General features: G+C 43.4%; 1 protein-coding gene across 2 annotated transcripts; it reads right to left on the reverse strand.

The window, feature by feature from the left end:
- Nucleotides 1-14,511: 14,511 nt before the first annotated feature.
- PIN1 (peptidylprolyl cis/trans isomerase, NIMA-interacting 1) lies at nt 14,512-56,506 on the reverse strand. 2 transcript variants are annotated; one of them, XM_055003158.1, is made up of 4 exons: nt 56,417-56,506; nt 39,797-39,997; nt 23,833-23,940; nt 14,512-15,975 (listed from the first exon to the last, which is right to left on the reverse strand). In XM_055003158.1, the coding sequence occupies exons 1-4, from the start codon at nt 56,472-56,474 to the stop codon at nt 15,866-15,868; spliced, it is 477 nt and encodes a 158-aa protein (XP_054859133.1). In that variant the 5' UTR covers nt 56,475-56,506; the 3' UTR covers nt 14,512-15,865. The 2 variants fall into 2 exon arrangements, with proteins under 2 accessions (XP_054859133.1, XP_054859132.1); XM_055003157.1 differs by having other exon boundaries at nt 56,393-56,480.
- Nucleotides 56,507-58,027: the final 1,521 nt, after the last annotated feature.

The raw sequence follows: 58,027 nt of genomic DNA on the forward strand, positions 1-58,027 counted from the left end.
GACTGGGAGGGTGGTCTAGGAATGCAATAAATAAATAACGACTTGGTGCTTGCGCAGGGGACTATCTTTACCTTTAGATACAAGAATATAACCAAATGAATGAAGCTTCTGAAACAAAAATAACCAAAGGTGGATGACACCCTCCTAAAGGTACATTCTCTCTTCTTCAGTTCTAAAGGCCAGAGGCTGCTATCACACTAGCAAGAAGCGCCTGGCACGGGTTCCAGTGTGAGCGATCTGCATCAGCCACTGCTAGCCATTCAACACCTGTGTGCTTGCACAGGGCCGCCATAGCCAACAGTGCCTTCTCCTCCTGACGCCCTCCGGTCATAGCAATGTATTGCCCTGTCCCCTTCTGCAGTGCTCAAGGAGCCAGGAATGATTCCACTAATCAGGCTCAGCCATAACGGATCAATGAACACCATTCATTGTTATCCCCATTGGCTTTCGTTTACTGACTAGCATAACACATGTTTTTTTTCCCCGTTCCAGTTTTCTATCGCTTGGAAAAGAAATATACACCCGTGTCTAACTTAAGGTCAAACTTGAAATCCAAAGTGATCGAACGCGCCACCTGGTTTATTAAAATCCAACGAAGAGGCACCGTTTGCTTTGGATGATTGTCGGCCTTTGTTGCTGCTGCCACATACACCACCGTTCAGCAACGTGGCAGGGAAGATCCAGGCACTCCTTACGCTCCATCTAGCTCGTTGGTAGGGTTGCCAGCTCCAGCTTGGGAAATTCCTGGAGATTTGGGAAGTGGAGTCCTGTGACGGCGTGGTTTGGCGAGGGGAGGAACCTCAGTCAGGTATAACGCCATAGAGTCCACCTTTCAGGGCAGCCATTTTCTCCAGGTGAACTGACCTCTATGACCTGGAGATCAGTTATAATTCCAGGAGATCTCCAGCCAGCACCTGGAGGCTGGCAACCCTACTAGTTGGAGAAAAGTATCGCCCCCCCCCCCCCAGGGACAAAAAAAATCTGGTGCTACTTGGCCTTGGTTGCTGTGTAGCGCACCAAAAAGATGTCACGTGGAAAAGGACAAGATTAGATCTAATAAGCTTAGGTTATTAGAGCCAGTTTGGTGTAGTGGTTAAGAGTGCAGGACTCTAATCTGGAGAGCCGGGTTTGATTCCCCACTCCTCCGCTTGAAGCCAGCTGGGTGACCTTGGGTTAGTCATGGCTCTCTGGAGCTCTCTCAACCCCACCCACCTCACAGGGTGTTTTGTTGTGGGGATAATAACGGCATACTTTGTAAACCGCTCTGAGTGGGCATTAAGTTGTCCTGAAGGGCGGTATATAAATCGAATTATTATTGTTATTATTACAGGACATTGGGTGTTGGCATAACGTTGGAAGAAACTTCCAGATGGGAAGAGAGGTTCGGCAACGGAACCAATGATTTGGAGAGGTTCTGAACGAGGCCTGTGCCCACGCTGGAGGTCTTCATGCAGAGCTTGGGCAGCTATCTGGGGGGATGATCTAGTTTTGAATTTCCTACATTGGGCAGGGGTTGGACTAGAAAGCCCAGAAAACCGTTCCCAACTCAGGCACATATTGTGGAGAAGTAATATTTCTCTCAGAGTCACAGCAGAACTTTAAAAGAAGACCAGTCAGAGCCAGCGGACGGGGGGGAAGGTATTTTAACCTCCTTCCTACCTCCTAGTTCCTACATAACAATTGCTGTTTTTTTATTTTAAAACATGTATTTACCATATTTCATTTTCTTTGCATTGTAAGCCACCTTAGAGGCCTGTTGTCAAACCAAAGTACTGCCCACAGATACATCAAATAAATAAGGAAATGGAATGCAACCGCCATAGTGTTTATGTCCACCGTCATCTTCTTCCATATGCTAAATACATTTAATTCTCCAAATTTTCCAGCTTGCTGATAAAAGCTATCATCTTTATTTCTCAGTTTCCTCATTTAATAGGCACTAAGTCAATAATAAAGGCCATACTGGGGGGAAATAATAAGAGTAATAAGTGAGATTTTACAGTTTCAAGTTAATAAGAACCCAGAACTCCTGCTACTGAACTTGGGAATGGAAGATATTCCAGCACAACATAGGACATTGCTTTTTTACATGACAGCAGCGGCTAGACTTTTGTATGCGCAAAAGTGGAAAGTACAAGAAGTGCCAACTATCGAGGACTGGATTCACAAATTGCTGTACATGGCGGAGATGGATAAACTGACAAGAAAACTAAGAGACCTTGATCCAGGACAGTTTAACACAGATTGGGAGAAGCTGAAACAATATTTGGTGAAAAAATGGGAGGTGGGAGGAGAACTGTGGCAGTTTGAAAATTATTGAAGAAAAACAAAAGAAGAGAGAAGTGACTATACCGGGGGGAGGAGAGTTAAAGAAGAATTACTAAGCAATTATTCTATTTGATTATTCTATACAGTATTAAGTAATAGTTATTATGTGATATATAAGAATAGAAATTAATTAATTAATTATGTTGCTGGCAGATAGGGGTGTAATTGAGAATTAACAGAATTAAAATTCATGAATACAAGAAGAGGGGGAATGAGAAGTAGCATATAGAATATAGGTTAAATTGATTGACTTATGCTGAAGGTATTTTTGGTTATAGCGATATTTAGAAATGTGCAGAACATGGGTTAAATTGATTGACTTATGTCGAATGTATATTGTGTTTATAGGTATATTTAGAAATGTGTAGAACACGAGTCAAATTGATTGACTTTATGTTATAAAGATAAGAGATATAAGAGGAAGTAAAGAGTAACATATAGAGTATAAGTTAAATTGGTTGACTTATAATGTATTCATCACTTATGAGTACTCAAGTTATGTATAGGGAGGGATAAATTGTTTGTCCCATATTGATGACATTAGAATGAATAAGTTAGAGTACAGGATATTGAGAATATTACCAGTATTATTACTATTGAATAACATGCCAGGAATGTATTAGTTAGTTGATACGTGAAGGGAAATTGACTTAGCACTGTGTTATAATAGACTAGCTTAGAAGAGTGTGAAAGTATATGTTTAATTGACAAAATAAGTTGAAATGAGTAGGGGAAGAATAGACAAAGGGTTGGAAAACTGTTGGAAGTCAACAAACGGGGGGGAGAAGGAGGGGGTTAGAACTGGAATATTAAAGTAATTTGATTGTTATAAATGACAAAATATTTCTAATTCCAATAAAAAAAATTAAAAAAAAATAATAAAGGCCATTTTGAACCTGCTGGGAAGGTCAGGGCTGAAATGTGTGTAGTGTCCCTCCAAATCTTTGGCAGCCGCTGATCGAAGCCTCAAGGAAGTAAGCACCATTTTCAAACGACGGATGAGGCAAAGGAGACAAAGGCTTTTGTTTAAGAATCATGGCTTTAAAATATTTTAGCTACATTGGAAAATGAGATATACATCCTGCTGTTCAGTCAAGGTGAATTTTAATAGCCCACAGCAGAATGGAATGAGGGCTTAGTAACAGCTGATCTTAAATACAGCAAAATACAGCAAGCCCATCAAATACGGATCTGGTTTGTACATGTTCTTTAAGTCATACTTTGGATCCCATCCTTGGGCTCACGTAGAGGCATAATTCTGTTTAAAAACGTTGTCGAGGAAAGACCACATAATTTTAAAAAACGATACTTAGCATTTGCATAAAAGTTTAGTTTGTTCAAAGCATGCATGTGCGTATAAAATAAGAATCTAAACCTCAAACACCCAATTCATTAACATTATAATTAATCCAAACGGAAATATTAATGGTTGTTGGGGGTTTTCCGGGCTGTATTGCCGTGGTCTTGGCATTGTAGTTCCTGACGTAGTTGCCGTGGTCTTGGCATTGTAGTTCCTGACCACGGCAATACAGCCCGGAAAACCCCCAACAACCATCGTTCTCCGGCCGTGAAAGCCTTCGACAATACTTCGGAAATATTAATAATGTTTAATAATAATTTGAAATATTTGGATTTAACTGTTTTTCTGATGCTTAGATGTCTGGCCCAGAGAAACAAGAGCCTGGGCTGAGCATGAGGAGAGTAACTCACAGATATGTAACTGACAGTGATGTGTTCCTCCCAGAAGAGTTAACACACAGATTTTGCCACCAATGGTTGTGCTAAGACTTCTGTCTTTCGAAAGCATTTACATTAATTGCAATGCTGACTCACTGGGACTGCAAAAAGTTTTGATTTGGTTCTTGGGAAATGCTGAGTCATGTTTGCTTGCTCCTCTGTTCCTTCCAGAGCTGTACTTGCAAGAAAGAAGTGCAAATGTTTTGCTTGCACACACTGGCATGCAGGCAGGCAACACTGCTGACTGGGAGAACAGGATGGAAGCAAATGTTATGCTTACGTTTGCACACACACTAGACATCTGGCAGCATCTGCCATGCTGTCTGCTTTCAATAATGTGTGAATCTTATCGTCAACAATATAATAGAGACAGAGGGACTACAGGCCAATCGAGGCAAGATGGGGGGAGCACTTTCCTCCATTCTAAGAGGCAGGAAACCAAAGCCAACCCTGGTTCTCCCAATAAAGCCAAACTGAATGAAACAAATCCTGTCTCCAGGACTCTTTTACACAGAATCTTCACTGCTCAACTTATTTACTCATAACTGGGTCTTAAGTAGTGTTCTTGGTTTTTGCCTGCACACAACTGTTGACCAACACAGATGATTCCATATGACATGCCTTTGAAGTGGCCGTTAGCAAAACGAATGCAACGAAAAGCTCCCTGAGAATTCATGCTGCTCTGTACCTATTACAGATCTGGATTTATATTTTTCTGCCTAATATTCACAGTGTATCGATATTAAAGCTTGTGGCCCAGGGTTACAGGAATAAGCAGTTTAAGCGGACTCAAATAAATTACTGGTTTGGCTACAATAGAATGGCATCTGGAGTTGGTTTCAAGATAAGGTCTTATTGCTTGCCTATATAAGTCAAAAGATGGGAGAGTCTCCAATGTACAACGCAAAGAGGAACAAACAGTCCAAGGAGACCATAAACATGTATCCATAAATAGTATTTACGTTTTGCTAATAAGCCTATCAGAGATAATGAACACAATCCGTTCAAAATCTGTTCCATATAGTCATAGAATCCAATCCACCAAACAACTTTTTATGTTCAGCTAACATCCTTTCTATCTCTCTTTACTGTTGCAGGGATGGAACTGTCGTAGCCTCAAAGATGCTAATGAGCAGTCCGTGATGTTCCCGACGACCAAGCCACTCCCCAGGGGAACTCCTAGCAGGGGGTTGGCAAGGGGTGCGCCGGCATTGATAGTACCCCCGTTTCGCTGCACCTTGCTTCTTCACCAACCTTTCATAATTTGCAATACTGTTATTCACTTTTCAGAGACAAAATCCATACATTGAAGTTGCTTTCCTCGTTCTGCCCCCCCCCCCGCCCCCATGTTTGTCGTTACAGCTTACAATTAAAGAAGGAGGATTTGCTTTCTGCATTTTTGGATGCTCAGTTCTGCCCATCCAATATTCCACCCTGCCCCACCTCCTGCACTTTCATACTTGTGCTTAAGTGGTACGGGGGGCGGGGCTACGTTTAGGGAAGGCTGACCACGGCAAGGTACTTCAAGGAAGGACGAAGTAAAGGGTCCTGTGGGTGCATTGTCCAAGTGGTGGCCCGTTCTTTCAAGAGAAGGAACTTTATGATGCAAGAAGCTGTTCAACTGTCAGACATTGAAGAAAGGAAAGACTCTTCCATCCAGGGAACGTGCTGCCTTCCACCCACTCATCGTAAGAAGGCAAAAGTATTTGGTTCTTATTCTTCATAGACATTTAAAAGCACACACTTGGCAATCAGGTTACGTAAGTTTCAGCAGGTGATCAGGAACCCACTGAGGGCCAAGCTACAAGTGACGCCTGACACAGGTTGGACACTTGTCAGCCTCCCTCAAGTTTTGATGGGAAATGTAGGCGGTCTTGCAGCTTGGCTCTCCGACTGCTGTCCAACGGACTTTTCAACTGTCACTTGTCCAACATTCCGCCAAGCTGCCTACATTTCCCATCAAAACTTGAGGGAAGCTGACAAGTGTCCAACCTGTGTCAGGCATCACTTGTAGTTTGGCCCTGAGTTTCCATCTTTGTCTTTAAGGCTCCACTGGGAAAGATGGCAGACCTATCATGCCAGGAAGCCTGGCTTTGACTCTCTAGGTAGAGTTATTGTATGCAAAAGGGGAGATCGTTCTAGCTTCTTTTGCAAAAGCTATGTTGTATAAGCTGCGGCACGCTTTTACTTTCCTTGACTCAAAACATGAAGAGTGCTTTTTCTCTTAAAACCCAAAAGGATTGCAGTTGAGGTATGTTAAGGTAAAATAAGAACTACCCGCAATGCAGCCCCCTTTACCTTTCTGCCTAAGTTCTATGCGAGTCTGACTCATGCAGAGGCACAGTAGCCAGCCTCCTCAGAAGGTGAGTAATTCCACTGTATCTCTGCCTCAGGAACAATTTATCTGATCACAGCCGATGCAGAATTACCCATTCCCCTCTTGTAGCCAATTGGAAAGAAACAAAGACCATAGCAATGACTCACACAGAGCCACAGTAGGCAGCATCTGCTGCTGTTAGGTACTTATAGGAGCCTTTAATTATTTACAGGTATACCAACAGTTCCTCTTCCCCTGCCTAGAGTCTGGAAATTACTGCTGTGTACTGACCTATTTGTGCATGGGGGAAACAATGTGAAATTGTACTATTTCTGTACAGCTATTCTTTCCTTTAGTTAAAGGTGGTTCTCCAGGAGTTAGTTTTGACTAACATATTATGCTTAATTATTCTTTGCCTAGCTAGCAACTTCAATTTGTTTTTTAGCCTACTGAATACAAAGCTTGTATGTAATGCTTTAGTATGGGACTGGAACACTGGTATCTGTATTCATGGCTTCAGAGATCAGCCCCTACTCCCCTATTCCAGAATAGAATGCTTTGAAACCATATTTTTATCCAGAATTGAATGCTTTGAAACCATGTTTTTATCTGGCCACCCAAAGCCTCCCTCTATTAGGGCCGCCTACTTACTGTCCTCTCGTCTTGAACTGCTCATGGCAAGTTGGCACGCAGACACGAGAAAGTGACTGTGCTTATTTTCATGCTGTGAAAAGCTTCCCCTACTGTTTTCTGGAAATCAAACAGCTATAGAAGGAAGCAAGGCAGGCTTGGCTTTCCCTGCTCAGTTCACAGCTTTACTTCGTAGGCGGCTTGTGGGGTTTCCCTGTTGCTGCTGCAGCTGCCGATAGACATACATGTCCTAGTTACATGGGGATTAGATTACCACAATGTGCTCTACGTGGGGTTGCCCTTGGAAAGTGTTCAGAAGTTCTGATTGGTTCAGAATACTGCAGCCAGGATGCTAAATGGAGTAGGTAGTAGGGACCATCTCCCTCCTGTCAGAGCTCATCTACACTGGCTTCCGTTTGTTTCCAGGAACAATTCAGAGTCCTCATGCTGACACTTCTGAAGGACCATCTACTCCCTAATGAAACTACCTGACCGCTGTGCTCATCTTCGGAGGCCTTGCTTAAGGTGTACCTGTCTTCTGAGACTAGGCAGATGGCAACCTAGGACAGGGCCTTCTCAGTGGTAGCACCAAAACTCTGGAACTCTCTCCCCAGGAAGTCACCTGTCCCCTTCTGTCACTGTTCCCTTCAACCGGTGGCCTGTTTTGTTTCCATTGGCATTCCCTCCTGCCTCCCTAATGGTTGCTGTTTTTATCTTCTGCATTCACTTTAAGCTCTGGTTTTAAAGACGCATTTATGTGCTAGTTTTAATGGTTTTTAAGATGAGATTTTAATTTGCATGCTTTGTTACCTGTGTTGGTGGCCCTATGAGAGCAGAAAGGGCAGGGTAAAAATCTTGTAATTTTTTTTTAAATAGAGTAGCACCACAATGGGGCTTCTGCCCTGTGGCAGCCATTGCCCACTCCATACTATGGGGGATGGACTTGCTTTTCATTTTTTTAAGCAGCCATTCACTAGTGTGATTTGCATTATAGCCATTGGTCTGTCAGATTCTCTGAATTCCCAGCTTTCATTTTTAAAATTCTCTAGTCCCTTTCATTGTGGAGCTACACCTTTCCCCTTGTATCTCCACAATGAAAGGGCTAGTTTCTTTTAAAAAATGAATTCAAAGAAACTAATAAATGGTTGTAATGCTGTAACACTTCTGATATTTTAACTGCTGATTTAAAACACACATTCACAAATGCCTGCCATGGGGAACTGGGGTAAGGAAAAAGGGTCCAGACATGCTCATCCACATGGGTGCCCGCTCTAGTTTTGCTGCAATCTTTGCCAAAACATTGCATCAAAGCAGTTTTGGAAAAGAGACTATCGCTGATTCCGCACATCTTGGATAATGCACTTCCAATCCTCTTTAGAGATCATTTTGAACTGAATTTTTTTAGTGTGAAACAAAAAATCCACTTCCAAATGATAGCTGAAGTGCATTATCCAACGTGTGCGGAATTCTTGTATGACAGATGAGCGAAAGCCAGGAGGCACACAGCAGCAGCACGGTTTTGAGGAGCAGGAGGAAAAACTCTTATTTCAATAGCATCCAAGCCGGGGCAAACAACCCATTATTGTGAGTGAACTAAGAAAATTTGCTGTAATGACCAAGAACGGCACCTACAACATCCATGTTTAAAACACCCCAGCTCCAATGGTTGAATCACATTTCTTCTCTCAACGTTTAAATGGAGTCGGAAATCTTTTATTGCAACAAAACCTGATACCCGGTGTTCAGTGGTTGCATCTAATTGCCCTCTCTGAACACGCCAGTCTTGCGGAGAATAAGCCTTTCAAAACTGGCGAAGGATGATGGAAGTCCAAATGCTAATCAATCAATCTTAATTCTCTGGATGGAGGTCGCGCTCCTGTAACAACTCCCAGCTGGCGGTCCTACTTCCAACCTGGTGGGATTCGGTGACGTGTGATGGATAACCCCTTAGATGGAAATGGCCTAGAAAATAATCGTGCGGGAAACTATACCGCTTCCCCACTCTGCAATTCTGCTTAAAACGCAGAAATTGTCTAGCTGGTAAATTCCTCTAGATGTGTCCTGGATGATGAAAAACAAAATTTCCCTCCATTAATTTCACAGAGCCAGACTTCATACATCAGAGTGTCTACCAATCAAGTAGAACAACGACATCACAGCACCCAGAAAATTCCATCCGTGCACACAGAAAGTATAGAACCGAGTAGAAGGAGCAGGATTCGGTTTCTTACAAACTTCAGTTTTAATTTTTTTTAAAATTAGCCCTTACATCAGCTTGAATTGCAGCTTCACGTGCATTCCTATTCACATGTGCAAATGTGTTCCCATACCACCTTTTTAGCTTGCACGGGGGATAGAACCATCTGTTAGAACCATCTCTGCTACCATAGGGTCTATAACCTCGCCTCTGAAATAAAATTAAATATCTGAGATCCACAGATTCCTGATTTCTATACCAGCAATCTAAATTCAAGGGAAGCAGGGAATTGCACAAGATAAAAAATCTCCACCCACCCCTCCAACAGCATCCTCTTTTCCCATGTAACAATTTCACTTGTGTCCATCAAAAGCAACAGAAACAAATATTTAGCATGTTCTAATTTCTTCTGTTTAATTAGAGCTTTGTACTGGGACCTAAGCATTGTTAGACTGCTGATCCGAGCCCTAGCCCTATTATGCCTGGCCTGTCTCATGGTGTGGTGGTGTTCTTTTTTAAGCGCTCTGCATTCATGGTCAAATCAACCACTTTGAGCATGGAATATCGACTTCATAGGCCTGTTGTTTGTTAAAACAGGTTTAAGCTGGGAATTAATTTCATCAACGATTTTAATCACATCTGTGGTGTTTTGTAAAAGAGATGATCTCAGTCTACTCATTTCCAGGGGTGACAAGGTATTGGATATGATGCAATGTAGTTTCCCGGACCATTTGAGCCTCCTAAGGTTGGGATTCATGCTCTCAGCAAGGTCTGGTACTGGTTTCGCTAGGACATTAACGTTGGCAGTAAGAGATAGTCTCAAAGGACAGTGATCGTTTAATGTTACATCTAAAACCTCAAATTTAAAAACCTGGTTAAATAGGTCAGGGGATATGGCTATGTAGTCAACAGTGCTGGTACCAGATGCCGCCACGTATGTAAAGGACCCCCCTGTGGAATCAGAAGAGGTGCCATGCAAGATATGCAGGTTGGACAGAGAAAGCAGTTTCAGTAGTTGAAGGCCAAACTTATTTACTACGGAATCCTTTGCCGAGCGCTCTAAGACATGGGTGTTTGTGGGGATCTGTGTCACACCATCTCTTGCCTCAAACGTGCCCGCCCCTATTCTCGCATCAAAGTCTCCGCATAGAATAACGTGTGCATTTGGGAAGAAACAAATATTGTAAAAAGCTTTCATTTTGGAGTTTTTAAATAAATGCATAATTAAATCTGTGTTAGGGACTTCAGCATTTTTTAAAGTATAGGATTCTAGACTTCCCGTCCACAGATCTCAAAGCAAGGGACGTTCCATTCCATGCCATGAAGCGTGAGATGATGAAAGGCAAGAAAGAAGATTCCCACGGGATCTTCAACTAGCTGACTGCTACTGGAAGAAAAGCAGAAACGTTCTCTGATGGAGGAAAAGAAAAACAAAGCCTTTAATCTGCCCCACAGCTAAAATGGGTCTTGATTTCCCATGTAGTTTTTATGGCCAGGGTGACTGAGTGCCATACGCAAAAGGCAGCTGCAGAGAAGGGGGTTGCTTTATGGGGGATGGAAGAAATCGGGAGATTGAGACTTGGAAGAGCAGCTGTGAGGGAGCTAGACAAGATCCTTAAAGATGTCTCTCTGGGGACCAAGATCAAGATAATCCAAACTATGGCATTCCCTATTACTGTGTATGCATGTGAAAGCTGGAGAAGAAAGCTGATCGGAAGAAAATTGATTGATTTGAAATGTGGTGCTAGATGGGAGTTTTACAGATATCATGGACGATCAAAATGACAAGTAAGACCAAATCAAGCCTGAATTCTCCCGAGAAGCTAAAATGACAAAGCTGAGGCTCTCGTACTTTGGTCACATCATGAGAAAACAAGATTCTCTGGAAAAGCCAATAATGCTAGGAAAAGAGGAAGACATAAAGCAAGACGGCTTGACTCAATAAAAGAAGCCACGTCCTCCAGTGTTTTGGAGGTCTTTCATTCATAGGGTCACCATGGGTCGGAGGCGACTTGACAGCACATAACACACATACAAGATGCTTCTGGAGTTAGTTTTTGAACAGACAAAAAACTAAGAGGCAGGGCCTTGCCAGCTAACTTACAATGAAAGCTCTGGTTCAATCAGTGAAGAGGTGGGAGGGTGAGGCCTTCACGGAGTGGAGGTGCAGGTATGAACGGATGTGTGTTTCTTTCACAACTGCTGCTGCTTACCTCATGAACCTTCTTAGGAATGTTACTTGTAAACAGTTCTTTTTGTCCTTCCCTTCTTTCAGCCACACCTTTATTCGCATATAGAACCATCTCAGTGAAATTCCCAGTAATATCCCTTTGGTTTCCCCTGGTCCTTTCCTTCCTTCTCTCAAACCCACCTGCACAGAGGTACACAACCATTTCCTTTATATATCAGGAACATTTGCCTGGAAAACATCAATACATAGCAACCAAAACAATGCTGTTAAAGGCAGACCTTCTCTATTGCAAATCTCCACTACTGATTGCCACACCCTTTCGAATGGCAAGTTTAGCATCTCCCAATAGCTAGTTCATGGGAACCAGGTTTCCTTAACCTGTGATTAAGTTTAAGCCTGGATTTTTTCCACTGCAGAAGTTTCATTTCCAAATATATGCATAACTCTGTGAGGTGGGTGGGGCTGAGAGAGCTCTGAGAGAGCTGAGACTGACCCAAGATCACCCAGCTGGCTTCAAGCGGAGGAGTGGGGGAATCAAAGCCGGTTCTCCAGATTAGAGTCCTGCCGCTCTTAACCACTATACCAAACTGGCTCTACCTTTGTTAAACACTATAAGCTGAACACTTATGACTCAGCTGATGCAACATTTGGCAGAAGAGCATTACAACATATCTTACAACCAGATGACTACAATCCACCCAGAAAATAAGGCCACTGCTCTGGGAAGTCCCATCAAAATGTCTTCTGCCTCAGAGGGAGAACGGAACATCGGATACTCACTGTGAAGGGTCCTTCACCTCTGACTAAAGGAGGACATCTTGATGGGCGATTCCCACCCTCCATTCAGGGAGGCAGGAACAAGTTTTCTACTTCCTGTCTTTCTAGTGGAAGTCACTCATTCAGTTCTGGCAACTCCGAGAGCAGTTATAACATCATAATTATGAACACGACACTCTAGAATTGGTTACCAAGGAGAAAGGTGAACAACCAGTTAAGGGGAAACAACAGGACAGGAAGTAAATTTGTCAGGCAGAAGAGAGTGAAAGGACAATGACTTTGGAAGGGACCACTTTTCAGAGTTGAAGATTTCAAGAGTCAAAGCTCACTCCGCCAGATACCGTTACCTGACAAAGGGAGCTTCTACAGATGGAAACTTAAAAACCTGGAAAATTCTGTCAGCCTTTAAGGTGCTATTGGCTGTGAATTTGTTTCTAGAGGGAAGCAACAAGGAAGGCATTGCTGGGTACCACAGGGCAGTAAGCTACGAGCCATTTTCAAAAGGTTTAAGCAGCTACACAGTAAGCTTTTCAAGGGCTAGCAGATCCCCTGGTCCTCTCAATCTCACACTACATTTTACAAAAGCAAGTTCTATCACAACGCACAAATCACCCCCCAACAGCAAAAACATTCGTAAAAGATACCATTTTACTGGACCTATTTCAGTGTATACTGTTCTTGGCATTTTCTCTTCCAAGGTACCAAATAAGATTATCCAACGCAATCTAGTATCTCATTCGGGATAAGGATGAAAAAACACACACACAAGGGACATGCAAAATTGATTCCTGTTCCAGTTTGTTCTTATAATCAAATAGAATGATGCATAAATTGCAAACGTTAAATCTCATCAAATTCAAGCTGCTTAAAAAAACTCAAATTAGCCTCCAAGGCCCAATGCTTGCTTGTTTTTGCTCTCAGGTTACAGCTACCTGTTGACTGGATTATATGAATTTGTGGGGAAGGGAGCTGAGAATGTCACTGAGCCACAGACGTGGACTGATTACTTCCTGACTTAATATACCTCCCAATCCCAAGTTGTGTGCCCTTTGATTCTCCTGCACATTGTTTTCAGTGCCTGCCTGCACAACTTTTCATTCACCAAGGTGAATCCAGAGGAGTAACCATGCTTTGGGCTTAATAAACCCGCCATACTACTGCCTCCTACCGAGTATCTAGCAGGCCAAGGGCCCGAGTGGTCTGCATATTGCTCAATTGGTTATAAGCCACACAGGGCTGCAGTACAAATACAGATGAGTAGAGCAAAGCCTCCTTCTGAAGGTGGTATCCGGAAAACATATAAAATGGGCAACTGCCCATTTGTGTGCATTCTCTTTGGTGGCTCACTCATTGTGGAACAGTCTACCCGCAGCTATTAGGAAAGCCCCATGTTTCTATTCTTTCACAAAATGTGCAAATCAGAATAATTCAGGACGACGTTTTTGTAAAGGAGTAGTGCTGTTATAACATTTGATTTATATACCACCCTTCAGGATGACTTAACGCCCACTCAGAGTGGTTTACAAAGTAGGCCATTATTATCCCCACAACAAAACACCCTGTGAGGTGGGTGGGGCTGAGACAGCTCCCAGAAGCTGTGACTGACCCAAGGTCACCCAGCTGGCTCCAAGCGGAGGAGTGGGGAAATCAAACCTGGCTCCCCAGATTAGAGTCCTGCCGCTCTTAACCACTACACCAAATGGATGAGTCTGGGAAGTAACCTCTATCAGAGACACTGTGGTTTTTCTTCATCCTTCAATCCCAGCCCCACTGCATTATGTTGTTTTACTAGGAACCTTTGCCATTTGATTCAAATATTATCGTTTTGTAATCCACTTGCTGAACGACTAAACAGCTTTGTTTTACTAAGAATCTCTGCTGTTAAGAGTCAAATATAGTTATCATTCAAACGTTATCATAATTTGCAATTGGTTTACTGGTTAACTGAATACTTCTATCACACCTGCATCCCAGTGAAAAAGGCAGACTGGAAATGAAAATAGTCCTGTTTTATAGCCAAGGAACTTCATTTTCCCTTGGAGGACAAAGTTTGTGGAGAAAACAGGGGTTTTTTTTCTGGGGAAAGAGGTGGCGGAACTCTCAAGAGGGAAACGAGGAAGAAACACACGGGATTCTTTGAAATCATATTATTTCCAAGCACTATTGCCGAGTATTTTCAAGAGGTGCCGGAACTCCATCCCCCCCGCGTTCCCCCTGAAAAAAAAAAAGCCCTGGGAGGAAATAATATACAACAGAGCAACATATGTACAATCTCATGGCAAGCAAGACAGAAAGAGGGGGAAAAAATAAACCAGTCTCACAACTCTGGCAATATTTATTTGGTGAGGGTTTTTATTTTTCTTGCGTAAGAGAACTGGAACACTCTCTCTATACATTTATATACACAAAAGCTTGCTTGCAGGCCAAAGCGAAGAACTCGGTAGGAATCTTAATTGATTTTACTAAACAGAAAGCAATGCAACGTAACCGAAAAACAGTGACTTGACAATGCTTTCTTTTTTTAAAATCACGCATGGATCGTGACCTGCCTCTTTAAAAAAAAAAAAGGAAAAAAAAAAACCAGAACTCTATAGCTAACAGCCCTCCCTTGGGATGGACTTCAACAACAAGAACCACATACAGGAATGGTTAAATGCACAATTTATCCTAACGTAATTTTACAGGGGTAAAAATGTTTACCCTTACGGGGGGGAGGGGGGAGGTACCTGCGTGGGAAGGATACCAATGGTTACTGCTTTCGCTGATCCTAAAAACACATTGACAAGGTCTGAGTCAATGCGAAAGCTTATAAGAAGCCAACACCTGGAAGGTGTAATAATAAAAAAAAAATCTGTTTGGATACAGTCTGGAGCATATACGAGATTCCTGCACACGCAGGTTTCCCCATTCAATGGAGGGGCGGTGCCATCTGCATCTCTCTCTCCTAGACAGAAGGGAAAGCCCTTGCGGGCAACAGGCTCCCTATGTACAGAATCGTGGCTCAGACAGGGTGTAGTAGATTTTTTTTTTTTTAGTTAATTGTTTTGAAGGGAATCTTCTGGGCTATGCTGCAGAAGAATTGCTCCAAGAGCAATTGATCAATCGTCATGCAATTTGGAAAAGCAAATGTGGTTGAATACAGGCGTGATGAGGGTGGAAGAGTTGGGGGCTTTACTACTTCTTATTCTACACCAGGAGGGCCCTGGAGGGAGGCGATTTTCGTTCTGTCTAAAACACTGAGAGCTAAGTTTTGCCACTATCAGTGGAGCCCCATAATAAATAACTCTATTATAAGTTGGATGTGGAGTGAAAGCATTGAAGTATGACCCTGTAGCACAGATGTGTCTCCTGAACTGAAGGAATCGTCAATATCGAACTCAAGCGGCTGTGGATTTATTTATTTTTTCTTTAAAACATCCTCCTTACTAAGCCTATGAAAGATGCGACTGTCTCTTTGTTTCGATTGTATTTTCAGCCTCAGCTAACCATGCATCTCTATGGGTGGGGGGAAAAACGTTGCATCAAGGTGCCGAGGACGGTATTAGAGATATGGGAGGGGGGGTGTTAAAAGCTAGATATGAAATTTGTTCAAAGACAGAGAGTGTGCAGAGGGTTGGAATCGGGGTTCTCTTGCTCATATATTTTTCCCACCACCCTTTCCTTTCCAAGTAGGTCGGCCAAGGCACTTTCACTCCGTGCGTAGGATGATATGGATCCCTGAATCTGTGAATACTGGTCCGCTCATCTCTCCAGTCCTCAGTGCAAACGAGGCATCTTCGAAAGGTTTCTGCATTTGACCTGCCGGATGAAAGAAAGATTGCAATTAACCGCATGGGTGAGGCAAAGAACAGCACGTTCTGCGCTCAGTAGTTCCCCTCAAGACACCCGGTGTGGATTAAGTGGGCAGGGGAGACAGCCAGAGATGAAAGCGCTCAGTGGAAAGCTGGCTGGGCACCAGACAAATAGCCAAGAGGTTGCTTGACACAGAGGTTGTGAATCGGGTGGGTGGGTGTACGTACGTGTACAAAAGCTTATCTCTGCTTCAGTCATCCTGCTACTTGAAGTATTCCTAAGGGCATGAATAACCACATGAACAAACTGGATGATCTGGGAGGGCAGCCAATTATCAGTTCTCTCTCAGCACTGGACAAATATTCTACGGATACCATACGTAACACTTTCTGATTAAGTGTGAACACATCCAGGTTTTCTGAAGAATGTTTGGATCAGGAAGCAGAAAAAACTCTGATCAACCCGGAGACCCTGAAGCAGTTTGGCTGTCCCAGAGGCAGCTTTAGGGCTGAGCCCAACAGGATATCGATGTTGTGTTTATGTTCTTCGTATTTTTTTCCTTAAATTCATTTTGCACATTTTGTATCTATATGTGCCCTTACCTGGGTAGCTTAAGTAAGCCTGATCTCGGTGGATCTCAGAAGATAAGCAGAGCAGCTTTGGTTAGGGATTGGATGGGAGCCTTCTAATGGAGACACGGATGGCAGAGGCAGGCAATGGCAAGCCACCTCTGTTACTCTCGTGCCTTGAAAACCTCGCCAGGGTTCACCGTGGGTTGATGGCACTTTCCACCACCACAAGTGTGTGTGTGAGAAAGTATGAGTGTGAACCGAACAGGACTCTTGCGTGTTAGAGATCCCTGAAGAAGGCTGTTCAGTCAAAACGTGTTTGGTCCCATATGGTTGGCTAAAGAACATGTCTGAAGAGGGGAGCTCTGACTCTCGAAAGCTTACACTCTGAACATCGTGTTGGTCTTTAAGGTGCCACTGGACGCAAAGCCTGCTGGTCCCATCTTAGAGAGAGAGTGAGAGTGCGCGAGTGCGAGCGCGAGAGAGAATGCTCTGCTAGGATTATGTATGTTTCTGTATTATGTATGCAACTGTTCTGCTAGGATTATGTCTGTATGCAACTGTTCTGCTAGGATTATGCACGTTTCTGTATTAGATCTCATGTGTTCCTCAACCATTTCTGATTTACTGCCAGAGACAACTCTTGCCTACCAGCACCTGTACTCCTTTGCAAGCCTGCTTTTTCCTGTCTTCTTCTAAGACCTTCCTTCAAATCTGCACACCTGTCCTAGATGCAATCATGCCGCAAGCTTATTCACACTCGTTTTGGACCTAGCTTGAGACTACAGGCCAGGTCCTCTTCTGTAGAGGCCACGGACCTCAGCTGGCCATTATGAACTTAGATCAAAAACTCGGGAAATGGAAGCTACGGAGGGCCTGCAGCAGAGCAAAGAACAAAAGGCATCTGCTTTCAAATTAGAGAAGTTCAAGAGTCTACAGCTCCCAGCTCAAATTAATGAGGCTCTTGACTATTGCAAAAGGGCATCCTCTCCATGGGAGACCCAAGAGCCAGGGATCCAAAAGAGGGAAGAGGAAAAGAAAGAACAGAGAAGGCAGCTCTGCTTCCTGAACTCAGCACCAACTGTCTCTGCAAGCACTGGCTGCCTCAAAGTGCTCAGCACAGCATGGAACAGGCAAGAAAAACCAAGTAAATCTCATGTAAGTTTATGACCCTTGTCTGAGAACTGCAAGCCATTACTGTAAGGAGTCGAGAACAGAAAACCTGAAGACAGCATGACGGATGAATCTCAGGCAGGATTTTTTTCTTCCTTTTTAAAGGGAGAACATTTGGGTGATATACTAATCTCTTTGAGGGCTCTGCATGGGCCGCACATCGCAGATGCATCACGAGTCTGAGAAGGCTGGGGAGGATTTATGTGTTTTAATGAAGACTTTAAATCCATCTGCACCTCTTCCTCTGGCTGCAGCTCTAAACTTCTGTCTCCAAGATTAGTCACTGCAGCTTTGAACTTTTCCCCAGAAGCCTTATTCACAAGAGAATTAGCGAGACAAAGGTTCAAAACCCCTCCAAAATGTGGTTGGCTTGGGTGACGAAAAACTGCACGTTGCCACCTAAGAATACGATTCTTGCTTTGGCTTAGAGGAAAGCCAGCACTCAAAACATGTGAAACGGTTCCTTCAAACAGTGATGCAGGTATATTTCTGTGTTCATGTGTATGCACACACACATATGCTGTTCAAATGCAAAGTTTTCTATTTCATCCAGGCCCATCAGTGGCTGGACCACTGAATTGTGTCTCACAACATGGAGCTAGGCTAGAGGAGTGGACTAGGGACTGGGGAGCTATAATTTCACAGTTTCAATGAGCCAGGAAATTCTCTGAGTTAGATCCAGCCAGTGTTTCAGCTGGTGAAAAAGGAATGCGAGGTGTTCCCCTTTGAATACCTAAGTGCTATGCTGAGACTCATAGGGTTTTCAAAGAAGAAAATTGATTCATTTGAAATGTGGTGCTGGAGGAGAGTTTTGCAGATATCATGGATGGTCAAAAAGACCAGTAAGTGGGTACTAGATCAAATCAAGCCTGACTTCTTCCCAGAAGCTAAAATGACAAAACTGAGGCTATCGTACTTCGGTCACATCATGAGAAGACAAGATTCTCTGGAAAAGTCAATAATGCTAGGAAAAGTGGAAGACCTAAAACAAGATGGCTTGATTCAAAGAAGCCACGTCCTTCAGATTGCAGGATCTGAGCAAGTCTGTAAATGATAGGATGTTTTGGAGGTCTTTCATTCATAGGGTCGCCATGGGTTGGTGGCGACTTCACAGCATGTAACACACACATGTTGAGAATCATGGGAGCTGCATGGATAACAAGCCACGTGGGGTGAAGGTGGTGGTACGGAATAGAATTGGGCAGATTGAGGCAAAAAGCTGACTGGATTCAACCCCTCTGTGTGACCTAGGACCATGATTTTGTGTCAAAACTGAATTACTGAGGGCAGGTTTTTTCACACAGGTAATAGAGCTACACTGTAACAAGGTGGTTCAGAAATATGCTTTGGTAAAGGGTCAGGGACTGTGGACTATATTGCTGTGTACAGTTTGTGTGAGTAGGATCCTATGATGTAATTTCTGCATTGTTTAATGTTCCATTGTGTTATGTTATCGCTTATGCTTTGTTTCCGCTCTATTCAGATTTCCCGTTGGATCCAGATTTCTGCAATTCAGATCCTATTGTATCGTTTATTGGATCTCATCCTCTTGATTGTATTGACTACATCATGAAATCCACCTAAATCTTAGTGACGAAGGCGGACTATAAATGTAATAAAATTTATATAGAGATATAGATGTAGATATAGAGATAGATAAAGATGAGCAGTACAAAATCCGGATCTGGTCACCCTGTCTCAAGAAGGTTATCCCTACAGCTGAGCAAGGCCATCTAGCAAGATCCAGAAGTTGAGGACTGTACCCTGTAAGAAAAGTCTCAGGTGTTTTAGGCTTTTTAAAGAATGACTGAAGGGGAACACAATGAAAGTTTATAAAAACTATGAACTTTGTGGAGAGCAAGGGTAGGATTCCCCCCCTCCCCTAATGTTACACCGCAGACAGCAATAGTAACAGACTGGAAACAGATGCATTCGGGACCAACAAAATGATATACTGCACCCAAGTTCCTTATGGAACTCATTGCTATAAAGTAGCATGATTTCACTAGGGATTAGACAACTTTCTCGAATGTCTGGAGCGGACTGGTTCTTCCTAAAGTTCTCTAGGGGAAGCGGTAACATTTGCAGCCATTTAAACGGTAGCAAAGATGAACCTTCTAAAATACATCTGCGTTTGCCCAAACTGTGGCTCCATACTAACCATTCCCGGGCATGGATTTCAACCAACCCTCCTGTATTCGAAGCGCATCTAGCTTTTTGCTAAAAAAACCCAACAACCCTCATTTAAAGCATTGCAGCCGCTCCTGCCATCCTCAGTCCACATCATCAGTTTTGGCACTAGCCGAATGGCACAGCCATGACTCACAAGGCAAAGAGCACAAATATTAGCAGGCCGCCAACAGGTACTGCAGATTCCAAGAATGAAACCCTAGATCTAAAATGATATTTCCAGCATTTCTAAAAAAGGGGGCAAGACATAGTTTGTATGGGATACCAGCATGAAGGTGTACATGTTGTTATGCCGACTGATTAGGAAGTTTCCCTCAAAGTGTGAGGTCCTTGGACTGGAGATGAAACAGGGCAGGGAAAGGGGCCACTGGAACTGGGAGAGAGATACAACATTCATGCAGGAGCAGGGAGAAGCCAAAGAGTAGGGGATGTGAGATCTAGCAGGCTACCACTTACCAGATTTTTAGGGTGAAGTGCAAACAGACGTATGCATACCCAGATATGTCAAATGGGGAGGGGGATACCTTTCATAAAGTCCGAGGCACCCCTACCTCAATGTCAAGTTCATGTTCCTCCGGCCCCTCTTGCTTTTTTCTAAATTGGTTCTCTTTTTCAGAAGCTAGTTCGAACCAAGACATCTGTGTTCCAGGATGAGGAAAAACAACTTTCGTCTCCCGGCCTGGGCTTCAACGAAGCCAAAAAAGGAGATGTCAATTAGCTGGGAATTTCTGAAGAAGATAAAGTGGAACTCTTGAGCCATTTCACCTCTAAAAGGAACCAGGATTCATAGTTCCAATAAATTACGGTTTGCAGGACAACTCCCCCCCCTCCCACACAACAGCAGAGAGAAAGATGGAGACTGAAGGGAGTCTGAGTGGCTGCTGTGCTGCTAGCGCCACCTAGTGGCAAGAGGGACTGGCGCTGCTTGAAAACTCATTTGGTAAGTCACCAAGCGTCACAACTCAGCTGGCAGATTGTAAATGAGACCAAAATACCAGGTTCTGGCTGCCTAAGATTAATGGCCGTTTCATTACTTCCCAATCCATAAAGTGCCAATATTAGCAACCATCCTTTTTCTTTTCTTTTTAAATGAAGAATCTGAATCACCGGGGAAGAAATTGCTGCTATCTGATGACAAGACAGAGCTCTGCACAGAAATAATAATAATAAAAAAACAGCATCTCTGTGCAAATCAAGATCTGGATTCTTGAGGGCAAAAAGCTGAAGTTAAACAAAGTTAGCACTGCCTTGGCAAGAGGGCTGCGCACTCACGTCACCGTTCAGAGGAAGCAACTGTTTTGGTTTCTTCAAGCAAGGATCGTGGCTTTGAAAGATGCTGATGAGAGCTGCAGCTGTCGATGCTCACATGAGATAAGGCAGCATGAACTTGCTGTTCCCTACGGACAGGAATTATGTATTCCAGTGCTGATTCACAATTTTAAACTAGACATGAAGCGGTCTTCCTGGTCACAAGGATGCCACCACTATTTTAAATTCATTTAAAAATGTTGCGACAGCCCAATCCTGATCGGGCGCACAGCATGACACTTCAGCCCCCCCCCCTTCAAGCGCAGAAACAGGAGTGGGGGCAGCCATTTTGGCCCTTGATAAGGGCAAACCTCCTGTTAGTCTTTTGCCATGAAAACCCCACCAGCAGTCGCCATAAGTCAGCTATGACTTGAGGGCACTCTACCACCACACAAGGTGTGGGGTGGGGGACGAGAGTGCCTCAGCCTGCTACTCTGCAGACCTGATCAGGATCAGGCCCTTGCAGCATTTTTAAATGACTTTTTAAATGGTGGTAGTTTCCTTATGGGGGCCACAAGGACACCGTCGCACATAGTTCTGACAATAAATGGAACTGGTTCTGAGAAAAGGTTTAAATACCAACTGCAAGGTCACCACTGCTAATTTAACACACAGGACTGGGGGAAAAAACCTGGGTCTGTTTATGTGTGAGAGCTTGGCTTAAGAGGATTAAACACTGAAACAATCTCTTTTGCTTATTGTAGAGATAATGAAGTTGTTCCACAGCACTCAGCCTACGAAGTTCCTGGCACAAGAGAAACTCTGTGATCGCTTTATTCCCGAGCGAAGCTCCCAAATTCACCTAAGCAAAGCTCCTCTTTCGACACTCGTCCCAATTTTAAGAACGCACAGCAAGAGCAGAGCCCAGAAAGCGGAACACACATCAGAACAGTTTTCTTGGAGCTCGGTGCCCGGCTCTTTGATTTAGCTACTGCAAGCCGATACATGGCCAAGAGCAGAAGAGAATGAGGCCCCTGATTGGTAATTAATGCCTATGGTGTGCAAGCCCTGACTTCCAACAGGGAACCATAACCATCTAAGTCTGAAGAAATCCTGTAACTAACTGTTTTCAGGACATCTAAGCCAATGGTGCTGCCGACGATCAAGAAGTCATGGCCTGACAAAATGCACAGCACCTTGAAATGCACTGTTCCACAATGCACTGTTTCTACAGGGAGCCATGTCCCAGCTGTTGTAAAATGGGCAGGGCGTAAAGGACTGTCGCTCACATTGGGGCACTCACCGGAGACAGGAATGTCTGGCGAATCTGCAGTTGGCAGCCGACCTAGTACAGTTTGATCCCTCCCTTCCTCCAAGGCAGAGGCAGTACTCCTTTCCTCGTTTTAACTTTACGACCATCCACTGAATAAGTGAGGCTGAGAATGAATGACTACCCCAGATCACCCGGCAAGATTCACGGATGAATGGGGATTTAAAGTTGTGTTTCTCAGATCCTAGCCCAAAACACGCTAGTCACTGCAGCTCAATGGCTTTCTCTGTGATGCAAAGTTGTCCCTGCCATGAGGTCAAGGGGTGTCCGGTGTCCAGGAACCATCTCACCAAACCAGGGCAGTGCCACTTGAAGTCAATGAGGAAGGAGAAAAAGAAGACATTGGCTCCTTTCTCCTAGGCTCCAGGCATGAAATGCATTGGATGTGGGTTTTGTATGTGTCTGGGTGTGGAGGGGGAAAGGTGTGTTTTCCAGCATCACCCAGTAACTCCAACACTAAGCACACCGTGTTGGTTTGGCCTCAGCCCAGAGCCATTTTCAAGCATCATGCACTTCTTCCAAGTCTCCCGACTTGCCTGCAAGCGGTCCCAAACACCGCTGCTAATTCACTTGGGAAATCTCTCCCCATTTCAGCTGCTGGGGAGGCCCCAGTCCGCAGATCCCAACCTTTCTGAGCTTGCAGGCACCTTTGAAATTCTGACACCGGGTGATGTGCGCAACCACAAAACGGTTGTCATAGAACAGCCAATGACAACATGGCTGTCGCAGCAGGTGAAGCCAACTACAAAGTTATCAGGGAGTGAGTGTATGCATAATTCTGGTAACACTTCAAGCACATGTTCTGTTTAACGTGGGTGGGATCTCTCTCTCTCTCACACACACACGAAGTTCAAGTGCAGAAGAGAAGAGGGGTAGTTAAGGAGAGGTAATTAAAAATATACTGGGTAAAGAAAGTGAGAATAAAACCAACACTGCAGTGGCAGCTACAGCTAAAAGCGTTTGTTTTTTTTAAATCTCCAAAGCCAATCAGAACTCTCATGTCCAATCAGAAGTGCTCCTGGGCAACAGCCTCCCCCAGTACTGCCCACTTTCTAAAAACACTTGGAGAGCATCAGGAAGGGTGTTGTGGCATTGATGGGTGCCACACGGGGATCTCTGCCCTAGTCTTTGCTTGGTTCCCCTTGGAGGACGGGTGTGGGGGGAGGATTCATGGACTGTCCCCACCCTCTTCCAAGTCATCCAGAACAGTTTAGTTTTCTCCTTCCACAGCAATGCCTGGACAGGGAAGAGAAAGCACCACATCTCTTTTCCCTACATCTCCCCGCCCACAACACACCCATGCCCTTGTGGTGCAGGAAGACTCCAGCCCTACAGAACCTTCATGTCACTCACCCCTTCCAAAAGCACCCAGGTCTCCTCCTGCCTTAGCCGAGCTGCAGTCACTGAACTGGGACGCGAGGGATTCAAAGTCCTCCCCAGATTTGATCTTCTGGATGTAGCCTGTTGACAGAGACAGCAGTTTAAGGTTACAGCAAGGAAGCTGAGAGCAAACCCCATACATTTTAAGAAATCTCTCCATCTGATTCTTTTAACTTTCTCCATTAATAAAACAGCCTCGTTCCTTTCACTCTGTCTGCAGAGCAGACTGGGCTCTGGTGCATGTCTCGCTGATGTGTGTCTGGGCTCTACTACCATAGTACTGCCACACATTTATTTACCTGTGCTGTATTTTTGCTTTATGTTGCCTAATGTCAGTCTGTATTTTCTTCTACTTTGTATTGGATTCTTGCTAATGCTATGTCTTTCAAAACTTGTATCTATTTACCCCCTGGCATTGTTTATGGAAATGTCCATGATACTGTATTGAAATGTACTCGATACTGATTGTAGTAATCTCATACTGTGTAATCCGCCTTGAGTCTCAGGGCCAAGCTACAAGTGACGCCTGACACTAGTTGGACACTTGTCAGCTTCCCTCAAGTTTGGATGGGAAATGTAGGCAGCTTGGCAGAATGTTCGACAAGTGACAGTTGAAAAGTCCGTTGGACAGCAGTCAGAGAGCCAAGCTGCAAGACCAGGACGCCTACATTTCCCATCAAAACTTGAGGGAAGCTGACAAGTGTCCAACCTGTGTCATTTGTCACTTGTAGCTTGGCTCTCAGCGAGAAAAGCAGACTATGAATAAACAAACAAACAAAATATTCCAGTCTAACGACTGCACTATATTACAGGGGGGAGGAGATTCACCCAATGCTCCTCCATAATCCTGAAAAGATCCTGATCTTGCAGGGAGAAAACTAGCACGTCAAGAAAAAAAGAGCTTTCATTGTTACCGCTTCAGTTTTCATAAAACCCGGCATTAAACTTGCACAAAAACCAAAAACGTTTTAGGACCAGGGAAATTTCTCAGCTGAAACCACACTGTGGCAGAGTATCAGTTGTCCTGTACCTTCTGTCGATCTCTGACGAGTCACGGGTGAGGTTCACTAATAAAGAGAGCCGACAAACTATGCTTTTGCCAAGCCCTACCTGCAATCCTGCATGGTGCTGTGCAGAAAGGACTGTACAGAGAAGTCAGTGGGATAACCTGACTCGTAACCAGTGATATCTAAATGTCACTCTGCTACTTGTGCAAAGCAAGGCATATGAGGGGCCACTAACAGATCATAATTTGCTTTTTAGCCCTAGACAATAAACATGCCTAGAGAAGTAACATATCTGGAAATTATGAAGACTTGAGCAGAAAGGAAACTTAGGGGGGATTAGAAACATATGCAATTCTTATCTTCTTACCAAACAAACTTATTTTACTGCCTGGACGATATAAAATGCATAACGCACACCTTAGTCAACCTTAGAATTGTGTGTGTCATATTTATGAAATTTAAAAGTATGTCTTGTGTATGTTCTGTGCTGTCCAGTCGCTTCCGACCTACAGTGAACCTATGAATGAAAGACACACACACACACACCCCCCCGCAAAATAACCTATTAACAGCTTTGCTCAGATCTTGCAAACTGGAGGACGTGGCTTCCTTTTTGAATCAATCCATCTTATGCTGAGCCTTCTTTTTTCAACAGAGGCCCATTTCTTTAACAGAGGTGTGAGTGAGTGAGTGTGAGCAAGTGTGAGTGTGTGTTATAAGTCATCAAGTCACTTCTGACTTATGACAACCCTGTGATTGAAAAACCTCCAAAAAGCCCTATCGTTAACAGACTTGCTCAGAGCTTGCAAACTGGAGGATGTGGCTTCCTTTATTGAGTCAGGCCATCTTGTTTTAGGCCTTCCCCTTTTCCTAGCATTATTGGCTTTTCCAGAGAATCTTGTCTTCTCATGATGTGACCAAAGCATGATAGCCTCAGTTTTGTCATTTTAACTTCTGGGAAAATTTTATCTAGAATGCACTCATTTGTCTTTTTGGCCATCTGTGGCATCTGCAAAACTCTTCTCCAGCACCATATTTCAAATCAATCAATGTTCTTCCTGTCAGTTTTCTTCACTCTCCAACTTCCACATCCATACATAGTAACGGGGTATACCATAGTATAAATTATCTTGATCTTGGTTCCCAGTAACGCTTCCTTATCCATAAGGATCTTTTCTATTCCTTCATGGCTGCCCTTCCAAGACTCAAATCTCCTGATTTTTTGGTTGCAGTCTTAATTTACTACAAGCAAAATTGCAATTATACCCAAATCCTACAGAGAAAGAGAGCTGCAAATTGCTGCATCATTATACTACCTTACAAGAGAGCCAGGGTGGATATAGGATCTCAGGCACCCAGGTCAGAAGCTCTACTCTGCCATGAAAATTAACCCAGTGACCTTGGGCCAGTCACACATTTTATTTATTTATTTATTGCATTCCTAGAGTGCCCTCCCCGTCAGATGGGCTCAGGGTGGTGTAACAGCATACAGTTTGTAACATACAGTTTAAAAACAATAAAAACATTATAAACAAACATTAAAACACTATTCCATGTACAATAAAAATTTCTCAATTTGGCGGGTATAAATATTAAAATTCAGCATTTTAGGCACAGGGCTTGGCTCTTACATCAACTTATGAGCTCCTGCATAGGTGGTGGACGGTCTTCAGTGGTATGCCCGGCGAGAGGACAGCCTAGCCCCCACCAAATGCCTGGCTGCCTTCATGCCTAAGCTACCTTATAGAGTTGTTGTGAGAATAAAATGGAGAAGAGTAAAATTATGTAAACTTTAATAAATCCCCACTGGGGTATAAATAAAGTAAATAAATGCTATTGTTTGCCAGCTGAGAGGCAGGAGAAAATTTTTAAATCAAAAAGAGAAAACTGCAAAGAAAGTATTATTTAGACAAACAATCTCATACAGACATAGAAGGATTGTTAGCACCATATTTGGTATCAGATTAAGCTTTGTAACAACTGAAGCAGAATTCTCCAGTGTATTACTATCATACATGTCGTAAACTAGTAATTGTGGACAAAATCACTTAATTTTTCCCTGAAAAGACAAAGAGAAAAAAATACTTGCTTCTCTGGTTGTCGTGGGGGCAGCTTCACACCTCTGTGTCCCTGTCCAGAGCAGCCCTAAGTTAACTCTGTCATAGCTATGAAGCCTATGCTTTCAACTATATAAAATCTGAACATCTGCACAGTGCGTATCAAAGCAATTTGCACGCAAGACGTTTACGCCGCAAAGTAAAGGGAGAAAGTTTGCAAGTTACTTGGAAGACAGAAATTCCACACTTAACAGGCATGAAATGTCTCATCCTTTACAAGAGTAAACATCTGTTTTCTTTAAAATGCAGTTGTGGGCAATACCTTGATAGGGCTGGTGTGTGTGTGTAAAATAAAAGATTTCCTTGAGGCCCAGTTCACAGGCCATCAATTGGCCTTCTCTGCCTTGAAAGAACATGGATGCAAGCATAGCTCTGTAGCACCGATGCATTCCGGGCCATCCACAGTAGCCTAGTAAACCTGAAAGTGCCCAAGCGCCCAAGGTGCCAAGAAATCACTGCTTACATCTGTTGGTTGGCTATATGAATTCTTGAAATGCTCAGGACCTAGCATATTGCAATAAAGCTCTGGATTCAAACAGGTACAAAGATGGACAAAGAACCAGGTGGCCAGACTGGAGCTAAAACACCGGTGCCCTGCCCAAGCTTTTGGTGGCTCCAACAATTCTTCAGCCAGTACAAGAATCTTGCTGAGAACTGCATGAAATCCAGGGACAGGCTGCTCATTAGAACATTTGCTCAGTTTATTGATCCCTTCCTGCAGTTACAAGTGACCTGCTGAACTTCGGCTATTGATTCCTCACTCTCCGAGACTGTGCCTGGTTAAAAAACAAACAAACCGGAGATGGTGGTCGTAGTCGCCGTTCGCAAAGCCTGCACTGATAACTTCATGGTTCTTGTGCAAGGCACACTCATTGTTCCTGTCCACTGGATCAGAAAGTGTTCTCATCTCCTTTTTACAGGGATCGCAGCCATAACCACGAGGCATCTATTAGGGGAATGGTTAAGCGCCTGTCACTGCCTTGGTAACAAGTAAAATATACTAACAAGGTTGCCATTCACCCTTCAAAAATCTATCACAAGCTATAGTGTACTAGTAGGATCAGGTATTTATTTTCTTCTGAGGTCCTGGGGGAAATCTCCCTTTGACCCTTGAGTTATGCTACAACTACTCCTCTTTGGATAATCCTATTTATTTCCATTGCCAATAAAGGCAGCAACTGCTCTAGCACCATCAGGTGGCTGGAAGCAAGAATGAGGGTCTCCTCATCTACTCAGCCTAAAGCTGAGGACACTGATTCCCTCTCCTACACAAGGCATCAATCGCCTGCCCAACTTATGCAAGACAGACAAGATTATTCCTCTCAGCATATATACATTCCTCAATGCCAAGGCGCTGAGAGAGAGAGAACCAGGTTAAGCCACCGAGAATAGACAGGAATTGATGCAGACCCACACCCCCCCAAGCTTGATTCTCCCCAGCACCAAGTTAGTGAAGATATGGAACAAGCAGGCCAGTGCAGTGAAGATCTGTGGCTGTGCTCCCTTCAGCGGTGCAATGAATCATGGAGCAACCCTCACCTCATTATCCATGTACCCAAGTCTCCTGGTGAAGCCACGCAGCCCTCGCTTGGGATCTCCTGTGCATGCCCAACTAATGCCACCTGCAGTGTTTTTATCACTTCATAATCTGGAGCCACACGAGGAAGTGCTAGAAAGGCACATTAGGAGAACAAGGGGACCCCCCCCAAATGGTGTCACTGCCCTCACCGACACTGCTTTCTGCCTAGCATGGTGTTTTACCAAAATGAATGTCAACCATTAAAAAACTCTGGTATGGAGAGACTCCAGCAGCCCCCTCATCCCATTCTTTCACTAGGTTACCCAGAGAGGCTATGCTAAGCATACCTGCCATCACAGCCTAAGCTTGTCCCATATTTACAAATGACAGCTTTGGGGTAACAGCTTGGATTCAAACTACTTGGCCTCCCCACACTCTATCCTGGTAAGACTGGTGTCTCCATGGGATTCAGCCTTGCTCCAGACTCAAGCTGATTCCACCAAGCGTTGAGCAGGGGTGGGACTAATGGGTCACTGTGGTGTGAGCCTGCTGACCATCAGAAGCGTGGCAATATTCTGGGTGCAGCAAACCCACAGTGAGCAAGCAATGGGAAACTGCTGAACCTTAGGGTCAGACCTTCTTTCCATGCAACAAGGGGTGGGAGATGGACCAAGAGAAGTAGAAGCAGCACTTGCACACACAAGAGAGACTCAGAGGAACTCAAAGAAAGGCCAGCTGTTACTTTGGATTCTCTCAAAGGAGCTCAGTTAGATGTAGGCCCATTAAGCACGATCCATTCTTAAGTCCTGCCATCACCTAGAGGAACAGAAGCTCTTACCAAGAATGGCTTCCAAGTTTACAAGTCCTGTCCTCGGAGAATAGGTTTATACTAACCCAACTGTTTTCTTAAAATATTGAACACATCAGCCTGTATCTAAATATATGCCACCCTGTGTGCATAAGGCAAAGCAAATGAAAACAATCCAATGCCACTCATTAAAACATGTAATTGTATTGAACTAATACCCAATCATACCTGCTTAGTGCCAGGCCAGCCACTAGAGAAAACCTGCTTCTAGGGTGATGACGCCACTTTCTATGGTTTAAAGGTAAAAATCAGCACCCTGAATTGCAAGAGGAAAGTAAGAGAATCCAGAAGAGCTACTTGCACACGCGGGTGTAACATCTTTGCAGCGACACACACCAGAAAGGGGGCAGCTGAATTTTCCTGACAGAACTCTGCTGGGACCATCAATGAGCGGTAAATGCAACCTTACAAACAAATCTACGAGGGTTCCTAGTCCATACAATTTTTTAAAAAGTAGGTAACTGGAAATGAATACCTAAGTTAGTTTCCTGTGGCAACCCAAAAGGAGGGGGGGCTTCCCTACCTGGTCACCTATAACAGATTATAAGTTGACACTGGAGACTTGGTGAGTGGCTACTGACAAGCCTGGATAAACGGCATAAAAAGCCAACATACCTTTCAACAACTCCCAGCACTCACAACGGTGTTTTGTTAAACACAGTAACACCAGAGTTAATTCTCTAAACAAAAATATGAAAGGCAGCAATGATACGCCTGTCAGCATGATGCTTCCCAAGGGATCTATTTAAACAATTCTGGGCTATAATTATGTTCATCAGGTACGGTACGTCTGTTCATAGAAATTCAATGAGGCTCAGCTGTTTGATTGCGGCTAAGGTGGGCAGTCATGCAATATATTTTTAGTGGGTTGGGGGGGGGGTCATTTTTTATAATTTCATCTGCTCATTTTTAGGAGGATAATAACAGACAGCTTTCACCAAGTCCACAGTATCAATCTCTCTTCATACCGTTATCGAGCCAAAGTGCACATTAGCCAATTTTAAGTAATTATATGGAAGCTCCTATGACCTTTATGGCAAATGGTGTTTATCAAGGACAGATGGAGGTGTTGACAGAAAATAGATTCTCCCTCTCCTGATCACGGCATTTCATACTTTGAAGAATAAAAAAAACAAACAATGATGATAAAAGTGATGTATGAATGAATTCCTAACAGGCTTTATCAACCTCACAGCAGGATCGTTAGATAAAATAAGTTTTAATCACATCTTTCCTTCTGTCCTTAAGTTGACATTAAAGATTCGTCTAACAAAAAAAATTATCTGATAGCAAAAAGACTTCCGTCTCTGGGGCTATCAAACTGGTACTTCAATACATTTTAAACATCACTTGAATATAAGAATTACATCTGGATCTCATATGAAACAAGATTAAAATGTCTCTCTCCATAACCTTATCTGATGATGGAGACCTTCTACTGCAGCTCCTAATGACAACTTTTCATTTATTTGGTCTTCTATCTGAAAAAGATAGCGGGCAGAGAAAAGCTGGTATCGGAAGATGAGGTTCTGGGACATCAGCTGGAAGATAAGCACTTCGTGGTCTGCATTCACATTAAACTTTTAACGACCACGAGATAACGAAGTTTGTTCAATATAAAGGAAAGAGTTCTGATACAGCTTGCGACGGCATACCATCACTCCAAGCTAAAGGAGTTCAAATATACCCAAGTTTTTAAAAATTTTCTCTTTTTTTATTAAGAGTTTTATATAATTTTAAAAAAACCCTAAAAATACTACAGTTGCGCACATCCCAATAAAACAAAAAAAACCCCAAAACAATTGTACTGGTTATTACATCAAGAAAAGAGGTGAGTGAAATGGGAATACCATAGGCTGAATTTCCTTATATTACAGTGTTCTCCAGTGACCCCTTCAACTGGTGCATCATCTGACCATATCAAGGAACTCTTGCAGCTGACCTCTCCACCGCTTTCTACAGCTGCTCCATTATATGCTTTACCATATAAGCTCGGTCCACATATGGGCAGAAAACAATAAGCAGGAATCTTGGTAAAGTAACAAGGTTGACATAGCACTTCTGATACTCAACGCACTTTACATACAATATCTTAATTCCACAACTGCCCTGTCAGGTAGGCTGTTACCACCATGTTGCAGGTGGAAGGAGGCTGAAAAAGAAAGGCTTCCCTATGGCCACCCACCATTCACTTACTCTTCTTGTGTGTGTGTCATCTGCACTAGACCCACTCTTGCGGTACTGCATTTTGATGATTAGAAAATAACAACAACAGAGTGCTTATATACTGCCCTTCTGGACAGATTAGTGCCATACTCAGTGCAGTGAACAAAGTCAGTGTTAGTACCCCAAAAACAGCTGGGGAGCCGGGGCTGAGAGTGGCTTACCCAAGGCCATCTGCGGTTCATGGCAGCAGTGGGAGTCGAACTAGCAGAGCACTGATTTGGAGTCCAGCCACTTAACCACTATGCTACCACAGCTCTCTTAGAAAATTCATCTGAAGTACTTGTATTTGTGTGTGCTGTTGCTACAGATGTGAGAAATTCCCAAGTAAAAAAAAAATTGTCCCATAATGAAGAGCGAGGAATAGAAGAACAAGTTTTGTGTCTACTTTACATGTTGAACCACGGAGCTGTCGGGACAGGAGCTTAGAGTGATAGGAATGAACTAAGGCCCGTGTGGGTGTGTTGACCACTTGGATATCAGAAGTGGTTCTCAAAGGCACATACTTCTTGCCATTCAACACAAGCCTTGAAAAGAAAGCCTACAAACCTCTCCATGCTGTTTGCTGCAACCAGAAAACACCCACTGTTTAAACAAACATTGCTAAAGCTTGGAGAAGACGATGCATCATTCTCTATACTACAGGACTCGTTCTGTAGCATAACCACTATCTTAATCATTTCTAGATTCACTCTAGCCCCACCGACACTGTCACAAAATACACATTTTACGCTTTAACCATCCTTCTGTAAATATATTGTTGTAAGGAAACTCCAAAAATAAAGTGTAGATATTGTTCAGTTACATGTAGCCTTAACGAACAGTTTTCAGAAGTTAAGATTCTTTGATGACAACAACAAAAAAACCCCAAAAGTATTACTACTACAGGGCAATTCTGCTCCCACATGCCATCATGTGTAAAGATTGATAAACTGCAACATTTCCAAGTGACTTGCAAACTATACAGCAGCTCCGACACGTACTCTTCATTCTAGAAGACAATTTGAGGACAGAATTTTTAAAACTAATTTTCTTCAACATCACATTGTATAAAACATCAAAATTGGAAGCTGAAAGAGCTGCCTGCATTCTACAAATTGGCTGGAAAGCAGGAATCTCATCTTTAACTAAAAATGCAAGGCAGTAGCCCTTATGATTGCAAAGATATGAAAACAAGGATAATGTTGGGTACAGAGGTTAAGAGTGCGGGACTCTAATCTGGAGAGCCGGGTTTGATTCCCCACTCCTCCACTCGAAGCCAGCTGGGTGACCTTGGGTCAGCTGCAGCTCTCTCAGAGCTCTCTCAGCCCCACCCACCTCGCAGGAATTTTTGTTGTGGGGATAATAACAACATACTTTGTAAACCACTCTGAGTGGGCATTAAGTTGTCCTGAAGGGCGGTACATAAATCGAATGTTGTTATTATTACTACTATTACTACTACTACTACTATTATTATTATTATTATTATTATTGTCCTTTGAAATCTCACAAGTCAAAGAAGATACTCGATAATCAGGCCTAGCAGAAGTATGCAAAATAAGAAACCATCCGAATTCTCATAATCTGCACAATTTATGGAGATTTCAGTTTTTCCTAGACTTTGATTACCTTGGTGCAAGGTTTCTCCCTTTTTAGCACAGAGGGCACCCAATCCTGCCTATAAAATTCCACAGGAGATGCAAGCTTCATCGGAGAGAGACTTCGCTGCATTAATAAATGTGCACGGACAGCTGAATGCACAGTCACGCTTCCCCGTTTGGCAAGCCAAGCTCCTTGTGACATTTGAAGGGGAACATGCGCAGGCAGTATCTGCATTTTTACAGCTAGCACATTTCCCCTGTGCGAGTGCTATTAGAGGCAACATTGATTGTTTTCCTTGAGGATTTCAGACTGGTTTAAATGCCACAACTTAATTCAAGTTTTTGCTTTCCAATTCAAATCCTTCCTGAATGTACATACTAATTGCTGCTATAACAATTAAAACATCTCAGTCTGCATTTAAACAGAGCCTTTCTCCTGCAGCCCAGTCCTCTAAAGTTCAGCGGGACTTGCTTCCAGATAAATCTGTACTGAATTAACAGGCCTGGGAGCATAATTCCAAACCTCTGACCAAGTTGCTCGCATGTCTTATGTGCTATAGAATTGTATACTTAAAGAGACAATCATGAAATTAATGGATTTCTCTTTGGCTCTCTGTATTCAATACAAGGACAACAAAGAAGATCACTTATGTGAAAATAAGTAATCTGAACTGTCCAGAAACAAAGGCTGCTGTTACTTCATGACATGTAAAGTACTTTCAATGCTGCTTGAGTCGGTCAAATCTTAACTATTCAGCATGTGATATATTGCTGATTAGAGCACGTAAGAAAAGGATACAAGCTCACACAGTGGATGAACATCGTGAATCCCACAATAAATACAATAAATAAATATTTACGGGCTTGAAGCAGAGATGCAGAGGTGCTCAATTCTTCCCCACCTAAAATGCTTCCGTTCTAAAAATTAATTGTTCCATAAAATTGACAATGAATGGATGCCACCGCCGATATAAGGTTAGCCAAGTCTGACAGTTTCAAAGTTGTAAGGAATGTTTTTCAAGTAACTATTTCCTCGAATTATGAGTGTGCATTTTATTGATGAAAACCAGGGAGGACAAAACCATAAATAACCACAATTATCTTTTTTTTTTTAAATCAAGTTACGAATTCACCCGATTGACTACGGAGATTGAATCAAAACCAAATAGCCCTTGGAAGGGATACTGTAATCACCAATCCAACACGGGTTGTACAAGTAACGCAAGTGATGAGATACCTCGGTGACCTCCATGGAGGCAAGTTAAATTCCACTGAAGCACAGATGAGTGGACAGCCATGTCCACGGCATGGGCACAGGTTTTTGTGAGCGCTAAAATTTGTGTGACAACAGTTTTCAGTGCTTATGAGTTTTTTCTTTCAATTTAAACAACATAAAGGTATGACATCCTATAGTCTTTATTCCGGTAAAAGTTATTTCCACATAATACTTTGAATATAACATGTAAATCATACTGGACTTGTTTTCCCCCCTAATAAAATATTTCTGTGCAAGGATTTGTTGCCACTAGAACATAAAATCAGCATGAGATGTATTTTACATTTCCTTACTAAATATAGGTCAAAGCAAGCATGCTAAATTAGATTGTGCTATGTTTATTTGGGACACTACTTTTCTGGAAAGGTTTCTAATTCTAACCCATATCACTGGCTTGAAGTCAAAAAGAATTTTAAACTAGGGTATTTAAGAGGAACTGCTTACATTTTTAGAGAGATTTGATTTATATTTAAAATGCTGCATTTATTTTAAATCATTGATTTTTATTCATCCTGGGGACAAGCAGTACAGCCAGACGAACGTAACTTTATACGGCTGGCAGCATTTTCTGTGGCAATATCCAAAATTAAATTACAAGTCCATTCTTTCCTTGCCAAAATGGAGGCCAATCCAAATGTGTAGAAATGACACAAGGCGTAATGCTTTCTGGACCGTGTACATCACACTGCAGGTTGGGAAGTAACCCCAGCTTTTGTTTTCAATTTAAGTAACTTGCTTATCAGAGCTGACTAAGAAAGAGTTACTTCCACAAAGACAAGCTTTACAAAAACTGGTTCTTTTGTGCCACAAACAACATAGGTGGGCTGGGCGGGCTGGCCAAACTTGATGAATGAGTAACTTGCTTAGTTTTATCTACAGGGCTGAAAGACTTTAGGTTTCTAGCCTTCATATATTTGAACTGGTGACAGTAAAAAAAAATGCCTAGGTATCAGAAACATGGGGGTGGGGGGAAGCTAATTTCCCCAATCCTGGCTAAGCAGTACCGCTACAAGCTTAGAAGAAAGCACCAAGATTTTTCAAGAATCCAATTTTCCAATATTTAAGGCCAATAATTTCAGAACAGCACAATCCATGGCATCTAAAGAACTGCAGGGAATATACTACAGCCTAAACAGCCCTCAGGATCAGTATCTGGCATCCTTGACTCTGGAGAGCCTTTGGGTTGGATACAGTTATCCACAGGTGCAATGATCACAGATCTTTCCTGTGTTCCCCTCTTCTCCCCAGCAGCCCTTTCTAACAAAGGGCATGTTTATTCCCAGGGTTGTAGGACTCGCACACACCAACGGCCACATATGCTCGGGGGGTTGCAGTGCTGAGACAGAAGAAGGGAGTGAAATTATTCCCTTTCTTCCTCTTCCATCAGCAGAACTATACTGACAAAAGAGGCAGAAAGGGGTTTTTTTGGCCAACCTTCCCATTTCAGCATCCTGACCCTTGGGAATATTAACTCACACTTAACCACACCCAGGATCAAAAAGGACCTCTGGAAGGAGGGGAATAGAGGAAAAATCTATGACAGCATCTTCCACTGACGGACTGCAGGATTAATAATAATAACATTCGAATTTATATACCACCCTTCAGGGCAACTTAACACCCACTCAGAGCATCTTACAAATTATGTTATTATTATCCCCACAACAAAACACCCTGTGAGCTGGGTGGGGCTGAGAGAGCTCCTAGAAGCTGTGACTAGCCCAAGGTCACCCAGCTGGCTTCAAGTGGAGGAGTGGGGAATCAAACCTGGCTCTCCAGATTAGAGTCCCGCGCTCTTAACCACTACACCAAACGGGCTCTCAAACCATTGTTAGAATAGACAATACTAGACCAATGGAAGATTCACTGGTTCAGTATACAGCTGGTGCATCAATCAACAAACAAGTAAAATATTATCAACTTTAGGTCTATTACATATGTCCATGCTAAAGTACTGTCAAATATTTCCTGAAGCCAAGAATACCAACTGGGTAGAAGGCAGCCTGCTTTGTTTATTTCATTATGGTAACTACCATTATTTAAAATCTGGCTTGCTTTTTAATAGTTGCTTCACAGCTTCACTTTACTTTTTTTAAAAATTATTTTAAGAGGATGCTGAACCTGAGGGTCCAGATTAAGTAAAAGAAAAAGAATGTTTTGTGAATCATTAATTTTAACGAAGATATTACCACATTTTTAACAGTTAAGTCATAATCAGAGGTTAATTGTGAACAATGACACAAATTTTTTGCTTTAAGTGTCAAATATGTTGACAATTAAAATATCTGTTATCCTAATAAAGCCAATGCTTTAAACCTATTCTTAGACTGGTCCAAACGTTTAACCCCCGGTGGGAGGAATATCTCAACATAACGGAACAGACAACTTATTGCAGCTCATGTCTGAATGCTACACCAAATATGGAATATCACTGTTTAAAGCTGCACTTCCAAAATCAACCAATATTTTTGGATATATTAGAATAGCTGGACAGCGTTTAACAGTGCTACTTTGTACCAGGAACAGAACTACTGCACAAGAGATAAGCTTTGCAGAAAAACTTGAGAATTTTTATTTAACATGTTTACGTGCCGCCCCCTTAGAGGCCCACTGTCTCCTATGTTTGCCAGCCACAGGCTGCCGGATTAATCCCGGTCCAAGATTCTTTCTCCCTTGATCCATAGCAAGGGAGTTAGCTCAGATTCCAGACTGGATGTTATTCTCTCTCTCTTTTTTTTTAATTCCAGCAATAAACACAGCTTCAAACAACGAGAGGGTAACCAGGCCTTTCACTGCAGGATGAGAGGAAATCTCTTGCAATTAATTCCCCCTTCCCACACAAATAATGGAGCTATCTATACTGTATCAGATGTCAGCAGGGCCATAAAAGAAAATTGAGAGCATATTATAGTGCAGATGACCCTGAACATAAGATGACCCTGGCTCCTAAAAATGTTATTCACGGAAAAAAAATATTATTGGACCTAACTGTCACTTGTATGTGAATGTAATATGATTCCTTCTTTTTTATGGCGTAGCTGAGAAAAAAATCTAATATTGCCATTTGAGTAAATACTGTACTTGAAATTTTTCTTAGAGAAAGTGAAAACAGTTATACTTCTATGTTCCATAAATAAACCAAATGATACAATTTTAAATCCTTGGTTTCACTTCTGTTTCATCTTTGGCCAGTATCCAGCGCTCCATCTTGAATTTTATTTATTCTTGACTTGGCAATATACCATTTACGGGCAAAGGAAGAGCAACTGCTACTTTGATGCATTGTCCTCCTGACTTTATTTCATGCTGTTCCGGGGCAGAATTCTACTGAATTCATTCCAGGTTACCTTAAATTTCATTTCAGCATTTATTGTGCACTAGGTCATGTATGTTTATGGAGTATACTGATAGGGTGCTTTGTGAAATTTTCATACCACTGAAGAAGGCCTTTGAGCCAAAACACATCTGGTTTCCTGGTTCTGTACATATGGCAATGAAATGTACTATTCCAGCTGTATATTAGCGATATTATGTATATATACAAGGTTTTAATACTTATATGTAGAACCGTACTGAAGATGTTTTTAATCTTCTTGTATTTCTATCCAATTTATGAAATTTTATACCGTTATCATTCATATTTTAGCGATATTTAATCATTTTAAATATTTTCTCGCTTTTATTTCAACCTCCCTGGTTCCCCCTTGTTTGCAGGATTGTTTTCTTGCCCACGCCCAAGAAAAAACCTAATATTGCATAATAAGTGAAGACAGTTATATCTCCAAGTTCCATAAATAAACCAAATAGTTCAATTTTAAATGGCAAAGTATAAATTGAGCATCTTATGCTAAATCAGTGGAAGTAGGTTAAAGTTGATAGGAAAGTAGGTATTGCATTTATTTCAACCTTTCTCAAAATTTATGTTTTTTTCCGGGGGGGCGGGGGGAGGTGGAGAAAAAATTTTCCCCTCATGGCTTGAAAAATTCCAGCAATGTTACCTCTCTATGGGAGGGTAAGCCCTGATCTGGACAGGCCAGGCAAGCCCAATCTTGTCAGATTTTGGAAGTTAATCAGGGTCAGCCTTGGTTAATACTTGGATGGGAGACCTCCAGTGAGGTTCCCTTCAAGCTAAACCCCCCCCCCCAAATTAGCCCTGGAGCCCCTGAAACAATATATTATGGGACTAAGAGCTTCCAACATAAATTGCTCATTTCTCTTCTAGCCAAGCGAGGTAATTCTACCAATGCTGTGTTACCTATGAAATTCGGGCGACCAACCAACAGATGAGATGTTGAACACTTCAGACTGCAGGACAGAACAGTCCTCCATACAACTCCTTGCACACAGAAGTTAAACATCAGGAGAAAGACTCACCCAAGATCCTTCACAATACATGAGTTTGGTATGCCCAATGAATGCAATTCATTGTGATGTTCTCTGCTTTCAGTCTGAAATAGTATATAGTCCAGAACAGGGCTTTTTTTCTGGGAAAAGAGGTGGTGGAACTCAGTGGGTTAACCTTGGAGAAAATGGTGACATGGCTGGTGGCTCCGCCCCCTGATCTCCAGACAGAGGGTAGTTGAGATTGCCCTCCGGTGAGGGCAATCTCAACTCCCCTCTGTCTGGAGATCAGGGGGTGGAGCCACCAGCCATGTCACCATTTTCAAGAGGTTCCGGAACTCCGTTCCCCTGCATTCCCCCTGAAAAAAAGCCCTGGTCCAGAACCAGTTTTACGACCTCATCTGCTGTTGTATGAACTACATCACAGACCTCCCAATAAAAATTCTACTAGAAGCCTAACTAGTGCTCTGTCTTCAAAGCTGCTCATGATTCAGACCAAAATAAATAAATAAATACATCCACATACTGCCAAATCCTGAATTATTCCTACAAATTATGGAAACAAAAAAGTTGTGCCTCTATTTTGTATAACCTCAGTGAACTCGACATGACATTTAAGTTATTTTGGAACACTCGGGAATCTTGTCAAGGAGAGGAGAAGCAATTCTAGATTTTTTTGACTGGAAAACATGAACAGGCAGCTGTGAAGAAGGGAGAGCCAGCCACGGAGGATGTGGAAAGGGAAGCCCTTCAGACATACTCTGGCATTAAATTTTCTGCTACGTAGTAATACAATATTATGCATGGCGGGGGGGGGGGGGGAATGAACTGAAATATCAATATCAAGAAGTAAGGCAACAGATCACTTCTGTCTACACACTGGTAGGCTCCACATTCCATAAGAAAAGTGAAAGTAAGCCATAGCATATAATGCTGGACCGTCTGATGCGAAAAGGAGGGCTTCATTGATGTAAGCACTCCTTTTTCTCTTAATATTACTTGCCATTAATTAGCTCCAGGGCCTCCTCCTTGCTCCGAGTGATCTTATCCTCCCTCCACGATGCGGGCCTCCTAGACTGGTTGTGTTTCACCAAGAGGTGCGAGCATCGCACCTTCGTGGGCTCCCCTTGCCCGTTCTTGCTGTTCCCAGTGGGCCGCTCCCATTGGCTGGCATTTGTAATGTGGTTGAAATAATAGACACGCCCTGAAAAATAAGAGAGAAAGATTTGAGAGGCAGTTCAGAGCAGGACCAGGAGAGCGACCTCTTCCCAAGATAAGGTTCTCCCCAAGAGTGCCGAAAGCAACCTGTAAGCAACTTCCCCATCTAGTAACCCCCTGAACCTACAATCTTCCTGATATTTAACCCATGCCCAGTCTCTCTCCACCCTTCAAAACTATCATATTATATGTATTGTCGAAGGCTTTCACGGCCGGAGAACGATGGTGGTTGTGGGTTTTCCAGGCTGTATTGCCGTGGTCTTGGCATTGTAGTTCCTGACGTTTCACCAGCAGCTGTGGCTGGCATCTTCAGAGGTGTAGCACCAAAAGACAGATCTCTCAGCGTCACAGTGTGGAAAAGGATGACTCAGCCCAACCCCACCTTCCTGAGTAGATATAACTTACCTGCCAACATCTTTTCCACACTGTGACACTGAGAGATCTCTGTCTTTTGGTGCTACACCTCTGAAGATGCCAGCCACAGCTGCTGGCAAAACGTCAGGAACTACAATGCCAAGACCACGGCAATACAGCCCGGAAAACCCACAACCACTATCATATTATATTTAGTCTTTTAACTCTCACCTCCAACAAAGTCAAAGGCAAGCTTCTTCTAAGATTATGCTAGGCCAGCTCTATCACAGCACCATGGTAACCATTTGTGATGTCACTAAACATGTCAGGTGAGCATGGTTATGACACAATACAGTCCTGCTCACCTTCCAAGGCAAGCCCTGACTATACTGTTCTGAGAGGTCACCAAGCCACATCCGACCACGGGTTACGGCTAACAGGCAGAGGTTAAACAAATTGGGAGGCCTTCCCTTTCCTAGAACAAACCCCTAACTGCATAAATTTCTTAGGACAGTGCAGAGAGCATTATAAGCATCTATAACATATGGCCTAACTTGTGGAGCTCCCCAGCACTTACAAATCCTGTTTTTCTTCCCTATTCATAAGCAATAAGAGGTTGACCCAATTGGGTTGTATATTTCAAGCCCCCTCCTCTCAACTGAGGATTACAAAGAAGGAAATGTTTCAGGGTGTTTTTTTAAAGGAGCAAACCTTAGGTACCAGGTAACTGTCTGTACAGGCTTTGGGGGAGAGAGGGGGCGGAATGAAATTCTTAAGTGGTAGCACTCCATGTTTTGATCCATCGATAGAATGCCACATGGCATGGATATGGAAGATGTATGCAGGAATTGGGGAACTGAGAGGCCTGCTAGCAAAAACAAACAAACAAACAAACAAACCTGAGTACTTTTTGGCTTCACCAGCCCCAGGCATATTTATTGTCAATGCTCTCTGGCAGTTTTTAAGATGACTGTCAGCACACCACGAAGTCTCAGCCAGCTCTTCCACTTCACACACTTGAACTAAAATCTCCTTGTTCTACATAAACTGTCAGGGTGGATAAAGATCAGCCCTTTAGAAGTGGGTTTTGTTTTTGTTTTTTCTTGTACGTTTTCAATTACTATAATTGAATTGTTTGGCAAAAACAAAACCTGATTTTAAAAGTTTTTTTATTTGATTGTCTAAAATACAGCCTGGTTTAAAATGAAATCTGAGGCCTAAATCTAACAAACATATTACATTCTACATTTCTTAAAACTGAACCCATGCATATTAAAACACATGGAGTTGATGTTTTTCCTCCATAAAAGAAACAAATCATAGAAGTGATTAACTCCATCATCTGAAATCCTAACATCACCCACTGATCCCATGAAAATAACCTCGTGCTACTAGCACATAATTTAAAACGTAGAGCCCAGTTTACCATTTTTTTCAGCACTCAAAGCAGATAGCAAATAAATAATAGGACTCAATTCACAAAAAAAATGATAAAACTTAAAATGTTCACAATAAAAAAGAGATTAAAGACAATTTCCCTATTTCACCTGCAGACCAAAGCTTATCTAAAACTGAAGGTTTTACAGATCTCCTGAAATGCTCAAGTGAACAGATCTGGCACACAGTAGATGGAAAAAGTTCTACTGTTGGAAACCACTATGGAAATTGCTCTGTTCAGGCCGCTGTCCTTTGATCTGGCTGCAGTTTCCAACCATCTTCAAGTACAGTACAGCATTTTATGCTCTCTTAACTCCCTGAGCGCAATGTGCTCAGTTCCCAAATATTAGTCACTATCAACCTAAGAGATTTCAAGCAACAGCAATGACCACTGTGGCGAGAGAGACACACAAAATCAAACACCTTTCTAGCACTAGTCTGCAGATACAAATCCATTATGAAGCAGAGATAAAGAAAGATGTCATAGTACCTATACATAAATTTCAGGTAAGGTACTGTGAGTCAACAGCGCCCAGGTTACGTGTTATCCAATGGCTGGGCAGGACAAACACCATACAGCTCCACCAGTAACCAAAGCTGGATGTTATATTCACAAAGGGAGAGTGGGCATTTTTTTGGCGTCTTCTCTGTCCCAGCAGTCTTTGGTGCATCTTGAAATCTAGTTTGTATCTAGCACCACGGCACCCAGTTAAGAACTTCTCCATCAGGTTTTTAAAAGTCCCCCCCTTCATTTTTTTCTTAACAGCCAATTTGATTAGGGGAACTTGAAAGGTATGTCCACTGTTGTGTTACCTTTGTATCAGAGCCAAATTGCCACACTAATACTATTTGGAAGGAATGTTTTATGGGCCAACACAGCTACCCTACAACCTTTATTTATTTTATAATTGCTTCTTGTTCTTAAGCAGATATAATTCTGTAGTCCCAAAGACATGTAAGCCTGCCTAAGAAAAGGTTCTGAATTAAATTCTTAAAAAGCATAAAGATTATTTCGTTGCAAAAATGTTTTACTGCAGAAAATGAAACTTTAGTTTAAATCAATGTGGTCTCCCTCAGCAATTTCTGTTAACCTACCATTCAACATGTACCCCATTTTTCCACAATTGACTAATAGCTTTCAACGTTTCCCTAAAAGAACAGTTTGCCTATCCCCCACTGCAGTGCTTACCTTCTCCTGCAGTGATTAGCTACAGGAGATAGTATAATTTAGGGTATTAATGTTACAATGGATTCACAAATCTATCTATTGGTAACATTTCTGTTCTGCGGCTGCGTATTTTTAAAAGAGAGCATTGCCAGCTGCAAAGGAGACCAGCATCTTTAATCGTGGTATATAAAAAAAAAACATTTTTCAGCAGCTAACCCCTTCTGCATCCTTGCGTGACTCACTGCGTCTAAAGAAATTTTCTCTTTTACTTCACTGTGAAAGGTACAGGAGAACACCTATCCTTCTGTGCATCTGGTTACCTAGAGATGGACACGTGCAGAAAATAACTGAAACTGAGTCCCACGTTATCACTTAGGATCAAAAGGATCTGGTAGTTGAAGAGTATCGGTTTAGGGTTCACCCACTTTGAAGAGGATGCCTGACTAGCATGCCACATGCATGCACCATAGAGCACTCCCAGAATCATCTGCAATGCACAGGGACTCTGGCTCGATGGTTCCTCAAAGGGAAAAACTGTAGAATTACGAATTTCTGCCTCTCCTGTGTTAAAACAAAGGGAGAGCTTGTGAGAACATAGCTATAAACTTTTTAAGGTCTAACTGCTGCTGATTATCTATTATTATCAGATATTTAAAAATATCTTTTTGGCCTGTTGCTTACCCTAGCAACTCTGCAAGAACCTATACTTCTACAAGTAGAAGAGGCCATAATTGGGTAAATGCAGATCATCAGTGTACCCCGTGGAAATCTGGGGACGTTTACTCACTTCTTAAATGTGCCCTATAGCACTGTAATACAGACAACAGATAGTTTTGTGATTTTCTTGGATAATACTGCCCCATTCAGTTACCAATTCCTTTTGCTGTTCTGAAGAGAAGATGTCAGCGCTATCAATCCTGCTATCTATCACTATAGCATTTTTCTGGCTCGGTGTCTACAAAAGTGGATGGGAGACTAGAACAAGTCCATGTATCATTAACACATTCATTACACGTTCTTTACTTAAGTAAGTTTTGCTTTTTCAAAACTGCTATGTTGTGCATGCTAGCGCTGCAAAAAGACAAAAAATACAGAAAATAATCTCCCCAAAATTCCTCTTAATGTTAAGTGTATACACACACATGCACATCACAACACACTCTATCCGACCGTATCAGGGTATGGTTTCTCAGTAAAGAAAAAAACTTCAACATAGGAATACGTAAAACTTAAAACAAAAGAAAAAACCTTGCTAGTGTTGAAAGAGGAAATGTGCCCTTTGCTGCACTCTGGGGAGTTGTCAGAAAGAACTGTATCTGCAGCTTCCGAGAGCCATCTGACCACAGCCAATCTTCTGAAAGGACAGTTTTAGATCTGCACTGGAGATTACTCATTACTCTGGCAACAAGGCATAGAAATTGCATTTCCCTTTAACTCAATGACAACAGTCACAAAGATATCCCACAAAAGGGGAAGATCAAAAGCCTGAGATGTAGCACGCACTGGCAATGTCTTTCAAACACACTGCAGTCTATGCAGGTAGAAATAAAATGCCTGAACAGGATAGGAAAAACCAAAGCAAATGGATAATGTAATACCTAAGAATGTAAAGTATTGTTTTGGGGTTGTTTTTTTTTACTGCCAGTTAGGGATTTCCATCTCAAAGACAATTTTAGAAACACCAGCGGAAATGGTAAACTTCTCGCCATCTCTTCTCTCCCCGTGAGATCTGGCTCAATAGGCTGCACATTCACGCATTTTATTCCTATTGCAGAGCCTCCTGGAAAACTTACCTAGACCCCTCTTGTTACTGTGGAATCCCCTGCCTATTACTTTTTAAAAAATATATATATTTATTGTATTTATAAGGAAATACAAGAACAAACAACACCATGCACAAAGAAACATGGAACCAAATGGTTAACATCTGTCCAGGCAATCTGAGTGATTGTAAATACAAACATATAGCACCATCATCTTAGAGACTTGTACACCTTCAGCCGGAGGTGATATTACTAAATGATTGGCATGATATCCCCATCCCAAAGGAAAGAAAAGCTTTAATAGCTCAACTGCTGGCTGCGGGTAAATCCGTTCTTGCGGCAGCCTGGAAGAGTGAGAAATGCCCAACCATTTCTAACTGGTTACTAAAGGTCTGGGATCTATTTATTTTAGCCAAGTTGACTGATTACATCAAGCAATGCGAAAACCCGGAATACAAATCACAATTTATTGAAATTTGGTTTCCAGTTTTAGAATTTCTATCAACGGATGAATACACTAAAAAAATTGTTAAATCCAAAGATTGTTTTGATGCCCTGCCTATTACTAAAGCCAAACCTTGCCTCCCTAGTTGTCCCTCCGTCAACAATTCCTGTTCCTAAAGCATGCTACCTGATCAAGTTCTTCCCAATCCAGAATCCCTTTAACCTTAAAAGCAAGTAACGGAATAAAGGGTAAACTGTTAATCTGAAGGATGAGAACTTCTAGGAGGCTGGAATTTTGGACCTAGGTTAAATAGCCAGTCCAACTGGAAGAGTCAGAATTTCATACCCATAGTTAACTTGCAAGGCTAGCTATCCTACTAGAGACCACTGGAGGTATCTCAGCTTTTCCCACAAACCTTGAAACATGTTGTTACTCTTGAGCAGACCAATACAATTTAAATGTGGTAAGACGGAAGAACCTCACAGAAACGGATTACCAAACATAAGTGGGTCTACACTGCTCAAGCCCTGCTGAACTAAGGCTGAAAACCATGCCCACACTGTATGATGTGTTTTCATTAGAATGGGATCAGAAAATACCACTTCCTGAGAACATGATACACACTTTCCATTTTTCCATGGATTCCCAATACAGTTGGGGATGTCCCCTTGGAGAAACTGCAAGGTAAATCAAATAATGATCCGATGAAGCAGTCCTGATTTTAAGCCAAACGCAGGACAATGAAGAGTAAGATTCCTTGCACAGACTTAAGACTGGAAGGAAAGGCAGAAGACAGAGGACAGAGGATGGAACAACGGCGCACACAGCAAACATGAGAGCGGTTTCTTCATTTAGAATTTTTTTTTAAAGAATCTTCAAAGAATCTTGCTTGGGGCAACTAACAGCAAAATAACAAAATTACTAAATAAACCAATAACAATTAAAAACAACAACACCCCAACAGTAAAACTGTCAGCAATTTAAAAAAAAACCAGAAAAATCAGCAGTATAAACATTCACAGAGGGAAGGCCGGAGGGGGCGGTTAAAATAAGACAAAAGTTATCTAGAAGCCTGAGTGAAGAGAAACCCAGTGCCTAAAAGCCAGTAAGGTAAGCACCAGACAATCGTGAAAGAGGAGGGGCATTCTACAACCAGGGAGCGACTGCTGGAAAATTTCCTGTCCCTGGTTGCGCTACTTGCCTCGCTTCTGCAGGAGCGATTATTGTTAGCAGGGCTTGCAGTGATGACGTTGGTGGGGCAAGCTTGGCAACAGGGAAGAAGGCAGTCCTTCAGGCACCCTGGCCCCAACCTTGGGAGGGCTTTAAAGGGCAAGCAGCAGCATGCTGAATCACATCAGCAACAGAGTGGACGGCCTGGGCAAATATTTCAGCTCGTGGGTGAGAGGAACCCTACATGCGACACTGGACAGCAATCTGATGGCTGCATGTTGGACCAGAAGGCGACTCCCAAGCCTTCAAAGGCAGTCCCACACAAAGAGAATGTCTCCCCGCCGCTCTCCTGGGCTTTTCTATGGAGCTAGAGAGAGCTACAGGGATGTGGCTCGCAGCAATACAGGACTCTTCTTATACAAAGGCAACCGTCATTCATATTCTCCCCACATTAAATCCAGTTTCCCTTCTGTATAACTTTAGATCCCACTCTCCAAGACTCGAAAGATCCAAAACTGTCCTGGAAGTTATCAGAACACCAAGTACTCCCACATCAATATGCTGCCCAAGCAATTCCAAGAATGCCAGCAACTGCTTCGCTTTTCACATGAAGATCTTGATTCTTCATCCTGTAACATAATTGAGAAAGCATGTTGCCGATGACTCACATCGATTCCACTGCACAGGTTTGCTCTTGCGCACCCCTAGCAGGGAAAAGAGGTGAGTCATAGGAGACACCTTGCCCAGGCAGCCAGTGCAGCAGCACACCAAGCTCCCTGCTCCTCTCCCCTCTCTTCAGAGGCTGGCAGGCGCAGGAGCACGCCTCATTGCCAGCTCCCCTCCCTTGCCGCACTCTGCGCACCTCCAGCCCGCCCTGATCTGACCCTAACTGGGGCTGAACTCAGCAGGTAGCAGGTCCTGGAGAGCCCCACGCTCCCAGCTCCCCTCCCCCCACCATGCTCCCCGTGCCTCCAGCCCACTCCGATCTGAACCCAGTGGCTGACAGGCACAGAAGTGCACCTGGCTGCCAGCTCCCCTCCCCCCGACATGCTGCCAAAGCCTCCAGCCCACCCAGTCCTGGCCCAAATGAGTGCACCAAGTGGCTGGCAAGCACAGCAGCGCCATGCTGTCTGCTTCCCCCCTCGCCTCGCTGCCAAAGCCTCCAGCCCCCCCAGTCGCGGCCCAAACTGCTGCACCAGGTGGCTGGCAGGCACAGCAGCACCCCCCCACCTCGCTGCCAAAACCTCCAGCCCACCTGGTCCCAGCCCAAACGGGCACACCGGGTGGCTCGCAGGCACAGCAGCACCCTGCTGCCTGCTTCCCTGCCCCCGCCAAAGCCTGCCCAGTCCCAGCCCGAACAGGCACACTGGGTAGCTGGCAGGTGCAGTGGCACCCTGCTGCCGGATCCCCCCCGCGTCTGTCAAAGCCTCCAGCCTGCCTGGTCCCGGCCCAAATGGGCGTACTGGGTGGCCGGCAGGTGCAACAGTTCCCCTGCCACCACACTGCCAAAGCTTCCAGCCTGCCCGCTGCTTGCTCCCCTTCCCCCAAATTGGGCCAAACCAGGAGGCTTCCAGGCGCAGAGGCGCTATGGGGCACCTGCCACCCCCACTGCATTCTGGGGAGGTGGCAATGCCAATCCCACCTGCCCTGCCCTCCCCAATAGGGGCGCTGGGGAGGGGGCAATGTCTGGCCCGCCTGCCCTGCCCCGCCTAGAGACCGCTGTATTGTTTCCCCACATTGGGCTTTGTTCCTAGTTTATTCATAAAGATGGATGGGGACAAAGGAACGGAAATATGACACTGGGATACAAGCATTGTTGGGATTTTGCGATTCTGTCTGTCACTGTTTTCAAAACATAGGTTTAAACATGTTGTGACACACCCATAGCCACAAAGAAAAGAATTAAAGAATTCAATTACATATTGCCCCCTCTTCACCATCTAATTATAATGTCATGTAACACCTAAGTGACCTTGCCTATCTGTAGGGCTCAACCCTATATTAGCCTTTCCATTCCACAACTAATATTTTAAAGCTAGGTCCTCATAATTTAATAGACTGTCAGAAATGGGGAGAGCTAGCCAGGGAGCCCCCCCCCCCCATGAAGTCTCAAGAAACGGGTAAGGAGACAAACAAGTTAAACCTTGTCTTCACTACCCCCAATCCACCACAGTAAACATGTAAAAAGCTTCAAAACACAGGACTGAGCTTTAAGAAATCTCACTGCAAATAGACAAAGCAGTCATGAACCTAGAAGGTGAACAGAGATTCAGGGAGTACCATAGATGTAAAATTTCCAGAAATTCCATAGGGAAAGAAAGAGGTATATAAGCAAGAAAATACCAACATTTGGGAGAAAACGGCAATATATGCATACTTACTTGCCTATTAAGCCTAAACCCATTTTGCTGTTTTAACAATACGAAATGCATCATTTATAACTTAGCATAGAAAATGGTATTAGCTAGTGTATTGATGAAAGTTAAATGCCTTAATTTTCTACACGCAAAATGGCAAATACGCCCAATTTTAAAATGAGAAAGCAAGAGTTGAAAAGTGTGGCACACTATGGTATCTTACCACACTTTCAAAAGACAGATTTCATGGCAGTTTTTCTCAGCGCTCCCCCAAATTTCCCCAAGGAAAAACTGAAGTCCTCGTACTTGTTTGTGCTACACATTTTGACTGAATAATAATAACGTGCTTATATGCCACTCCTGCAGACAGATTAGTACCCCGCTCGGAGCAGTGAACAAAGTCAGGGTTATTATTATCCTCACAGTACACTTGGAGAGCTGGGGCTGAGAAGAGTGGCTTACCCAAGGCCACCTGCTGAGCTCATGGCAATAGTGGGATTCGAACCTGCAGAGTGCTGAACGCTGATACACAACCACTCACTCAACCATTATACTACAGCTTTGTGATAAAAAGCACTTCTCTCATTTTAAAGAAGGATATTGCAAAGCAGTTTTGTCAAGTGCTCCTCACCCAATTCCCCCCCTGGAAAATTTGAATATTGTACATTTTGCATTTCACTCATTTCAAACAACAATGGGGTGGATCCAAACATCCTCCAAGTAGCCTTCCTCCAACTTAAGGAACCTTCCTCCAATGAATTTTAATAAATGACCAAATAAAACAAACTTTGCTCAGTGGAGTGGGAGGACAGGGTAGGATCCACCATAGTTATTTCATAGAGTTTTCCCCAAAAGGTCCTCCCAAAATAGTAAAAGAAGTTTCCTTTTTTTCCTCACCAGGCTTTACATCTTCATATCAGGCTTTACCTGATATTTTATATACGATGTTGTTACATGTTATTTGCCTACTAACAATAGTTCTGGCTACGGGTCTTGTATAGTGACCTCTGGGCTCACAGAGGAAAACGGTCCCTCAACACTAAGAAGCTGAGGATACAGAAGTCTCATACCAATGCTGTCGGCTCATACACTGCAATGGAGAATCATGGTCCCCAAAGGGCATCCAACGAATGAAATGGGAAACATCCTCAGGAGAAACCCATTTCCTGGGTGAACCAATAACTTCTTGAACCAAGGATATGGTACCAGGGGTTTCTTGGAAGAGGGGGAGCTGTTTGGCGTACTGGTTAAGAGCAGCAGGACTCTAATCTGGAGTACTAGGTTTGATTCCCCACTCCTCCACTTGAAGCCAGCTGGGTGACCTTGGGTCAGTCACAGCTCTCTTAGAGCTCTCTCAGCCCCACTCACCTCACAGGGTGATTACTGTTGTGGGGATAACAACATACTTTGTAAAACACTCTGAGTGAGCATTAAGTTGTCCTGAAGGGTGGTATACAAATTAAATATTATTATTATTATTATTAAAAACAAAGAAATATGAGTGTGCTGCCTACACCATATCTGTGGTATAATGATTGCAGTTATCACATTAGGTTTAACAGCTATGAATATTAAACGACTAGACAGGTTGATAGTTGGTTCAGGGGTTCAGGGGTGTGGTTTGCGGTACTCATCACCACCAATAGCACTCGGATATTGAATTATAAGCTCTGGAAGCCATTCTTAGCTTACTGAGTAAGAAGCTGAAGTCCAGGTCCTCCATCACATCGTTTTCAGAAAAATGATGCTTTGAAAAAAGACCAGGGGCAGGATACGTGGATGAGACAGTGACATCTGGAGTAAGGGTTTAAGATTTGGTAGGCAATGAAGTTGAGTTTGGAACATCCTGAGCCTGCGTAACTGAACCACAATGGAGCCTGTGGCTTATCGACGAGGCCTCGGCAGCTTTCAAGCTGACTTTTGGTGGGAAAGCATCTGGTGATGGTGAGCATATTTCTCCATATGGATAGGGGAAAACGGCACAATGAGTATACTAAAACTAATTAAGGAACTAAGAGGAATTACAGAATCAAAGGGAAGATTCCCTCCCCTGGTGCCCACCGAGTTTCACAAAAAGTGGTTGGGGCTACCATAAAGCAGGGCGTGGTGCTGGAAGGCTTCATTCAATGAAAGGGTTTTCCACATCTGCAACAGCAGTTGCAACCACTGGAGGACTGGGGGGCTCATAAGCACTCAGGTTTGTGGTTCCATTCTCCCTAGAGGCTTTCCTTATTTCCCATTTGGCCAATAGCTGCCTTACCCCTGTGTGTCTGCCTAGGAACCATCTTGGAAATTTTCTGGCCATAGGAAACAATGAACCGTGCACCTTCTTCAGGGGGCACTTGGCTTTCAGGAGGACTTCTGCTTGGTTTTGTTGGGCTTTTACTGGGTTGAAGTTGCATTGGGGAGTGCGCTTCTGGCCAGTGGCAGCCTTGCCCCTGTGCGTTTCTCATTAACAGCCTCTTTGGAAATGCTTCTCATTGCCAGGTTCTCCCTTATCCATATGGAGAAATATGCTCACCAGTGAGAGCCAGTTTGGTGTAGTGGTTAAGAGTGTGGAACTCTAATCTGGAGAACTGGGTTTGATTCCCCACTCCTCCACTTGAAGCCAGCTGGGTGACCTTGGGTCAGCTGCAGCTCTCTCAGAGCTCTCTCAGCCCTACTCACCTCACAGGGTGTTCTGTTGTGGGGATAATAATGACATACTTTGTAAACTGCTCTGAGTGGGTGTTAAGTCATCCTGAAGGGCAGTATAGAAATCGAATGTTATAATCATTATTATTCTCCCACAGGAAACAATAGAGAGTGACCATCTTCAAGAGCCTATAGAATTAGACCCTGATGTCCAATTATCCTGAAATTTGGGAGGTCTTTAGTGGACAATCATGAGTAGGTTCTCTACAAATTTGGTGCAGGCAATGCCTCCCCCCGCCCAAGGTCCCAGATAATTTTCACCATAGGGAACAATCGCAGGATAAATTCGGGATTCTCTAGCCTTGCTGAACCAGATTGGAGAATCTTTCCGGGATTTCAGGAATCCCAGATTTTTGAGGGATCGCTAAAACCAGATCCAGATTTGTGGGGAGGGGGGTGCACACCATTACAAATGATACCAAACTGTTAAGGAACAGGTTGCCCAGGAAGACCTACACAGTCATATTTAATTACAAAATGCTTCAAAAATGAAATGAACATTTTAAAGAAGGCCAAAAGGGAGAAACAGAAAGGGGAGAAGTGTACATCATCTCTCTTCAGAATGCTAGAAGTAAACACAGTAATAGAAGCTCAGATAAAATGTATACCACAGATTAGGTAAGGATAAAACAAAGGGATGCCCGTGTGGTTAATGAGCAGTCACGGAAGCTATAGAAGGCAAAATGCCTTCCTTTATAAAGGGGAAGTCTCACCTAAATAGAGAACAAAAAGGAGAACCTACTCCAGCAAGGCAAGCAAAAAAAACCCCTGTGGAAACCAACTGGTGTAGTCACTAAACAGAAGCTGAAACCCATCCAGGGAGACAGTTAAACTGCTAATTAAAGGATTCTGGAAGGGCAAAGAAACTCAAGAGAAGCTATATGAATTCTTTCAGTAAGTCCTCAATATGGAAAATGTTGTGCAGATACCTGTACCTGAATCATCTTCTTCCCTGGAATGGACAGACCCACACACATTTAAGGAAAAAAGAACCTACAAGTAAATGAGCCAAGCCTTCACAAAAGGAGAGAGATTATTTTAAACAAAAATAAACTCAAGATATATAATGATGGAATCAACACTGACTGACTATCTAGGAAATACCTCTTGTAATAATGGTGGATAACTCCATGACAGTAGCAATTCAATACGTGAGGAAGAGAGGAGGTGAGTGAATACATCTGGGTTTACTGAGAAAGGTACTAAAAATAAAATTATTTCACATACACACGAGACAGAGAAAGTACGCAACCTCATTAGTAATGGTATATAAAATTTTGGTTACCACATGTCAAGCAGTGTATTATAGGCGGAAAAGATGGAGAAGAGGCTAATCAAAAATAATCAAAGGACTGGGGCAGCTTATATATGAAAGGCTAAAATGCTGGGGGGGGGTCAGAAAAAGAAGGGCATGATAAAAATAGGATAAGAGTTTGGAAAACACAGATGGTATGGAAAATATGAACAGAATCTTCTCTGTTTCTGACAATACAAGAACTTGGGGTCATCTGTTGTTTTATTGGGAACAGGCTCAAGACTTAGTTTTTTTTTCAAAATATGGAATTCAGTGCTACAGAATATAATGAATAGCTTTACAAGGGGACTTGACAATTTCACAAAGGATGACTACAACAGCTACAGCCATGATAGCTAAATGGAACCTCCCTATTCAGAAGCAATGCAATGCAATGGTGCATATCCATATCGTATTCTTCTCTACTTTCCTTGACCCTAGCCCTTATGGCCACCATTCCCCCATCCCATACCATAAAAAAATAATAACTGACATATATTGACTCAGGCTAGAGCAATGTAGCAATTACTGGTTTTAAGCCCCAGTGCAGGGGTCAGTGGGGGTCTTCAGAGGGTTCATGAACCAGTCAGATTTTTTCTTTGACTCCTTCTCATTACTTTGAAAATTGTCTTTGTGAAAAATGTATTTTTTTCATGATGCAACCGTAATCCAAATCGAAGAGTCTTAGAAAATCCTGATGTTCCTTGACACAAGCGTAACCTTTTCTGGTAAAGCGAACTACGGGAGCTCTAATTTAGTTTGCTACTGCATACCTAAGCGAGTCAGGATTCTTAGCGCTTGCTGCCATCAAAACTAGAAGGCCAAATGAAATGAACGTCAAAGAAGACATGTGCACTGCCATGTCAAAGGCCGCTCTACAGCTTCAACTTCTTATTCAAGTCAAACAACAGCAGCCGCCTTCTCCTTCAAATTTCCTTCTGAGCAGGATTAAAGATTACTTTTTGTTTTATTTGTACAGCTTTGAGTTCATTCAGTATTTTTCAGGAGAGTCCACTACGTAACATAAACTGTATGCAAAGTTGTGTGTGTGTGTGTGTTCATGTGTATTTTTCTGGGGAGGGAGTCTATAGCGTTCTTCAGATTCTCAAAGAGTCTATGACACAGTATGATACTGTTATATTCCATGTATTATACAGCTTTAAGTACACTGTTCCCTAATTTTCGAATCCAGTTTTATTCATTGTTGGTTGTATCTTTTACGCTGCTCTTAGTGCATTGTTTTAATTGTGTGATCTGCTTTGAGCTCTCAATGAGAAATGCAGACTATAAATGAAGTAAATAAAAACTACTGAGGTATGTCCATAGCCAATTTTTAAAAAACTAACTACAAAGCCCTCTAGAGGTGCGGAGAAGTGGGCAGCTGTGTGGTGTTGAAATAAAGAAAATGGCACTGGTATGGGCAGGATCTGAAAAAACACACACATTCCCTGCCACACAAGTATGCAGAGTTTCCAAAAAGGTCAAACTAGGTTCGAGAAAGATTGCAATAAAGCAGGAGAAAACCCAGAAAGTGGTGGATTAAGGTACATGGATGTTGGCTGTTGTGGGTTTTCCGGGCTGTATTGCCGTGGTCTTGGCATTGTAGTTCCTGACGTTTCGCCAGCAGCTGTGGCTGGCATCTTCAGAGGTGTAGCACCAAAAGACAGAGATCTCTCAGTGTCACAGTGTGGAGAAGGATGACTCAGCCCAACCCCACCTTCCTGAGTAGATATAACTTACCTGCCAACATCTTTTCAACACTGTGACACTGAGAGATCTCTGCCTTTTGGTGCTACACCTCTGAAGATGCCAGTCAGAGCTGCTGGCGAAATGTCAGGAACTACAATGCCAAGACCACGGCTAAACAGCCCGGAAAACCCACAACAGCCATCGTTCTCCGGCCGTGAAAGCCTTCGACAATACATGGATGTTCTTTTTTAAAAATCCTGTCTCAGTTTTGAGATGAAATCAGAACAAAATTTTCAAGTAGAAGCAGCTAAGTATTCCTTCCCTAGATAGCTCACAGCAGCATGAACGGTTTTCTCTTTATCCACAATTTAATGTGCTGAATATAACCAATGTCACCCAATGAAATTCAGTCATATGGACACGCAGGTCATCTTTGATTCAACATTCTAGCCACGCATTAGCAAGACAAGGCCCTCTATTTTAAAGGTGCCCCCCTATATTCAACACCAAGTATCTTGAGTCAACCTCTTACTAAAGCCTTTACCCTTACAGTTGGGGACTTTCAATCTAGAACATTCTTACACAGAAGAGATTTACAGGCACGTATTATTAACATGCAGAACTATGACATAGCGTATAAAATGGGCCGTGTATGGGGAAGATTACATGAGATCTGTCCCTGTGGAAGATTTCAACATTAAAAAGAAGGACTGTCAAAAACAAGCTTTTATCCCATCCTTCTTCCCAAGGTGCTCAGTCCAACACACACAGTTCTTCCTTCCTCCAACCAATCTGAGAGAAAGTAAGGAACCCAAGTGGCACTTAAAAGACAGACAAAATTTATTCCAGCATAAGCTTTCATACACCAGAACTCATCTCATCAGAGGCATGAAAACACTCATCCATTTAGACAAACACTAAAGGTGCGTTTTGTGGCTGAGCAGAGATCTGAATCCAGGACTCCCAGTGTCTACCCTGAAATTTATTCATTTTATTCACATTATTTATAGTCCGCCTTTCTCACTGAGGCTCAAGGCAGATTACACAGAGTACAAGTCAATTTCAAAAATATTCCAATAAACAATGTAAACACTGTGTTTTGGGGAAGGGGCCCTTGTTCCATTTAAAATAAATAAATATCGACTGCAGTACTATTGCTACAGGTATGACCCTACCTAGTAGTTCCTATTCTGTTTAATACATCAGCCTTAGAGTTGCTTATGCTCCGTTTCAGCATTTCCTGAATTCTGTATTGGTTTCTGATGGTTAAATCTTTGCAAATGTTCATGCCGATCTGGAGATCTTTCATTCATAGGGTCCCTCTAAGTCGGAAGTCACTCGATGGCACATACTACACTGTTTATTGAAATGTCTTTAAATTTTACTGTACTGTGTGATCCGCCTTGAGCCTCAACAGGGAAACCAGACTATAAATAAAGTAAATAAATACAAAAAGAAATGGTGGGGGAGAGTGCCCTCAAGTCACAACTGGCTTAGGGCCACCCCTGGTGGGGTTTTCAAGGCATGAGACTAATAGAGGTGGCTTGCCATTGCCTGCCTCTGCAACCTTGGGCTTCTTTGGAGGGCTCCCATCCAATTACTAACCAAGGCCGACCCTGCTGGGATCTGGCAAGATCAGGCTTACTTGGGCTATCTAGGCCAGGGGAAGAAATAAAAAGGACTAAAAAGGATAATATAGGAGGGGGGCGGCTTTTTACACCCCGCACTAAACCTTCTAAATAGCTACTAATGCGGGAGAAAATGGGTTTTTTTCTAGAGGGTGGCAACGTTTCGGAGAGAGCCGCCTCTGCTGCGGGTCGTCCTCCCCCCACCCTTCGAATGACCAGGCCCGGCGCCTGGCTCCTCTCCTCTAGGCCGCAGTCCAGCCTCGACGCCCTTCCCTCAGAGAGCCCCTTCCCCAAAGGCCGCGGCTGCCTCAGGGCCTGGCACCCCCCTCCCTCCACCCCGGAGGCCTCCCCTGCCCTCTCCCCGGGGCCCCGGTGCACCCACCCCCGTCTCCCCCCGCAGCGGTACCGGAGCTGCGGCTCATGCGCTTCTCCCAGCCCGCGGGGAGCTTCTCCTCCTCCGCCATCTTTCCTCCTCCTCACACAGGCAGACGCCACGCCCACTTCTCCTGGCAACGCCGTCTCGCGCGCGCAACGGCTCCGGCGCTTCCCTCGCTCGCCATTGGCTGCCCGGGCCAAAATAATAAAGAGGGAGAGAGGCGGGGCCTCTGATTGGGTTGCTAGACGCACGCCCTCCAGGAAGGGGGCAGCCAATCGGCTTCGCGCACCCAAGCTTCAATGAGCCGGGGAAGGGGGCGGAGCTAGAGACCATTCATAAGGAAGGCGCAGAGAGGGAGATCAAAGGGAGGCGGAGAGCCAAGCGAGAGAATGGAATGCGGCGAGAATTTGCAGGGTTTTTCCAAGGCGCAGAGCTGGTAACGCAGCTGCAATGCAACCCACGCTCTCGCCCCGCCCCGCCCCGCCCATGCATTCTCAGGGGTTTGGTGGGGTTGCCAAGCTCCAGGCGGGGCTTGGAGCTCTCCAGGAATTGCAGCTGATCTCCAGGCTACAGAGATCAGCTCCCCTGGAGGAAATGGCTACTTTGGAAGGTGGGCTCTATGGCATTATACGCTGCGGAGGTCCTTCACTGCCCCAGTCCCTGGTTTCCTCCCCAAATCTCCTGGAATTTCCCAACCCATACTTGGCATCGCTATTTCTCGGTAACGCAGAAAGGTGCGGCATATTGAATCAGATCTGTGGTCCAGTAATCCTCCAGTCCCTGTCCCCAGCGGGAGCAAGAGATGCCTGCCTCCGGGGGGGGTGGCTTAAGATCTCTCGGGAATTACAACTGATCTCCAGGCCCTAGAGATCAGTTCCCCTGGAGAACATGGCTGCATCGGAGGGTGAACTCTACGGAATTAGGTCCCACCCCTCCCGAAATGCTGCCTTCTCCAGGCGTCACTCCGTCGCCAAGAACTTCCCACAAAGGCGTTGACAACCCTACAACCTTCAAATAGTCCCAGCAGACTTTCGACTGGAGGTGCAGGGGATCGAAGCCCACGCGTACATACACATGCATCGTGTGCCCACACACGGATCACATTAGTTCTCCAGCCCCAGATTTTCCATTAAGCCTTTCACTCAACCCCTAAGAGCCCCCTCCACTCTTGCTGAAACAAAAAGTAAAAGATATGGGACTACAATCTGGGATTCACGTTCCCCCTCCGACAAGGCTTGCTGAGTGACTGGGCCAGTTGCGCTTGGCCTAACCTACCTCATAGGATTGTTGTGAGGATAAAGAAAGCACCATAGTCATCCTTCAAAATGAGATAGATAGATAGATAGATAGATAGATAGATAGATAGATAGATAGATAGATAGATTAGATAGATAGATAGATAGATAGATAGATAGATAGATAGATAGATAGATAGATGTGTGTGTACATACACATACACACACACAGTCCAGTCTTCCGGCAAGTAATTAACAGAAATGGTTTGCCCTTGCCTGCTTCTAAAAAGCACTCCCGCCTTTCTTGGTGGTCTCCTGTTCATATACTGACCATAGCCAACCCTGTTTAGCATTGAAGAGCCAACAAAATAGATATAAGCAATTAAAACGAACACAGCAGGTCATC

Source organism: Eublepharis macularius, chromosome 19 (assembly GCF_028583425.1).
Source record: "Eublepharis macularius isolate TG4126 chromosome 19, MPM_Emac_v1.0, whole genome shotgun sequence".
Taxonomy (NCBI): domain Eukaryota; kingdom Metazoa; phylum Chordata; class Lepidosauria; order Squamata; family Eublepharidae; genus Eublepharis; species Eublepharis macularius.

Coding starts and splice junctions, on each gene's coding strand:
- PIN1 (XM_055003157.1), bottom strand. CDS start 56,474: ATGGCGGAGGAGGAGAAGCTCCCCGCGGGCTGGGAGAAGCGCATGAGC. Junction 39,998..56,392: donor CGCTGCGGGGGGAGACGGGG/GTGGGTGCACCG, acceptor CTTATTTTTCAG/GGCGTGTCTATTATTTCAAC. Junction 15,976..23,832: donor CCTGGGTGCTTTTGGAAGGG/GTGAGTGACATG, acceptor TTCATCCGGCAG/GTCAAATGCAGAAACCTTTC.